At 43.1% G+C, this 72089-nt stretch overlaps 2 protein-coding genes across 2 annotated transcripts; both read left to right on the forward strand.

Annotated features, from left to right (window-relative positions):
- Positions 1–6907: 6907 nt before the first annotated feature.
- On the forward strand, positions 6908–28239 carry LOC117963023 (C-type lectin domain family 4 member F-like). The gene is made up of 6 exons (XM_058993551.1): positions 6908–7013; positions 10618–10734; positions 11201–11488; positions 21729–21880; positions 25327–25439; positions 26166–28239. The coding sequence occupies exons 1-6, from the start codon at positions 6917–6919 to the stop codon at positions 26356–26358; spliced, it is 960 nt and encodes a 319-aa protein (XP_058849534.1). The 5' UTR covers positions 6908–6916; the 3' UTR covers positions 26359–28239.
- A 3925-nt stretch (positions 28240–32164) lies between these two features.
- Positions 32165–46389, forward strand: LOC131698885 (asialoglycoprotein receptor 1-like). The gene is made up of 7 exons (XM_058993549.1): positions 32165–32334; positions 35072–35164; positions 35968–36057; positions 36329–36868; positions 43087–43238; positions 43429–43541; positions 43666–46389. Exons 1-7 carry the CDS (start codon positions 32208–32210, stop codon positions 43844–43846), a joined length of 1296 nt encoding a protein of 431 aa, XP_058849532.1. The 5' UTR covers positions 32165–32207; the 3' UTR covers positions 43847–46389.
- Positions 46390–72089: the final 25700 nt, after the last annotated feature.

The following is a 72089-nucleotide window of genomic DNA, read 5'->3' on the forward strand; positions in this document are numbered from 1 at the left end:
CTTTCAGGGAACCGGGGTTGCATCCGCAACCTATCGTTCTCTTTCAAGTCAAAAATAACCATCAAGGTATGGGAACAGAGTACCCAAGCCGTCGCGAGGGAGGATTCTCGGCAGTAGGACAGACTTACGTCATAACACAACTGCGTAGGCAGTACATCTACGCACATGCGGAGCTGCGCCTCAGCGTCTATTCTCGCAATGACACCTGTCCTAAGGTGGAATAGTCACACCATATTGTCAACCACTCTACACGTCCGCAACCTGAGGCGTCATAGAGTGTAACACAGATGCTCGAAATGACGGAGCGGAGGATTCCAGTACATTCAACCGGTAGAACCTCGTAAAAGTATGCGGTGTAACCCAACTGGCTGCAGCGCAAATGTCAGACATCGGCACCCCTCTAAAGAGGGCCCAGGATGTTGCCATACCCCTAGTGGAATGTGCCTTCAACTGCCCTGGTGGCGGAAGGCCCATAGAATCATATGCTAACTGAATAGCATCCACTATCCAATGAGAAAGGCGTTGCTTAGACAACGGCTGACCCAAAGTCTTAGAACCATGGCATATGAACAGCTGTTCTGTTTGCCTCACAGTCCTTGTGCGGTCAATATAACACCTCAATGCCCGCACAGGGCAGAGCATGTGTAACCGCTCTTCCTCTGGGGAAGAAAAAGGAGGAGGATGGAACGCCATCAACTTGACTGGTTGGTTCATATGAAACGGGGATATTACCTTGGGTAAAAAGGCCGGATTTGGACGCATGGAGACCATAGAACCGTCTCCTGCGAAACGAGTACATGATGAATGCACCGAAAGTGCATGTAACTCGCCCACGCGTTTTGCTGATACCACTGATAGCAAAAACGCAGTCTTTATAGAAACGAACTTCATATCCACACTGTGGAGAGGCTCGAACGGTGCCTTGGTAAGGGCTTCTAGCGCCACATCAAGGCTCCATGATGGTAAACTGGTCGTCCTTGGAGGCCGCAAGCGTCTTGCGCCTTTTAGGAACTGAGATGCCAGAAAATGGCAACCAGGTGATAACCTGTCAATGCGTACATGGCAAGATGAAATGGCGGTTAAATACACTTTAAGTGTAGAGGGAGATTTCCCTTCATCTAGCAGCTTCTGACACCAACTCTGAAACAATTGCCACTTATACGCATACTGCGACCTAGTAGAGGGCGCTCTTGCACTTTGAATGGTCGATATAACCGCCGTCGAAAGCCCTAAGGCTGACAGGCGCTCCCGCTCAGGGCCCAAGCCCATAACTGCATGAGTTTGGGGTTTGGATGCCATAGCCCTCCTTGGGCTTGGGACAACAGGTCCGCTTGCAGAGGGAGCTCCCTCGGGCGACCGTGCAATAACTGCACCAGACTCGGGAACCATATTCTCCGAGGCCACCGAGGAGCGATCAGAATCACTGTCGCTTGCTCTACCCTGACCTTCTCCAAGAAGGCGGGGAGCATCGGAATCGGTGGAAATGCATACAGGAGCCCTGGCGGCCATTCGTGAGCCAATGCATCGACTCCTAGGGGGCTGTCGAGGTCCTTCACCGAGAACCATAGGGGACAGTGCGTGGTCTCTCGCGAAGCGAAGAGATCTACTTGCGCTGTGCCGAACCATTCCCAAATGCGCTCTACCACCCGAGGGTGAAGACGCCATTCGCCTGCAAGAGGACCTCCTCTGGACAGGAGATCTGCTGCGTAATTGACTCTGCCCGGTAGGTGAACCGCCCGCAGAGAGGCTAAACGCGGTTGTGCCCAAAGCAACAGCCGTCTTACCATCTGGTAAAGACCGGGGGACCGCAAGCCGCCCTGGCGGTTGATATAAGCCACTACCGTGGTGTTGTCTGACCGCACTAACACGTGCTTGCCTAGAAGCACTGGTAAGAAGTGCCGAAGGGTGAGGTCCACCGCTCTGAGTTCCAGAGCATTGATGTGGGCCGACCTCCAGGGTCCTGACCACACTCCGCGAGTCCCCGACCCGTTCCAGACTGCTCCCCAACCCTGGTTGGAAGCGTCGGTCGTAATAACCTCCCTTCGGAAGACGGGACACAAGCGTACGCCCTGGCGGATGTTCGACGGAACTTTCCACCAGCGCAGCGCTTCCCAGCAGGTTCGGGATACCCTCAACCTGCGGTGTTTGTCTCTCCGCGGATGCAACGCGAAGGCATTGAACCAGGCCTGCAGAGGTCTCTGGTGTAGTAAGCCCAAAGGAAGGGCTTGCGAGGCGGCAGCCATCAACCCCAGCATGCGCTGACACAGCTCCATGCTGACTGTTTCTCTCAACCTGAATAGGGAGAGACACCGCTCCAGCGAGGCAACTCTTTGTGTCGACAGGGTCGCTTCCATGGACACAGAGTCCAGATGCAGACCCAAGAATTCGGTCTGTTGGCTCAGCACGAGGCGGCTCTTTTCTGAATTGACCTTCAGACCTAGCCGCTGAAGATGGTCTGTAACCATCACTGTGTGCTGTGCCAACTGCTCCTTTGACTGCGTGCAGACGAGCCAGTCATCCAGATAGTTCAGCAGTCGGACGCCTTGAGCCCGCAAGGGAGCTAAAATGGCATCCATACACTTCGAAAAGGTTCGAGGAGCTAGAGACAGGCCAAATGGCAGGACACAAAATTCGTAGACCCTGCTCTGAAATACGAATCGTAGATACTTCCTGTGACCGGGACAGATGGGAACGTGAAAGTACGTATCTGTCAGGTCTACGGTGGTAAACCAGTCGCCCTGCCGGACAGACTGGACAATGTGCCTGTGCGTAAGCATCTTGAACGACAACACCCGTAGGTATTTGTTCAGTACTCGCAGATCTAAAATAGGGCGGAGCCCGCCGCCCTTTTTTGGCACTAGGAAGTACTTGGAGTACAACCCCTGGTCGGTCAGAGCAGGGTCTACTAGTTGAATGGCACGCTTCTTGAGCAATGCCTGTTTTTCCACATTCAGAGCTGAGGACTGAACAGAGTCCTTCACTGCAGTTACCACCACTCCCCTGAAGGGGGGGGGGGGGGGGGGTTTAACCGGAACTGAAGGGTGTACCCGGTGAATACAGATTTGCGCACCCAGATGTCGTCGGTGCATTGTTGCCAGAACAGAAGCTGTGGAACAGTGTAGGGGTGGGTTAACGGCTGCCTGAGTTTCTCAGGGCTGCTTAGGCTGCGCTCGCTCACGAGGGGCCTGGCCAGAGCCACGAGGACGCGGTCTGCCACCTCCTCTAGGGCGCCATCCTCTGCGCTGCAGTCTTTCAAACGCGGGTTGGCTGCGTGCTGATACACCCAAAGGGGCGGTTTTACTGCCCTGTGGTTGCGCCTGCTGCTGCGGCAGTGCCCTGCGCCACTGGCGCTCCTGTGGCCGCCTTGGCTGGAAAGGTTTGCTTGGCCACATTTTTGCCAATTGCTGTGACGCCTCACGCGCCTTGACAGAGCGTTGCAGCATCTCCTCAACCGCTGGGCCAAACATGTGCCCCGGTGATATCGGAGCATCTAGCAATGGGGACTTATCAGGCTCCTGTACCCTCGCCTGCGAGAGCCAGAGCTGCCTTCTTGCCACCACAAGAGAAGCAATGCTCCTGCCCTGTGCTCGTGCATTCAGTTGAGCCAGCTTAACTAATAGCTGCGCAACTGCACCCAGCTCGGTCCTAAGGGCAACAGATGGGCACTCAGGCAGATCACGGATGAGCGCCGCCTGGTAGACCGTCAGGAGACTGGCCACGTTAGACAGCCTAACTACCTCTGTAGCCGCGGCGTACCCCTTTTTTAGGTGGGCCTCCGTAATCCTACACTGCCTGTTAGGGCAGGAGGGGTCCTTAGCCAGCCCCGATAATGTTGGCGCCTTTACCAGCGCGGCGAACGCAGCGCCCACTGGTGGAAAGGACGCTAACCCAGCTTCGCTCGCCCCGTGCATGGTGAAGGCCGAAGCCTTGCGAGGAGTTGCAGGGGCGGAGGCCGGGGCCCCCCAGGTGGACTGCACCTCCTTAATAAAATCAGGGAATGCCGGTAGCATCCTGGACTGAAGGGGCGTAGCTGACGGTGACTCAAATAGAGAGCGTCGAGTTGGCTCTAACGCAGGGCAGTCCACGCCTAAGTGACGGGCTGCCCTCTCCACCACTGACCACATAGGGTCATTAGTATCCAGCACTTCAGGGTCATCCTGTCCAGAGTGCTGGGATGCCACCTCAGGCTCCGTGCCCTCTTCAAATACTGGATCTGCGTTGGACACGTCCCTTGAGACACCATCGACGTCCCACTCTACTTCCTGGGGTTAGCCGTGAGGCACTGGTGGAGGAACCACCGGCTGACTAGCGATGGGCCCGGTTGTTAGCTCTGGAGCCCGAGGCGCCACATTCGCTAGGGTCATGAGCAGGGATTGCTGTCCCATCATGACCTCCATGAACTGTGACATTTTGGAGGTGAACTCAGCCACTCCAAATGTGTCCTGATATCGCCTGCCCCTGCGAGGGGAGCGAGAGTGCCTTCTACGGCGAGGCGATCGAGATCTCGATCTAGACTCCCGACGGGGACGTGCCCCGCGAGAGGAGGGACTGCGGGAACGTTCCCGAGCACGCCTGGCTGGGGACCTCTGACCAGCTGTAAGCTGGGAGGATGGGCTCCGGGGGAGCTGTGACGGTGCCGGTGGCGTCAAAACAGATGACGGTGGGGCCGAGACGGTATGGGACGACCCCGAGGATGGGGAACGACCCCCAACCGCCTTCCTAGCTCTCTGGCGTAGGGTGCGTGTCTGGAACCCCGCACATAAATGGCAGTATGCCCTATCTGCCAGGGCAGATGCGGCATGGTCCGGCCCCAAACATGCGACGCAGTCCTCGTGTGGGTCGCTGGCAGGCAACTTGGCCTGGCAGGTCACGCATCGGTGGAAGCCAGACATCGTGTCTAGCACTCGCAAGCACTGACGAGCAGTAGCGAAGCGAGGAGCACTGATGTGCGTGCGTCGAACGCCGAAGCGTCGGGCACCGAAGTGCGTGCGTCAAATGCCGAAGCGTCGAACACCGCCGCGTCAAGCGCCGAGGTGCGTGCATCGAGCGCCGAACACCGAAGTGCGTGCGTCAAACACCGAGCACTGAAGTGCGTGCGTCGAGCGTCGAGCACCGAAGTGCGTGTGTCGAGCGTCGATGCGTCAAGCACCGACGCGTCGAGCGTCGAGCGCCGAGGGTGTGTGCGTCGAGCACCGAGCGTCGAGCGCCGAGGCGTCGAGCACCGAGCGTCGAGCACCGAGCGTCGATGGAACGTGCACCGAGCGTCGAGCACTGAGCGCTGAAGCGTCGAGCACCGAGCCCCAAGTGCAGAAGCACTAAGCGCCAAGCGCAGAAGCGCTGCACAAAGCGCTGAAGCGCTGCACCAAGCGCAGAAGCGCTTACACCAAAAGCGCCGGAGCGCGAGCGCCGAAGCGCAGGTACCGAGCGTGGAATGCTAGCACAGACGCCTACGCGTCAGCTGACCCGCCAAGCGGAGACGCTAAGTGCTGGTACGGTGTCTGATGCTGTGCAATACTTACCTGATGGTGCTGGGGATTTTGGACGTTGGTGGTTATCTTCCTCTGTATACTGAAAGGGAATTTTTTTTTTTTTTTTTTTTTTTGTTGGACACTGCAGCAATATACAGAATAAATATATAAGCAAGAGGGTGTAGTAAACAATTACCACGTGGCGGGTAGAACGCGCCACGGTGGGGAAGGAAGACTGCAGAGCAGACTACACGCACACACACGGTCTAGCCTAAGCGAGACCGAGGATGCAGATATGCGCGTGGCCTAAGGCCAACGCAACACGCGTCCTAAACAAAAAATATACAATATATATAAACAATATATATTACACACAATATTTTACAAAAACCCAAAACACAATAATAATAATAATAAACAGAGGAAAGACGGGGAGACCACGAAGAAACACAATGCCGAAGCAAAGCGTGAAGGAAATATATAATGTAAAAACAATATATAATCCTAAAATAATAATAATAATAATAATTACTCCGAAGAGTATAACTGAAATAAACTCGGAGAAGGGGATAAACCAGCTTCTCAAGCCTAAGCTTATTGAGTACAATCAGTTAACAACTCTAAGTCCTACCGCTACTGAGGCTGAAGGCAAAAGAGGAAGTGGCTCTCCGGGCGTTGCGTATAGTAAGCTCCCAGGGGGGCGGGCTTACACGGCAGCTTGTGAGGAGGCCTATCGGCAGCTTTGACATAAAGCTCAGCCAATCCCTACTGCCTGACGGCAATGTCCCATACCTTGATGGTTATTTTCGACTTGAAATGGAAACTCAATTGTGACATCAAACCAAAACTGAGCACAACTGATCGCAGAATCTGTGCATACTCAGATGAGATGAGTCAGGACGGCTTGAGTCAGGTTGTGTGCGGCGGGCTTAAAGGATAGTTCATACACTAGTACAGGGGGGTCCGTCAACTGCGTCAGTACCAAACAATAATAATGAGAAAGCGTGTTCGAATTGAATTAGATCACTTCTCTGAGCACTTTATATCGACTTTTTCTTTGCTGGTCATAACTTTTTTTTTTTTTTTTTTTACTTGGGTCAAGGTATGCTATTATAATAAGGACGATTAAATAGTATTCCTTTCTGAATGTACATTTTCATCTACAATCGGCAACACGATGGGGGAAAACAGCTAGTTTATTTGGATTTGGATCCCCTATTGAAAGTGAATGGCACAGATTCCATTTGTAATACCTTTTAAACCCCTATCTGAGTCCTCTGTAGCTCACTCCTCATGCAGCACAATAGCTACAGAGATGGGCAGCGGTAACAGATTTAAATGTGAATCCCCACTTCCTCTAGCCTCTGTCCAGCCCTGCAGAGTCTGCACTGTTAATATAAGTCAGAACTTCCTCTTTACCTCACTTCTCTACAGCACTAGCAAAGGAGATGGATGGCATTTACACTGTGCTGCAGAAACCCTCGGAGGATGTTTACTCCACAATAAACCAACCCCAGGGCAAGAGAGCAGGTGCACAACAAGGGGGTAAGTACCTAGGGGTCACATTTAAACGTGTCCCACTTCACTTTACTACTGCTAAAAGTTTAACCATTCACTGAACGGTTTTTGTTGTTTTGTTTTTTTGTACAAGTAACAGAAGCTAAAGAAATACATATTGCTTCACATGTGCTTTTATTTATTCCAGTACTTTTTTCAGCAACTTAATCTTGAGGGAAAATATAGTTTTGTTAAAGTAGGAGGGATAATTAATATCATCTACATTTTTAGAATGTTTTATTTCTTATCTGATCAAAACATGACAAACCAGATTAAGTCATGGTGAATGCATAGTATTACCATGGGAAAACTGCACAATGACCCTGCAAATGCACCATGGTAAACTTTTATAAGGGAATATCCTATTATGTGTGTTCTCCATCATTCTCCATTGTTTCTGTTTAGATCATTTAGAACAAGGGTCTCCACCCAGTCGATCTCTGAGACTTTGAAAGTCGATCTCACAGGTTTACTGATTGTTTTGTATTCACCGCAGTTTAAAGAATAATGTTTATATTTTTATTTTGAGATGCATGAAATACTTTGTGCATCTGGCTTCGTTTTCAATTGCACTAAATAACTCTGCAGTTCTATCACTGCGTCCTCTTGTCTTTATTGGTCATGTGGGAGAGGGACACCAGTGTTTAGTTTTTAGTTTCTGCAGTAAGATTCCAGGCTTGAAGAGTTTTGTTTGATTTCTGTTGGAAAGTGTTATGGAAGTAGCTTTCATTTTAACTGATCTTTATTCATAGATTTCTATTCATTAAATCTGAGCGATGCAGCTGCTCCATCTAAAAAGAAACAAAAGACACATTATTTGCATGCGGAATGGGAAAGTGAATTTGTGTTCCCTACAGTGAAGGATAAGTGCCTATGTCTTATATGCCATACAAATATATCAACAAGTAATACGGGTAATTTGGAAAGACTTCACACTACAATGCACAGGACATTTAAAAAGGATTTTCCATTAAATAGCTCTCTTTAAACAAAGAAAGTAGGTGAACTAAAACTCATAATACATGCTCCCCTATTCAAAATCTACAAAATTACAGAGGGGTAAAGCTGAAAAAATGGAATCCCAGACTCTGAAAATAAATAAATTAATTAATAAATAAACATTTAATTATTCTTGGGGGGGGGGGGGGGGGGGGGGGGGGAGTGCTGAATTTGCAATTTTGCTTGTTTTTTGTAGCTTCCTCTTTCCAGAAATAACCTGAAAAAAAGGTGTATTGTTGATTTTGAGTTGTTCAGTATACAGGAAGACTACATAGCCACTGAGTTTCAAATAGCCGCTCTAGATCTCGTAGGTTCTTCCTGTGTTAGCTTCATGCTGGCCTCCCTTCATTCTGCTACAATCTTATGACAGTCTAACAAGATGTCCAGTCAATGATATTGTAATGGCGGTGAAAGAAAGGTGAGGAAACAGCATTTAAATGAGCCAGAGCTCTTTTTATTAAATTAACCACACAGGACTGGAATGAAGCAGACTGACTATCTAATACAGCCATAAACATTGTGAAACATTTATTCACATGAAGGTATTTAAAGGAAGCGACAGGAACACAGACAGAAACCAACCAATAAGCATAAACAACAACACACACACACGCACACACACACACACACACACACACACACAGAGTCCAGGAGCCACGCCCCCTGCTCTTTGCTGCAGCACTGTCTCTGCTCAGCTCTGTCCCGCAGCCACTCCGTTACAATATTCTATGTCAGCAATAAGACCCTCCACAGCGGGCATTACCAGGGATTATGGACTGTTTGGGTAATGGAGCCGAGACGAAGTTGTTACAGCACAATTAATTATTAAATTTATTTTAACTATTTATTTTGTTTTTGGTTTTTTGTATGAATCCTTCCACGTAAGCACTCTAAAATGAATGCGCTACAGACTATAGTCCTCCATTATAAGAAAGTTGCCTTTGAGCTTCTCTATGAAATGAGGGTACAAAACAGCGCGTTTAAACTAACTTTTGCCATTATGTGACCGATTTCATTTTTTCCTAATGACATGCCAGTATAATACATATGTATCGCTCACATTATGGAGCGTCCAATGTAAAAGCACAAATATTTTACCAGGTGTTTCTTTTTTTCAGATTTCACTTAATGCAAACATGTTAACAAAACATGCTTCAGTCTTTAAACCTTTTTTTTTTATTTGGCGAGTCAACATTTAGCCAACAGATAAATCCGAAATACATCTTTTGTCATCTGCAATTAAACCTGGAAAAATAAATCTGTTTTTCAAAATAAATCTTTATATTCCGAGCTCAATGTGAAGCTAACATGCAGATGAGTCCCCGGCCATTGAAACGTTTGACACAGGAATTCTACACATAGAGGAGGCGTGGAATATCAATCAATCTTTATTTTATATAGCGCCTTTCATAGTGGACCACCATCACAAAGCGCTTTACAAGATGGAGTAACAACAAGAAAATCCATAATACTTTAAAATACAGAGAAATGCATAATACATGATTGTGGCAATGTGCCCAGCCCCTGTGTGCATGTGTGGGTTATATGTTGTATGTTGCGTGTGGTGTGTTAAATGTTGGTGTATAGTCATTGGTACACGGGATATAAACGGGTCTGTGTAACACGAATATTTAAAATGTATAATTGTATTTAGGCATGGGATTGCACATCACTGCATGTGCATTTAAAGTAATTAATATGCAAGCACAAGGTTGCACATAATTAATTCACGTGCTGGGATTCAAGTGAATAATTAATTAGTAATTGAATCCCATCACAACAGTATATATAGATGCACGTTTGACTCACTTGGGGTTGGGTGTTCGAGAGTGGAGAACAGGAGAGAGAGAAGGAGAAAGAAAAGCAAAATAAAACGTAAAGTGTTTGTTCTCACCGTGTTTGTTTGTCTCCGTTCGTTTAATAAACGCTGAGTGCCACCATTGCACTCAGCATTACTCATCACCACCGTCTGTCTGTGTGTGGAAAGTGCATAATACATGATAGTACCATAATACATGAAATTAAATAACTGATTGCAGGATTATAGCTCTCAATATGTATGCAGGACACCTCAGAACTCACACACACGCCCCCTAGTTAGAGGACAATAGAAAGCTATCGCCGTTCACTTTACACTAAATTTGCATCAACCTCACAATTCAACACGTCCCCAGACACAGTTTGGATAACTTAATTACTTTAAAAAAATTAAAAAAATGATATAAGTGCAGGCTGCTTACCTAAGCAAGCAACGATTCAAACACATGAACTACAATCCACTTACCTATTTCAACACCGATTCAAACAGCAACGTGAATTCCAGCCAGGGGAAGAAGCAGATACCACACGTGTTTGCAGATTATGCTCTCAAAACTAGAAACTGTCCTCAGTGAAAAAGAGAATGGATTTTCAGTCCTTGGTTAGCTCTCCTTTAAAGGCTGGGCAGTAATAATTTAAAGCCAGTAAGAGGTAAGGGAATGGATTTCATAAAGCCTTGTTTAGCGTTGCTTTAAGTTTAACTTGAAGTTATAACTTCAGAAAGTTTCTTTAGTATACTGTGTACTGTATCCTGAGCTGTGTTCTCTCTCCTCAGACCCCACCCCGCCTGTGAGTGCTGCTGGCAAAGCCTCTTCATACAGACGGCCTGCACTGGTCCTCCTCATCCTGTGCTGTCTCTTACTGGCTGCCATCATCGCCCTCGCTGTCTATCGTGAGTATTCACACACTGCTGCTTGTTAGCAGGGTTTCAAATTGCTTGTGTGGTATTCTCTAACTTAATCATCACCTCACAATGGGACCATTTCACAAACAACTGATTAAAAGTTTTGTTTTTTAAAAGTCCAAGTTGATGAATTAAATAAAGCTTGACATTCAGTTTTATTCTCCTTTGGTTGATTCAGTACATTTTAAAGTCCATGAAACTGTTCTAAACTGATGTTGGCTTCTTCAATGAAACTCAAGGAAAGTGTCATGAATATCAAACTTGTATTCACATAAATGGACTTGTGAAAAGAGCATTCAGATACCAGTTTCCCATGACCAGTATGTGAAGCATGAGTCAGATTTACTGAACTGATTAATCAGCTTTAAACATGTACAGAACAAGCTGGTTGAGTGCACTCAACTGAACAAAACTGTAATTCACGCTTGTCTATTTGCTTGTTTGTTTTTCTCAGACTTCAAAACTAAAGAAGACCCTGAGAAATACACCAGCCTGTCCTCAAATTATTCATCATTACTGAATCAGCTCCAGGACTTGAGCAGAGACTACAGCAACCTCAACAAGAATCATTCTGAGCTGCAGAGTAACTATAGCAAGCTCTCTGGATCTCATTCTGAGCTGCAGAGTAACTATAGCAGACTCCAAAAAGAAAATTCAGAATTAAGAAAGAACAATACTGAGCTTTCTGTGAAATCATCGATCTTGGATAAATACTGTCCTCTCAAAGAAGGCTCTTCAAAGGGTGAGTTGTGAATTCTATACAATCCCATCATCATCAACAGACTGGATGAGAGAGAGAGAGAGAGAGAGAGAGAGAGAGAGAGAGAAAAACTTTCTTTTTAAATAAAAGAAAAAGATTTAATTTTTAAAATCCCTTTATTGAAAACATCAAAAAGAAAATTGTTTACAAGAAACAGAAAAAAAAATTCAACACCAATACCTCAGCTGGTGTAGCAGCGGTTCAATGGCTAGCGAGTAGAGCATCCCCGACAGACAGCAGCCCTGTCTGATCCATCTCTCTACTGGGAAAGGCTGACTTAGACTGCTATTAATCTTAAAGCTAAAAATATCAGAGTATACAATTTTGATGTAACAGATAAAAACAGGACCGAAACCAAACACCTCCAGGGTGCAGAATAAAAAGCCATGGTCCACCCTGTTGAAAGCCTTCTCCTGGTCAAGTGACACCAGCCTAGATTAAAAAAAAAATATGATTATAAACAAATGATCAAATATAGAGCACCCCGACACACAGTACACCTGGTCTCTGTGCACCATGGGGCTCAAGCATTCTCCAAGACTACTGGCCAGAGCTTTGGAGAGGATTTTATAATCACAGTACAACGGCGACACTGGGAGCCAGGTCTTCAGCTCAGATAGGCCTCCTTTTTTGGGTAACAAAAGTCAGTACTGCCCTGCGGCAGCTCAGGGGTAGCTCTCCCTCCACCACACACTCCTTCAGCACCTGTGCAGATCACTTCCCAGACATTTCCAAAAGTGTTTATAAAACTCAGCCGGAAGTCCGTCCAGCCCAGGTTCTGTGTTGTTGGAGAACTGTGTGACGGCGGTCGTGAGCCCACCAAATGAGACAGGCGTGTCCAGGCTGCAGCGCTCCCCCTCCCTCAGGCTAGGGAGACCCTCCAATAGCCACTCCGTCTACTCCTGGTTGCACTTCTCAACCTCTGCAGCCCTACGAAGCTCCGCAGGGCTGGAGACCTCTCTCCCCTGGGCAGCCTCAGTAACAGCATCTGCTTGTGTTCAGATACCTTCTTCTCCAAGCCAAAGAAGGCTGTGGAGGCATCCATGTCTCTTAGTTCAATGAATCTTGCTCTCACCAGCGACCCCTTGATCAGGAGCGGTTTCCTCTTTTTCAGGCTGCGATATGTCCCCTCCATTCTGTGGCCAACCAGCGGTCTCTCAATCTCTAAAATCTCAATATCTAACTGGCTGTCCGCTGCATTCATTTGTCTAGTGACGTTCTGGGTTTATTGCTGGTAGAAAATCTTAATTTGAGTTTTCCCCACGTCCCACCACTGCCTCAAACTGGAGAAACGGCTCTTCTCTCTTCTCCAATTGTCCTGGAACATTGTGAACTGAGGCCTGGATTTATAAAAGGATTGCGCATGTTTCAGACCGTAAAACGGGTGCTGATGGTTTTGAATTCTTGGATGGGATTTCTAAAACACACACAATGGCATAAACACGCAATTAAGATGTGATTTGCGGGAGCAATGTTTCTGTGCACTTGATGCATGTGTAATTCTGTATATGTATATGTAATTCTGGGGCGTTACGAAACCGCTAAAATTGGGAGGGGATTTTGCAAATGAGGTCTATTAAATATTCTGTCTGCTGGTAATTGCGGGCCTCGTATTTGCTTGATTATTTTAAGAACTCTGTAAAGCAGGCGTTAATTTGCCGCAGTCAGACAGTAGGCTGTATAAAAGTCAAGGTGATGTGGGAGACTTGTCTGCAGCAAGAAGGAGACATTGTTTTCAAGGACAAAGAAACATTTAATAACATTTTGCAAAAAGCTAATTTTTTAACCCTTCTGATCAAGTCAGTTTGTAAATTGCGGTTTATAATACCGTATTGTTTTGCTTACATGACAAAAAAGAAAGTCTGCAAATAGAGAATATAAAATCCATGTAAAAAAAGGTTCTTAGAAGCACCTAAAAAGGTCTCCCCACAGAGGCAAAGCAAGGTTCTAATGAGAGCCTTTACTTCTAGAGTGTAGGCATTATTATATAAGAACAGTGGAGATTAAGAAAAAAAGGAACGATATTCCAAGGCGCACAAAAGAAAAAGTCTCATATACATGTGTGACAGGGTAGCGTTGCGGGCCCAGATGGTATCGGCTGGGAAGGAGACTCAGAGACAAGGAAGCTGTAGTTTAAGCGCTGCTGCCCTGCCCTGCCACATTTCCCCCACCCCCACCCCCCCCTTGTGCGCAGCACACATATGCTTACCTCCTATTACAAGGGAGAGTAGCGTAAATGAAAGAATAGAACTGTCTTCAAAGAGAAGATCAAACAGTTCAGTTTAATTGCTGAAGTCTGCAGAAGTTGGACCACTTCACCCTGCTACTATGAGAAGGTATGAATTGTGGTACCTCATTGTGAGAGATCTAGGCTTTTATAAGATTCTCTCTCCATTGGAATACATGGGAAGACTTCTATCAAATCCAATCATTAATTAGCTTTAGACAGTTCTTATCTATTTTGGCAAATAACTAACTTTTCACAATTAATTGGAGTCATATGCCAATAACACGTGTCTAAAACACTTGACCATGATCTCATCCACTCACATCTCGACCCCCTCCTTTATCTGAAAAGTTAGGTGAAGCAGAGTTAACAAGGTCCTTGCTACCTTACTACTTTTTATGTGTGTATTACAATAATTTTGTTTGAATATATGAGTGTTGTTTGAACACCAACAGTTCTGATTATACTGATTATACGTACCTGGCTCCTAAAAATATATTCCCTCATATCATCTCATCTTTTCAAATTAGTTTCCTTCTCTCCCTACAGGTGTGTGTTTAGCAGGTATTATAGGGAACTTCCATCCTATGTCTTTTTAGTATAGAGCTTCTCCCTGTGAAAAATCGAATTGTTTCTATTTAAGTTGTAAGGCTGTAACATTTCTTTCCTATAAGCTCTTGACCGCCTGAACTTAGCTGAACTTAAGATGACTTCTTATTTTTTAGCTGTTCACAAACTGGCTAAAACCAGTTTGCTTGAGACACCTCTCTCTTTGCCAATTTCAGTAGTGATTAATGTTTTTAGTAATGTTCCCTACCTCTACACCTTTTGCTCTGCCCGGCAACTAACTATTTTAATATATATTGGAATTAGTCCATTTATATTCTAACCCCCCTTCTTCTAAGACGAGAAATAATTCTGGCCTTGATGCCGTAAGTTTATTGATAAGAGGATCCCTGCATTTCATGCCAAGTATACCTCCTTGTACCAAGCAATGATCTTTCCAAAGGTAGGCTTGTAGAAAGTTCGAGAAGACAGGTCACCTAGAGTTTACCTTTCTTAAAAACCTATCTTAAGATTAAATTACAAGCTTTTATTTTCTAACCAGTCAAATAATGTACTGGTCCTTTGTAAATCTTTTAGTCCTTTTTACCACAACAGTTTGTATTACTTAAAACAAACATATTAACACACACTTATTTAGTACAGCAACTTTCTATATTCAAGCTGAAATGTGTTAACAGAGATTTGGCACTCAATTCTGGGAGCCGTGCCTATCTTGATAAGAGACTGCTTGAGGCTGTACCTGTTGCTACTACATGGTTTTTACATAGAAAATATACATAGCATTTTACTATATTTGTTACAGACTATTAAACACTTTACACTAAACACAGATTATTAAACACTACAAATGGTTAGAACACATGCATTGTAGTACAAATGGTTACAACACATACATTTCATTAATATATTGAAATCATCCAGTCCATGTCCAATGTTTCAGCTCATTCCCAGCAGGACTCCACTTCTGTTCTTGGTTTATCTCTAGTTGGTTTGGCAAATACCACCACAGGTCCCCTTATCCAACGTTTTGCGTCACAGGTGTGGGTCGCCATGGCCTTAACTTTATACCTACAAGACACTTGTACACGCTTAATAGGGACATCTTCCTCACATTCTAATTTGCCCAGATGTGCCCATTTCACTAGGTGACCTTTCCCTTCACAATCCATGCATTCAATTATTTTTACATCCCTTGGATTTACATTCAAATGAGAGAAAGAAAGTCCCTCAGAATCATCACATTCAATCAAGATCTGACAGTGTCTTACTAAATGACTGCAGGCTGGACATGGCTTGTCACATTCACACATATCAAGAGGATTATTTCTCATTTCATGAGTCAGGATTAACTCTGTACCTCTCACAATCATTCTGGACCTGTACATGTTTCTTTCATGCATTTCCTGCTGTTCACATAGACACACCTTACGAGGTATGCCATCCATCCAGAACACAGTAGGAGGCCAAAACTCACTGTTTTTCATATCAGCAGGCACCCAGCATCTGTTTTGCTCTACATCATCAGTGGGCAGACTTAATATGACTGAATCTGAATCAATTGATGAACCGTGAACCCTAGCCACCGAAATGCTCCATGCAAAGGGATCCAATGTCTTACTACACATAATAGCTGGTTCGGGGTCACTCATGACAAAGAGATAATCCATAGTCCGGCGCCTTCCTGGCGAGACCGAGGCCTGCGTAGTGGATGGGGCGTCAGGAGCACAGACAGGCGAGCAGTGGGCTGCAGCCCCAGGCAGAGGTGGGAGCGGAGCTGCCGCGAACTGGGAGTCAGGCCCAGCGACCAGAGGTCCAGTCATGCAGCCTGGGTGTCTGGGAGCCCAGGTTGAGGGAACCAACACCCAGGCGCCGGGCTATGGCACAGGGGTGGTGGAGGTGGTCTCCTCACCTCCCCCCCTTCTTCGTAGCTGGCAGCTCCCCTTTGTGGGGCTCTGGCCAAAGTATTCCCTGTTGCCATGAAGGGCTCGCAGCGACCCCAGGCAAAGCAAAGCTGGCAGTGACACCAGGCGACGACGGCAGCAGACCCTCGGGAGGCGACGGCGGCAGCGGATGCTCGGGAGGTGATGGCGGCAGCGGACCCTCTGGAAGCTACGGGTGACCCTCAGCGACCCCAGGCAAAGCAGGACCCTCAGCGACCCCAGGTGAAGCAGGACCCTCAGCGACCCCAGGCGAAGCAGGACCCTCAGCAACCCCGGGTGAAGCAGGACCCTCAGTGACCCCAGGCGAAGCAGGACTGGCCGCAACCCTAGGAGATGCAAAGGAGATACAGGCAACCCCAGGGTATGCGGAGCAGCAGGCAGGCCCAGGCGATGCGGAGCAGCCGGCAACCACAGGCGAGGTGGAGCAGCACGCAACTCCAGGTGATGCAGAGCAACAGGCAGCCCCAGGTAATCCAATCCTTTGTCGGTGCGAGGCAGGCATCCTCGGGCGGTGCGAGGCAGGCATCCTTGGGCGGTGCGAGGCAGGCATCCTTGGGTGGTGCGAGGCTGGCATCCCTGGGCGATGGCGAACTAGCATCCCCGGGCGATGGCGAACTAGCATCCCCGGGCGATGGCGAACTGGCATCCCCAGGGGATGACAAACTGGCATCCCCAGGCGATGGCGAACTAGCATCCCCAGGCAATGGCGGTGGCGGGAGGGGAGTCCCTGGCCATGAAGGTGGCAGCAGGAGCTCCACATCTCCCATTTGTGGTGGTGGAGGTAGAGGTAGCTCCTGCTCCTCTCCTCTTGATGGCAAAGGCAGCAGGAGCTCCTCCCCTTCTAGCTGCGAAGGCGGCAGGGGCTCCTCCCCTTCTGCCCTTCTGGCTGCAGCGGGGGAACCAGCAGGCATGCCCCCTCTGCTGGCGGAGATGGAACCAGCAGGCATCCTCCCTCTGCTGGTGGGAATGGGTGCAGCAGGGGGCAGTTGAGTGGGGAATGCCCCCGCTCTCCGCAGATGGGGCACCAGCAGGGAGCCTCTACAGTGCGGAAGAGGGCCTCCCAGCTGATCTCCTCGGGTGATGGTGGTATGATCAGCAGGCACTCTTCCTCTGCTGGTGCAGGCTTGGGCGGTGGACGTTCAGGCTCCTCAGTCCTGGGCGTTGAGGACACCTGGGTGTGGTCGACTGCCCAGAACTATTCGGCAGCGTCTCCAACCAGGCCCTGGTTCCAGGCCTCCTCGTACTGGGGATCACCGTAGGGGCAGTCCTCCCTGTCATGCCTGAACTCGCCACAGGCGTCGCACATGGGGGCCTGTGGCAATGTGCCCCACCCCTGTGTGCATTTGTGTGTTATGTGTTGTATGTCGCGTGTGTAAATGTTGGTGTATAGTCATTGGTACAAGGGATATAAACAGGTCTGTGTTTCACGTGTATTTAAAAATGTATAATTGTATTTAGGCACGGGATTGCACATCACTTCACGTGCATTTAAAGTATATAATATGTGAGCACAAGGTTGCACATAATTAATTCACGTGCTGGGATTCAAGTGAATAATTAATTAGTAATTGAATCCCAGCACAACAGTATATATAGGTGCACGTATCACTCACACGGGGTTGGGTGTTTGAGTGGAGAACGGGTGAGAAAGAGAAGGAGAAACGTTAAAGTAAAGTGAAATAATCTATAAGTGTTTGTACTCACCGTGTTTGTTTGTCTCTCCGTGCACCGTTTGTTAAGTATTTTAGTCCATTTTTGTTTGTCTATTTATTTTGGCCTCAAGTGCCGTGTCCTGTTTTTGTGTTCTGTTTAAACCTTTTATTTTGTTAATAAACGCTGAGTGCTACCATTTGCACTCAGCTTCTCATCACCACCGTCTGTCTGTGTATTTCTTTCTGGTCTGATGCCACCCATTCCGGCCGTCTTTGTGACAGGGCCCCTTCAGCCCTCCATTGTTCCTGCTCAGCCGCCCAGTTCAGGTGTCCAAACTGAGTTGGCACCCGGGACCACCATCTCTTTCTCTGCTGTGGTTGCGGTTGCTGCCGCTTCTGCTGCTTCTTGCAGCTCTTCCTCCCCATTTTTTTTTAAACTACAGTCCCACTCCGAGTCTCTAGGGGGCGCTATCCTACCTAACACCATATGTGACAGGGTAGCGTTGCGGGCCCAGATGGTATCGGCTGGGAAGGAGACTCAGAGACAGCTGTAGTTTAAGCGCTGCTGCACATCTTTAATAAGCACAAAATAAAAAGGTTGTACAAACAAAAACACTGCTCACAAAGCTAAATAAAAAGGGTTAACAAAACAAGTAACAAACACAATAAACAGGAACAAAATAACCGGCTCAAGGGCCAAAACAAAAGGTTTAAACAAACTACAAAAACAACGTAGGCTGGGCATTCACCTTCACTACTAACAAAATATGACTACAAAGTTTCCAAAATAATAACAGCAGCACAGCACAAACACTCACCAAAAACTCTTCCACCAAACAAAGGATTCTTCCCCTTTTTTATACCCTGTGGCTGGAGCCTAATTATCATCAGTGATTCAATTAGCTCTAGCCACATTCTCACATGCAATTTGGCAGGGATAGGAAATTAACCCCATCCCTGCCAACCACCACCAAATCACCACAAAACAATATTATTTACAGGCAGGGCCCTGTCCTGCCACAACATGTAATACAATGAGGGCTCATCCTCCACCGTTATTTTAGTAATGCCTACAGAATTGATGTTTTGTAATACGGCATCTGGTACTTAACAATACTGGTTCAGGCAGTATTGTTAAATTCAAGTTTGAAAGAAAATGGACAGAGAGACAGATGACGCAGTTAGTTTGTAGCTAGAGCAAATACAGTAGGGCTGGTTGTAGGCAAATATGAATAATGTAGCTGTATTATAGACCATACAGATATGCTTTAAAATCATACATAGAGTCAGAAATACAGACATACATAAGAAATAGGAGAGTTGTAACTACATAAGAATTTAAGAAGATATAAGACTGTTCATATGGAGTTGTATGGAGTTATTGTTGCTGAACATATTGCTGTACAATGGAAGGATTATCCACCCGTTTGACTGCCATGGATGTAAGTAAATAAAACGTGTTGTTTCTGAAGTTTGAAAAGTCTATACGCCTGGAATTATTCTATACGAAATAAGAAGTTGAACTAATATGCGAAGCACAGTAACTGGATGATACGGTTGTGTGGAGTAGTGGTTAGGGCTCTGGACTCTTGACCGGAGGGTCATGGGTTCAATCCCTGGTGGGGGGACACTGCTGCTGTATCCTTGAGCAAGGTACTTTACCTAGATTGCTCCAGTAAAAAACCCAACTGTATAAATGGGGAATTGAATGTAAAAATAATGTGTAAAAAAGAATGTAATTGTATGTAAAAATAATGTGATATCTTGTAACAATTGTAAGTCGCCCTGGATAAGGGCGTCTGCTAAGAAATAAATAATAATAATAATAATAATAATGTATAAGCAACCTAGACTACAAACTCTGAAGTGGTGCATTTGTTTATTAAGAAGCCACCACACATTCCTTATTTTATTCCTTTGTCCTGGTGATGTATTTCGAGCTTGTAACACATCTTCATGTGTTTTGCGGTCGTTTTTTCCCCTTTATAAATTTGGGCCTGAATGTCTTATAATAATTTAATATTAAAGTGCCAGTAAGATTTAGTGCACTGTGCAGTGGGTAAGCAGAAAACTGTGGTGATGAAGTGATGATCAGACAGGGACGTGGGGTGAATACTGCTGTTAATGATTCTATTGAGACAGTGCTTTTGAGTGTATACACAGTCCAGCCGTGCTCCAGATATGTCACCATTACTTATTTTAATCCAAGCATAGTGTTTAGAGGTGTTGTGCAAGTTCCTCCAGACGTCAGATAGATTGAATTTTGTCAGCACACCAGTCAGCTCTCTGACGGATTGGGAATTGGGTTCATCATGATTTCTGTCTAAATTAAAATCTAAAGTACAATTCAAATCCCCACCCACCAGTATAAAATGTTCTGGATCACACTTTCCTAAAATCGGATTTTTAAAAAAAATAAAATCTGTTCTCTGCCCAAATTAGGAGCATAAATATTACAAAGATCAATAAAATCATGTGACAGAAATATATCTTGGTGGTAAATCTTCCTCCTGACCTGTGAGGGCGCTAAGCAGCGAGGACAGAGTTCCTCTGATGGGCTGGCCTGACAGTTTATTCCCGGGTCGGGAAGTCGGCCAGTCTGGAAGAAGGCGAGACTCCATTGCAAGAACCCGGTAGAGAAACAATGTAGCAGCCACTGATTGTAAAGGCAGCTGCATTCGTTTACCAAGGGGTCATGCGTGACAGCATATAAGGGGGACGGAGAATCGTAATCAGTTCCTTCGTTTTTGGTTATTAAGAAGTGAGCTGGAAGGACCTGTGTTTTGGTGAAAATTGTGAGTGTTTGTCTTGTTCTGACTATTTGTTTGTTTGTATTCACGAGACAGCTAACACGTTCCAGAACTATCGCCAGAAGCCAGCACAAACCCGGAACAGCACTGCACTCGTATCACTATAAACTGTATTTGCACCACTAGCACTAATTCACGCACTAACAGACTTGTGTATGTGTTTTGTGTGGGTTACAATAAAAACAGGACTATCATTTGCAGGGCAAACCCGGGGATTATGAATTAAGTAATACACGCCGCTGTATTACTTACCTTCATTATTGTTTACTGTTTGTTTCGCTGTCAGGCACTGGACAAAAACAAATAAAACAAACCTTTGCATCGGGATTACAACTGTCTGTCTGTTCTTTAACCTGCAACTGTTAACCACTTTGCCACAGACTGGTACAGACCAAGCTTATCCAGATTAAAAATACCAGGGAGTTTGTCCACACTGTCCCTTGAGACCTTTCCTCTCTCCAGTGCAGTGCTACTCAACTCTGACCCTCGACGTCCATTCTAGTCCAGGTCTTTATTCCAAGCAGGCCCTCAGTTAGTGAACTGCCTCTTCGCAAGTTCAATCTCAGCAGATTCAACTGTTTTAGAACATGCTTGGAGTAAAAACCAGGACTGGATTGGATCTCAAGAGCCAGAATTGAGTGCCACTGCTCTAGTGTAGCACAGGAATGTGTGAAACAGGCATTTGCATTTAGAGCACCGTGTGATTGGAGAGGTCTGCCAGAAAGCATAACTAATGAGCTCAGCAAAACAGACTTGAGATCATTAGAAACATGTGCTGGTAATGTGTGTTGTAATTGTACATGATGATTCTGCAATAAGAAGGATTTGACACTTTAAAATGCAATTAGAAGTGCATTTGCAATGTGTAGCATGAAGCTGTAACTGGATTATGTGTGGGGCTGCCAGCCCCCCTGAACCCCTACCCCCTGGGACCACCTTGTGAATAAGATGCATCTCACAGGTTACATCCTGGAGAGCTAAAGGGATGAATACATTAATGCATACATGTTCTTTCTCATTCTACAGACAGCAACTGTAATCTGTGTCCAGAGAAGTGGATGAGGTTCAATGGAAAGTGCTACTACTTCTCAACTGATAATATGAACTGGAACTCCAGCCGTGATAACTGTGCATCAATGGGGGGGCACCTGGTGATTATAGAGAGCAAGGCAGAGCAGGTACAGAATCGCAATCAACTTCACAAAGATCCTAATGGAGCTGCACAGTCTGACATCACAGTGTGTAGGAACAATTCAGTAATTGATAATTCAGAGTTTATCTGGGTTGATTAGTTCTCTTATTAAAAAAATTCAATTGACGTGTTACAAAGATCGAGGATTTACTATGAACACACATTCACGCGCTAGACACAAGGAATGTTTAATAAATAGTAGTATTTTGTTAAGTACACAAATATTAAACAGAAATCAGAAAAGTCAGACAGTAAATCTCTTAGTCTCTAAGAACAAAACACAAGTCAAAAGCTTTCACTGCATTCATGCGGCTAGCAGGGCAATTGAAATATGACACCGCCTATCTCCTCACACACAGGGCAGCAACCTCATCAGCCCAAGCAAGCTGTGACGTAGCTAGTAACTTGCTCACACACATACACGCCCACACACACACATAATGGTATATAGATTAAAGATATGGCAAGTTTACTTTTAAATAAATTCTTCATACAACAATATGAGGTAGATTACTTATAGTTACTTCATAAAGTTTCACTAAAAGTTATTTCACATGCAAAGTGTGTAAATTAAATTAATCACAGCTCAATTCTATGTGAATGTGTTACCATTAATTTAGTTCCATGAAAGGAAAATGCAACTGGAATTATACTCAACGGTTCCTTGAAGCTTAGACTTTTGGTCCGCTGGTTTGGTAACTCAAATCTGTTGAAGTGTCCAGTACAAAAACTCTCCTCTCAGCAACAAAGTCTTCAATTCCACATTGGATCAAACTCGGCAACAAAGCTTTGAATTCTTGATAGAATCAACAAACAGCTGCAGCAAAGTCTTCAGTCCTCGGTATAGGATCCACAACAGCGGTCGTCCGCTCTGTCCTCTTCACTGAATCTTTTAGCTGCGCAGGTAGCAGGGCACAGTTTCTTTTGGATACTGTGGTTGTAAGTGTACAGCAGACCCAGACTGGTTTGTCTGATAACAGATTTGTCTTTTGTCTGCTTCCTTTTGTCCAATGGCTTGTTGTTGCAGTTGGGACTTGTTGACTTCTATATTTTATGTCTTCCTTGCACCAAACCGCTTGTGTTTGCAGTTTTGCGGTCTCTTCACTGTCCTTTCAGCCTCCCCCAGTCCAGGTGCCCCCCTCCTAGCCCTGGTCATCTTCAGTTCAGTATTCCTGCCAGGAACCAAGGGGCCCTTTTCTTAAGACACAGCAGTTTGCTCTTTTTCTTAAGACACAGCAGTTTGCTCTTTTTCTTAAGACACAGCAGTTTCATTAATTAGTCCAGTTATATCATTAATACACATTCATGTATTAATATCATATTCAGGGAATCTGTCCCACAAGTGTCACAGGCATTGTTGCCAACTGGTTCAGCACAAATTACTGAAATTAATCTACCGTATTCATTTTTATATATGTGTAGTGCCACCTTATGGATATACCCGACCACGCCACCCCCTTTTAATATATAGGAGAGGGGGACTCCCAAAAGTACAGTTTAATACAAATAATCCCCGCACACAAGAACCCTTCAAATAAACACAGATAAAAAAAACAAAACAATCTCTTATAATAGGTAATAAATCAACAAATCAATAATACTTAGTCATAAAAGTACAAACAAATAATATGCAATTATAAAGCTTCCAGCAGATAGTATGTAATTGTGGAGATCGGTGAAGGCAGCCCACCACCAAAAGACAGGAGGGCGATAGAGCCACCAAGTGAACAATCACAACAGATAAAAACAAAATCAGTGAAACAAACGCAAATGAAAAACAAAAAATAAACTGAAAACTACAAAATCATCAAAAGTGCAAAATTAAATCAAGAATAACACACAGTGCTCAACCAAATACCAAACAAATCACAAATAAAACACCCTGCAGTGACTATCACTATCCTGAATCAAGAATAACACAACACACACACAGTGCTCAACCAAACAAATCAAAACTAAAACACCCTGCAGTGACTCTATCACTATCCTGAATCAAGAATAACACAACACACACACAGTGCTCAACCAAACAAATCAAAACTAAAACACCCTGCAGTGACTATCACTATCCTGAATCAAGAATAACACAACACACACACAGTGCTCAACCAAACAAATCAAAACTAAAACACCCTGCAGTGACTCTATCACTATCCTGAATCAAGAATAACACAACACACACAGTGCTCAACCAAACAAATCAAAACTAAAACACCCTGCAGTGACTATCACTATCCTGAATCAAGAATAACACAACACACACACAGTGCTCAACCAAACAAATCAAAACTAAAACACCCTGCAGTGACTCTATCGCTATCCCAACAACAGGAAGTGCACCGCCTCCACAAAAATCCACAGACTATAAAGTATGCTATACGCAAATGGTGAATCAGCTGTGTGCAATATTATCTCAAATAACTATCAATTGGTTTGCAAGCGTTGCTAAAATTATATTTAAAAAAAATAACCCGTATTAACACTATCTAAGAAAAACAGTGGGGAGCGTTCTTTATCCTATGAAAAAAAGAACAAAAGTTAGCATCTCCCCAAAGGCACGCTACTACCATTGTACAATAGAAATGCTTATAAAATCACAATACCTCAGGCGGGCAGTAACCTACACAGTACATAAACCCACCCTACACAAACCTTTAAACAATCAATCACATTACCTCAGGTAAGTCTGGATTCAAACATCTTTATCAAATACCGGAACTAAAATTAAAGACGTGATTAAAAATATTTCAAAATAACAACGAATCGCACAGGGTGACAGAGAGAGACACAGACACAGAGACAGAGACAGAGAGATAGAGAGACAGAGAGAAAGACACAGACACACAGACACAGACACAGACACAGACACAGACACACAGAGACACACAGAGACAGACACACACAGAGAGAGAGAGAGAGAGAGAGAGAGAGAGAGAGAGAGAGAGAGAGAGAGAGAGAGAGAGAGAGAGAGAGAGAGAGAGAGAGAGAGAGAGAGAGAGAGAGAGAGAGAGAGAGAGACAGAGACAGGAAAGTGTGTGCTACTCTGAAATGACAAACGCTATGGCACTTTTAAAGGTAAGCTAATCATTTCTTAATCGCCCAATCAACAGCACCTGTTGATGGTGTTGATCAGCTACGCTAATTAAGCATCTAAATCAGGGTATTTTAGCAAATCAAGCCCTAATGTTCACTGAATATAATAAAATCAGCAGCACCCGCTACATATGGATAGGTGGAAGATCAACAAATTCCGTTGCTACTGTATGTATGTATATATAGAGGGAAAGAGATTTCAAAAACAGCAAACAGTTCTCTATCCAAGGAGAATCAGGATCTAACAGGGTACTCATCAATCACTAGAAATACTCCATGAAGAATATATACAGACAGGGTTAACACTGCTGAAGAGTCAAAGGTGTGTTTTGTGTTTAGGATTTCTTATCGAGCCAGACCGGCTGTAAGGAATACTGGATTGGACTGAATGATCAGGCTATAGAAAGACAGTGGCGATGGGTGGACAACACAACTCTAAATACTAATGAAACGTGAGTCATTCTCTTTCTGAAATCATTCAGGAAGGTCTACTGTAAAACAGTAAATGACCTACCTTGCAGATAGTATAGCCTAAAGTTTACATAAACTGTAAATAAACTAATTGCAGTCAGTATGCTATCTCTGAGGCTTAAAGTAGTGAAAATGTCTTGCTCACAAACATGTCATGTTTTACAGTATTTTAATGATGTACTCTGTATTAATCCTGCTGGGGCTTTCCCCTCAAAGCGATTTATAGGCTTGTTTATTAATACAGTGAAATGAGGTCCATATATGTTTTAGGTCCGCCACTGTTTAGCTCATTAAAATAGCCCCCTTCGGTTATTACACCCAAGGATGTGCTTCATATCATCTCATTATCTCATGCCACACTCAGCCTTTTAATGCACAAACTGCAATGCAAAGACCATACGCGACTTCAACTTTAAAAAGTGAAATGGTCAGTCCTCCTAAAGCGTGCCTGTCTCGTGAGGATTGTTCAGTGTAAACTGCTGGGGTTACATTCTGAACTCATTTGTTGTCCCTTATTGGGCTTGTAAAGCACTTAATCCTAGGAAAAGTGATGAAGAAAACGATACCTGGAACTGGAGTCCAATTCATGTGTGTTTCATGCAAAAGGATTTTAAACTTTACATTTTCATGCAATTAGTAACCGATATAACGATATTGCATTTTTAAAGCAAGCTTTAATCACACTTTGTGTTCATTTAATATTTCAGATACTGGGGCAAAAGGGAGGATGGTGTAGAACCCGACAATTATACTGGAGAAGATCCACTGGGGGAAGACTGTGTTCATTTTGCTAAGTATAAAAATTTCACACCCGGCTGGTACGATGCTTCCTGTACTCTGGGTTCATATCAAAGGATTTGTGAAACAGTGGCAGCGATTATAAAACCACGATATCTGTAATCCCTCCCTCCCTCAAAACAACTGTAACATCTAATGCTTTTAATCATTTTAATATTCTTATAATAATAATTGACTTGAACTGTTTCTTGCTGAGAACTGAACTTTTTGATGGATGTAATGTCTGAGCGCTTTCAAGAGAGGTAGCACCTGTTCTTGTAAAATAAAGGAGTTACTGACTGCTTGCCCAGTCCAGTTAATCCTGAACATATTCAAGGTAATGTTGATCTAATAGGCATCTTGGTTATCCTTTAGTTATTTTTTTTTATTTTCACGCAGTGTTTTTATATGTATTAAATTAGAATTGACTTTATGATTTTTATTTCTATAAACATCTGCTTGATTTATTATTGGTTTAAGTTTGATCTGATTTGATTGCACTCGCTGACGCTTGTGTTTCCTTTTTTTCGGTTGTTTCGGTTCTGCGTTTCCCCCTCCCCGAGTGCATTGATTGGCCAGCAAGAATGACTTCTGTCTCCAGCCCTAGTTGTCATAGCGAACCAAAGCCAAGTGATGTCATTGGCTGGTTTACAACCTGCTCCTCCAGTGGTCTGTCCTTTCTAATTTCACCACGGCGTTTAAATAATAATAATAATAATAATAATAATAATAATAATAATAATAATAATAATAAACTTTATTTTGTATAACGCCCTTAAAATCAATCATCTCAGAGCGCTTCACAATTAATAGTACAGCAATAAATAAACAGATTATACATAAAAAAGCACAAGGAAATAAAACAATCATAACAATCATAAAAACGCCTTTCTAAAAAAGGAAGTCTTTAAATTAGCTTTAAAACACTCAAAGAAGCCGAGTCCCTGAACTCTAGTGGAATAGAGTTCCATGATTTGGGGCATAGCAACAGAAGGCGCAGGCGAGCAGAAGGGATACACAACAGTGTGATCAGCAGAGCGGAGGTTGCGAGTGGGAGGGTAAAAAGATAAAAGATCTGACAGATAAGTCAGAGCTAGCCCATGAAGAGACTCATATGCCAGCATTAAAATTTTAAAATAAATTCTAAACCTGATAGGCAGCCAGTGCAAGGCCTCCAAGACAGGAGTGATGTGAGCTCTTGTCCTGTGATTGCTGTAAAGTGGAGTGGAAAGGGGCCCCCTTGACCCGAGGTAAACTACCAGACCGGACCAGACCAGACCAGAGCAGAGGTTTTAATAGCGTGACACTTTGGTGTTCTTAAGGAGAAGCACAGTTACTACCGACCGGAATAAGAGACCTGTTGGAAGGTGTTCAGAGGGTGTTTGGTGCGGTGAGTTTTTCGAGTGACACGTTTTGGACGTTATGTAAATTATATTTCATATTTGCTATTCGCTTTTAGCTATGTAAAGAAAATCTCTGCTTGTACTGGGTCGAGAGTTTACCTCTGTTACAGTTTTAGTGCATTGTAATTTGTGATTGGTGTGTATGCTGCTGCTTATTGTTTTACTATATTGTATGTATTTGTATTAAGATATTTGGGTTTGTCTCTGATTTTTTTAAAGGGGAAACTGGGTTGCATAACTTGCTGTATTGTATTAAATTATTATTATTATTTTTTTATCCTCCCCGGATGTGCAGATACTGTAGTTGTGGGTAATTAGTATTGATTTTGCTTGTCTGTAGTGGTTATAGATTTGTTTATTTGCACAGAAGGTATTTGGAGTTTTCACTGCTGTTTGAAATTGTTTGTATATTTGTTATTTCTATTTAATAATATGTTTCTTTTGCTTTATGACTGCGCTTTTGGGATTTGATATGACTGTAAATTGACTGCAATTTAAGATTTAAGGCAAAATCTAGCAATAGCCTGGTGAGAACCATTTGTGTTAATGTGCTCTCGTATGTATTTTATCCTTGTGTGTGTAATAAACTTGCTGAACGTGATACCTGCCTTGTTTCTCTTCATCTCTCATTACCTTCCACTGCCTCTCTCCTGAATCAAAGAACCTTGTTTTAATTGAAATTCGTTTTTATTGGTGGTGTTGTGCGCCCCTCCTTGATTAGCGAGCAGGGGGTTACAGCTAAGCCCTCTTACCACTCTTTTTGGCTGGTGAATCTCAAACTATTTCTGGGGGTGCAATTCCCTCAGTGGTGTAATCAGCTATAACAATATCTATGCTCTTTCTGTAGTACTAGCCTTATGATTTGAGGGGTGTTACATTCATATTAGAGAAATGTGAATCCAGAGAGATAATTGAAAGGAGCGCAACCTGCTGCTGCTGCTTCTCAGACAATTCATCACTTTCGTGAGATAGTGCCTGAGAAGGATGCAAATAAGAGAGAAAGTAAGGGAGATAAAAAGGTGGGTTAGCGAGCAAGACTGAGACTTGGAGGATAAAACACAGAGCCAGCTGATCTTCCCCGAAGCGACCTACTGTTGCAGGACAGACTCCTGTCGCCTGTGCTCCCTCTAGAATCTGGGTAATATCCATGTTCAGTGTTATAGTGGCTGCTTATATAATTGAATGCATTTCTATAGAGACTCATAATAAAGTGTTGTGATTCAGACGCACCTTCGTTGTTGTGCTTTCCTCCTTCTCCTACATCTTCAGCACCTATTCTGACATCATTAAAAGGTACAGGCACCCTTGCCGCCCCACAATCTTGCACAACTGAATGCAAAAGGCTGATTTTTCAAAACTAGTCTAACATTAAACAGTTTCTAAAGCAAGTCCAAGTCCTGTTTAAGTTAGACTTGGCAACCTTCAAGCCCTGGTCATTATAAGGTATGAGTCCTCATTATTAACTAAAGATAATTACTTTCAAAACCACAATGTAATTAATGGTATTGCTGATCAAACAAACCAGCAGCAGTGTCCAGTGACATCCTGACTTAATGAACAGTGTGGCTCTGAGTGAAAGGACGAAGGCCGATTCTCTCACACTTAGATCCGGAGTAATGTCTTGGCTTCGCCCTTGCACTCATGTCTGTATATTAAATCATTCATATATTTAATGATACATTTGTAGATTCACAATCTCAAAAAGACAAATCTGCTGCTATATGTAATGAATTAGGACCCCCTTTCTATTTCGTAACAAGGGCTGTGTATTGCAAAAAGACATCCCATCTAGTTCAACACTGCTTGCTGTTGCCTACATGTTGTTAATGTTACAGTATGTGTGTTTACTGCAATTGTAGTATAAATCTATAAAGTTTATGCATGTTTTATATGTGTGGTAAAAAAAACAGTAAATGCTACACAACTGTAGACAATCACAAAAAAATAATAAGTGTGTGATACTGTGTTTATTTAAAAAAAAAAAAAATCTGAAAACCTGCTGACCACTAACCTTGCAAAATATAATTGAACAAACTTTGATGACTCCCCAGCTTTGAGAAATCAGCCTGTTTGCAGAGAGGGAGGCGTGTGGGCGCCAGTCTGTGAAACTGCAACACAGTGGATAACGTGAGGACTTAAGTTTTCAAAACATTTTTATCTTCCCTTTTTGCTATTTTATGTATTGTGTCAAGCATGTGGACTATGGGCTTGGTTTTTAGTAAATGTTCACTCTATTTCAAGAGTATAAATCTGCTTTGTAAATGTCTCTCTTTCCCCCGTGAATGTGTTTTTGCAGAGCTTTATTTACAGATAGTTCATCAAGAATGAGTTTCCAAGCTTTAAAATCAGTCCCAATGTTTGTATATATTTGAGTGTTAAGGACATTTAAATACTTCTTAAATATGAAAAAGATATCCTGCAAAGTAAACCATTGCATCAATGAGATCTGAAATAAATCACCCCTCCATGCCACTGTACAGAAGAGTGTTTCTCTCCTGTGTTTAGAAGGGAGTTTGTCTCAAATGACCCTGGCCAGTCTCCTGGTGCCTCTTAACCCTGTATCTGCTGCTGTCCCCCTGGGACACCTTTGGAAATGAGCTCCTGAAACTTAAGCAGCCTCAGGGTTTGGGTTCCCGGTTCGTTGTTGTTGTTTCCTGGTGAGACCGCTACTAGGCCAGGGGCTGGGAGATTATTATAGGCTGGACTTAATATTTTGCACTGTCAATATTTTAATTGTGTATTTAATAAAGTATATACCTTTTTACCAAGTACTGCATTGTGTGTGGTTGTGTATGGTGGGTCGGTGCTGGGTTACACTGGGATCCTTGGAGCAGTGGTCGGGTGGACATCCCGACGTTGTGGCCATGGGGCCACTGTTCTGAAGGTAGAAGAATCCGGGGCAGCTTACAGATACGATTTTGTCACGGAGGTCATGAATTTGAAATGGATATAAAACGCATTTGGTTTGGCATTTCCTTTAAAAAATGCAGTACGTCATGTAGTGGAAATACAAATATGCGAGTATGTGTTTGGTTGTGTATGCACACAGCATTTACGTGTAGCTATGTAGGTCAGCTAATGAGATTTGTATTTTGTAGCTGAGCGAGCATGTAAATAAACACAGATCGTATGTTACTGTAAATCCCGGTTGTGATCTTCACATACATACACTGCTTGTCTGCTTGACTCAGTCTCTTCTAGTTTCAATAACACTGATGAAGGCACTAGCCTTGCAACACTACATACTGTGATTGTGGAAAAATAAAATCAAAGCATCCCGGGTAGATTACTCTCAGGGGTTATTTTTTTTGTGCGACACCCACAATCAAACCTGACCTAGAGAATCACAGAACACAGCTGTGTAGCGAGTATGAAGGCAGAATCTCAAAGCGTTTTTAGCCATCTTAAGTCACAAGTCAAAGTGGCTGCACAGTTTCCACAACACTGGAAATATGAAGTTGCAGCTGCAATGGATTATGAGATATTAGCTGTAGTAGGTGCAGAGATGATGGGTTCACTAACTCATACTATAATTAGGGCTTCTGATTTTCGGTTTTAACCGATAGAAAAAAAAAAGAAACCGGTGGATAGCCAATAAACACCGGAAAAACTGTGCAAATGGTTAATCAATTCACGTTAACTTTACCCTTTTCCCATTAAAAAATAAAACCTATTACAAAAATAATAATAAATGCATTTCTCAGTGCTGCTGGGCAATGTCCCGCCTTCCTGACTTGTATCTATCATTGATTCGTTCTGAATACTTTAAACCCATCCCAACTACTGAGTGACAGCACATTCCTACATTTCTATTGGAGACTCAGCGTAAGAGATTTAAAACGAGATTACAATCAGGAGGGAGGCTTGTTAGCAGGATTTAAAGCTGTATTATAGTTAAGATACGGAGGATTTAAAACAGAATTGTGGCGAAATGTACAAAAATGCGTACACACAAAAACCCCTGAAGAATGTGCTCGTGACCAGAGGGATTTTGTTGTGGAAGACAGAAAAGGAAAGAAGGTACAACTTAAGTGTGCAAGTACTGTCGAGTCAATACTATACATATTTTGACAGAAAAAACAAAAAAACAAAATGCTCAAGCACTTTGGAAAGTAACCAAAAACACTAATTTCATACAATATAACAAAAAACAAAAGCCCCCCTCCAAAATAAAGATTTACATAAAAATTGAAAATAGCTAAAAATAAGCATAAAAAAATATGATTAATGAAACCCGAAGCCCTAGCTATAATACAGGCTCCCCTTACAGGGATGCTTCAAAAGATACTAAATCACAGAGGTGTACAGCTGATAGAAATGAAACTCAGCCCCAGGAAAAAAAACAACGTTGCAGTTGTTTTTAAAAAAAAAAAAGAAGTATCAGTGCTGAATTTGACAATTTTGCTGTTTTTTTGTAGCTTCCTCTTTACAGAAATAACTTCTGACACAGGTTGTTGATTTTGGGGAACTGTGTTCATTACCGTATAATTAAGAATACAGGAAGACTACATCGCCACTGAGATTCAAATAGCTGCTCTAGATCTTGTAGGTTCTTCCTGGGTTCACTTCATGCTGGTCTCCCTCCATTCTGCTACAATCTTACAACAATCTAACAAGATGTCCGGTGAAGTTCTCTACTCCAGTGTCAAGTTCACTCGGAAACCAGATGACCAAGCAGGTGCTAAACTGTGTGCAGGTGAGCATTGTCTCTGTAAACTTGGTGCTTTATTACATGAAGAATGGGCTCCCTTTAAAATTGTTGCGTACATTTTTCTGTGCTTTGCTGACACACTTGACTGGGTCTCAGACTCCGCTGTGTAAATCTCTTTGCCAGTTTGCAGTGGTAAAGAGCTGCTTTGCTGTAACCAGACTCGGGTTTCTAGTGTTAAATTTAGAAATACCAATAGAGCCGATACCTTTTATTGGACTAACTAAACAATAATTAATCACAAGCTTTCAAGACCTCAGCGTTGTCTTCTTCAGGTGTAAGTAGGATAGAGAGATTGATGTTTTTCCTAGTATCACATCTCCTTCTCTTTGTCCATCATCTCTAGACTAATAAGGCTAACATTTCATCTATCAATGAAATACCTAATGAAACTTCATTTTTTCAATGTTTTTCTGCTCAACAAAGTTAAACAGTTTGCTGGAATGAAGATACAAGTTTTCTGTTTCTGGTTTATGTATTGAACTGCACTGGGAGACATGGTCTCAGTTTAATTGATTTAATAAAAGATACGAGAAAATAATATGTATACTATAAAGAGTATGTGTGTGTGAATGTGTGCGTGTGTGAATGTGTGTGTGTGCGTGTTTCTGTGTGTGTTTCTGTGTGTGTGTGTGTATGTGTTTGTGTGCGTGTGCGTGTGTGTGTGAACTGCTGCTGTTAATGAGATGGCATCCTCTTAAGCCCCATTCACACTGGCATGCTCTACCCAGGTCAGAACCTACCCGGGTCAGGACCCGGTGTCATGCGGGTCGGCTACGCGATTTCACACGGCTTTTGATAAAGCAGGATCCACCTGGGTGACAGAAGCAAACACACAACGCATGTATCAATGCCCCGGGAGCAGCTTGTTACAGACATTTCCATCCAAGCTTCTCTGGATTGAACTGTGAGTGTTGATTAGAGCAAATGTTTCTACATCCCTGTTGCAATCTGGCTCATGGTGTGTCTCAATCAATAGAAATATGGCTCATCAGAATAAACAGAAATGTTCCTTGCAGTAGAAACCTTCATGCAGGCGTGGCTGTTTGTTATTTCGTTGGCTTACGAATGACCGTCATGCATTTTTATCTCGCTCGGGTCAAAGCGTGTCATCCCACATCCTGAGGTGGGTCGCTGGGACCCGGGTACAACCTAGGTACGTGGTTTCACAGGATTGTGACCCGGGTAGCCAGAATCCGAGTAGGAGTGCCAGTGTGAAAGGGGCTTAAAAAAGAAACACCACACAGAACAATCCACTGTGAGCAGAGTGTTGCAGGATGATTACACTCTGGTGTACCATCTGGACTCTGTGATTCTGAGAGCTCTACTGAGGCCAGAGGGGTGCTTTATGTTACGACTGAAACATAAACTGGATCTAAACAACAAGACCCTTTAGAGGGTCCCTTTAAAGCAAGTGCAGAGGCAATGGCAATTTTCCAGAGATGAATGCAGTTTCTGTAACTGTACAAAATGAGTCAGAAACTGAACTTCTCCTTCCACAGATTTCACAAGCAACCTCAAGTTGTTAGTTTCTCCTTGTGAACATTGTAATGATTACAGGCTGGATGAAAGGCATTTAGATGATGTGCATTATTGTAAGATGCCCCTCTTTTCTTTCTTTCTGCTTCGGTTTCTGTTTTGAAACTGCCTGCACACTCTAAAGCAGGACCAGCTATTGAGTAACAGCTTGGATTTTTGGGTTTCATTTTTAAATATGTATCTTTAAGGAACAGGTTTTTTGTGATTTTGTTTTTGCACACCAAGAATTTTGGTGAAAGAATTGTCTTAGTTTCTATCAGCATTTCACACACACAAGGGCAATGGGACATCCAGGGGAACGGGACAATGAGGCTCTATGAGATCAAATCACAAATAGCCCTCTTATTACAATCCACTCATTAGACATGTATCCTCTCTCTGTGGTGTTGTGTCAAGAGTACACACTGTCAAAAGATCTGCTCTTCCACTGATAAATAACTCAACCTACACTTGGGAGTGGCACTTTCATTCTATTACAGGAAAATTAACATTATTATTAATGTATTTGTTTAACATGACACTTCTGTGCTGTGAGATACTGTACACTACGCCACTGTACTCTCTCACACTCCCTCAAGCTGGTACAGTGTGGTCTGCACTCAGAGAGAAGTGTGACAGTTTACTGTAAACGATGCACAAGGGCATTAGGGTGAAGAAAACCACACGCTGCACAGTAAAGGATGCAACAGCCTAAGTCCACAGTGCTGCAGAGAGGGAGAGAGAGAGAGAGAGAGAGAGAAAGAGAGAGAGAGAGAGCGAGAGCTCTGCAGGAAGTGCACTGGACTGTGCAGAGCTGTCATACACAGCATACGAATCACACAACTATTCTGGCTCTTCAGTTTTATTCATTACAAATTATAGGCTTGAAATATTTTCTTCCCCTTCATGTAAACTTTCTTCTCATTCTTCTGTAGATCAGCTAGTTTTACAGGCTTCTTTATTTTCACTTTCTCTAAGAGAATGGATTTTCAGTCCTTGGTTAGCTCTCCTTTAAAGGCTGGGCAGTAATAATTTAAAGCCAGTAAGCGGTAAGGGAATGGATTTGATAAAGCCTTGTTTAGCGCTGCTTTAAGGTGAACTTGATTTTAAAGCATTGTTAATAAGAGCCTACTATCTGATGCTATGCTAGTGAAATGGTCAGATCAGATGTTCACTTCTCCTGTGTTTTGTTTGTCTTCACTCCCAGGAAGGGAAGACGATATCACCTATGCTACAGTGAAGTTTGCAGAAGCTCCAAGCTCCCAGCAGCAGCAGCAGACAGACCCCAGCCGCACAGCGGGTGAGCCCATGAATAGCACTGCTGTCAGTGTCATCATGTTACATTACATTCTCCCTTACCTTTTCATGATGTCTGGAATCATTCAGAGTGCGTCTTATTGTCAGTACTCAGCCATGGTTTATTCCCTTTAGTCTGGGTGTTAAGGTGCTTTGACCTGAATTCAGGGCCAGCTCTTCAGTTCTAGCTGCCAGGTTCCCTTTACCCGCACAGACTGGATTAGCAGAGTGTCTGTATTGTCGAGAGTGCAATCTAGTGAACACATACTGTGAATCAAGTTTTCTTTTAAGCCAACAGCAGAACAGCCTTGCTGTATTTATCCACACACCCTGTTGAAACACCTGTTAACTAGCTCCTGAGTTGCAGCTTTGTGAACAGGGCTCGCAGTGCTGGACTGTTTTAAAGAGCTCCTCAAGTTTGACATTGAGCTTGACATTGACAGCAGCTCCTAGCCTCTAATTATTATTATTATAATTATTATTTATTCCTTAGCAGACACTCTTATCCAGGACGACTTACAATTGTTACAAGATATCACATTATTTTTTTACATACAATTACCCATTTATACAGTTGGGTTTCTACTGGAGCAATCTAGGTAAAGTACCTTGCTTAAGGATGCAGGAGCAGTGTCCCCCACCTGGGATTGAACCCACAACCGGTCAAGAGTCCAGAGCCCTAACCGCTACTCCACATTGCTGCCCTATACTGAAGTGTATCCTTGACTGATTGTTTGAAGTTATAAATCTAGAAAGTTTCTTTAGTATACTGTGTACTGTATCCAGAGCTGTGTTCTCTCTCCTCAGACCCCACCCCTCCTGTGAGTGCTGCTGGCAAAGTCCTCCTCATCCTGTGCTGTCTCTTACTGGCTTCCATCATCTCCCTCACTGTCTATCGTGAGTATTCACACGCTGCTGTTTGTTAGCAGGGTTTCAAATCGCTATCAAACTTGTATTCACATAAATGGACTTGTGCAAAGAGAATTCAGATAACAGTTTCCCATGACCAGTATATGAAGCATGGACAGCGAATATCACTGCATTTCAGAGTCAGATTTACTGAACTGATTAATCAGCTTTAAACATGTACAGAACAAGCTGGTTGAGTGCATTCCACTGAACAAAACTGTAATTCACGTTTGTCTGTTTGCTTGTTTGTTTTTCTTAGATTTCAGAACTAAAGAAGACCCTGAGAAATACACCAGCCTGTCCTCAAATTATTCATCATTACAGAATCAGCTCCAGGACTTGAGCAGTGACTACAGCAACCTCAACAAGAATTATTCTGAGCTGCAGAGTAACTATAGCAAGCTCTCTGGATCTCACTCTAATCTGCAGAGTAACTATAGCAGGCTCAATGAAACTCATTATGAGCTGCAGAGTAACTATAGCAAGCTCTCTGGATCTCACTCTAATCTGCAGAGTAACTATAGCAGGCTCAATGAAACTCATTATGAGCTGCAGAGTAACTATAGCAAGCTCTCTGGATCTCACTCTAATCTGCAGAGTAACTATAGCAGGCTCAATGAAACTCATTCTGAGCTGCAGAGTAACTATAGCAGGCTCTTACAAAATCAGAGCCAGCTAGTAGATGAGAAAAACACACTCCAAAAAGAAAATTCAGAATTGAAAAAGAACAATACTGAGCTTTCTGTCAAATCATCAATCTTGGATAAATACTGTCCTCTCAAAGAAGGCTCTTCAAAGGGTGAGTTGTGAATTCTATACAATCCCATCATGAGAAAGAGAGAGAGAGAGAGAATGCTTTGCAGGAAGTGCATTGGACTGTGCAGAGTTGTCATACACAGTATACGAATCACACAACACAGAGATTGAATTTTGAAAATCAACACATTCTACACCATAAAACAGCAGCAATGATAAAACACAGACGGCAGCAACAGTGATAGAATTACATGATCTTTTTAAAAATTTAAAATTAAATTGCCATCTTCACCCACCCCACACACTCCCTCCTCAATGCACCCACATCTTGAACCATACTGTAATAAAATAAATCAGCTTTTATTCTGGTTGCAACCAGGACTCTAAAAACACACAAAGCATCATCTATACCAGTGCAGGACATTCTGTTCTTGTGGGATTTCAAAATGGTTAGCTTCGCTTGACCTTGAAGAAAGTTGACCAGGGCACACCGATAGCGGCATATGTAAGAATACGTAATACTAAAAATGAACAGCGCTTTAGTAAAAAGCACCCCGAGGTTCGTCAGCAGGCCGGAGTCGAGGGCAGTCTGTGAAACACTGTTTCCACGGCGGGGCAGAAGGGGCACCGCTCCCTCAACCCGGCTCAGCTAGCGGTTCGTGGCCATGATGCCATGCAGGACGTGCCACTGCAGGTCCCCGGAGTGCTTAGGCAAGGGCAGCTTGTACAGCACCCTCCAGGACAGCAGTGGCAAAGAAAGATGAGAAAGATGCAAAGGCTGCCCTTCAAATCGGTGATATCATGGGGCAAGTTCAGCATGGAAGAGTGGGCCTTGGTCTCAGTTCAGCTCCTCCTACATGGCACAATGCAGCCCCAGCTCAACGGAGGAATCTGGTAGTCAACAAGGTGCAAAAGCAGGAGGAGAGGATGAGGTGCGTAAAGGCCATTTCCCAGGCCAAGCAGGGAGAATGGATGAGATGGGAGAGTGTGGAACAATGCAAGATCGGCTGGCAAGACTTATGGACAATGGAACAGAGCAGGATCAGTTTCCTCATCAGATCAACATATGATGTTCTCCCATCACCACAGAACCTAAACCTCTGCGTGGGTGAGGATCCCTCATGTCATTTGTGTTCATCACCTGCAACATTAAGGCACATTTTGGCAGGATGTAAGGTGGGTCTTAGCCAAGGACGGTTTACTTGGCGCCATGACCAGGTGCTGCGATGTTTGCCCTTACAATTGGAAGACAAGCGTAACATGACCAATAAGTTGCAACCAGTTCCATCAAAGCATTACACAATATTGTGACAATATTCCTCCTTCCAGGAGAGCAACAGCCAAGAAAAGGTGTAAAAGCCAAGCCTCGCCCAGGACAACTGGAAGCTGCTAAATGCTGGCAGATGTTGGTAAATGGCTTATTTTTCCACCCGAGATTGCCACCACTAACCTTCAACCAGACATTGTCTTGTGGTCTGGATCAGCACGCCTTGTTCATCTGGTAGAGTTAACAGTGCCATGGGAGGATGCTGTGGATGAGGCGTATGAGAGGAAGAAACTGCGGTATGCTCAACTAGCCACTGAAGCAGAACAGCAAGGATGGAGAGTTTGGGTTTACCCAGCAGAGGTGGGTTGTCGAGGATTTGTGGCGCACTGTACAACCTGATTTCTCAGAGATGTCAGGTTCGGTGGCCAAGAGTTGTGTCGCACAGTGAAGAACTTATTTGAAGCAGCAGAAAGGAGCAGCAACTGACTGTGGTTGAGACGGAAAGATTCTAGCTGGGGATCTCAAGCGCAATAGAAAGAAAGCAACACTGATGTACGGCTAAGTAAGCTGGGCTGAGTTGAGTGGGGGACGGAGGGTGGTGATGCTGGGATGCCAGAATCACTGTCAAGCCCTCTTGAGGTGTCGTGGGCTAGTCGACGAAACACCGAGGACGGAAGGTGCCCACTTGAAGATCCCAGAGATGTACCCTACTTAGCTCAATCCAGACGGTTGTCATGCTGATGCGCTGGGGAGACCGCACTGTGGTTGCTGGGGAGGCAAAATAAGCTGATCCCTGGAGCCAGCATTACACATAAGCCATCAACACCAGGCAGAAAGATATCTGCATCATCATATGGAAAGAAACACAAATGGATGGAGATGCAGATGGATCACATTAGTTTACTGTAAAGCTACATCTTAGTTGGCGCTTATCTTTGCGAGAGCCGAGTTCAAATCAGCATGAAGTTTTAACATCTACTCTCATGTAATGTTAATCAGGCAGGGGCAGTTTGTACAGCACCTTCCAGGACGGCAACGCAGACTCACTCAATGGTAGGTGTCAGTCAGGTCTCTTAACTTGGGGTAATGGCATGCTTTGACAACTGTGCTGTACAGCTGCCTCTTCACTGCAGAATGGAATTGCAGGTCTGACTCTCTGTCCAGTGATAACAGCATCCCGGACTGCTCACCCCCCTCCTCCTCCTCCTCCTCCAGCACCGCAGGGGAGAGCAGCACCGAGGGTGAAACTGGTTCATGCTCCAGGGCCTGTCTCTCTGAGTGGCACTGCACCACGAACTTCGACACAGCAGGGCTTAAGGGAGGCTTTGCTCTCTCCCAGAACCCTCTCCATGAATCGTACTGAGAGCAGGCCCAGTGCTGCAGTCAGCTCAGCCCCGCTCTTCCATCGCCACTCAGTCCAGTCTATCAGGTGACGCAGGGTAGTGACTCTGGCCTCTAAAAACACTGAAAAAAGCTGTTTGTAATTAAAATAAACGCCACATTTAAAAATGTCATTAAAAAAGAGGCTCTTTGAAAACACAATTAGTGCATTCTGTCCTTAAAACCTTTACTAACCTCCAGGCATTCAATATCTTCTTATAAAATCTTTCCAACCCTGTCTAAACTGAGCTCTCCAGCCCACCTCAGGAGAGACAGAGCTAGGCCTTTCCAGTTCAGTTTGGGGGAGTACAGCAGACTCTGCAGTCTGAAAGCAGCTAACTGGGAGGAGATGTCTATCAGCCCATGCCCCCCTTCATCTCAGGGCAGGTACAGCACCACTGGCTTCAACCAATGGTTTCTATTCCAAAAGAAATTGACCAGTTTCTTCTGGACCTGCTCCAGCAGCCCTGGGGGAGGGTTCAGACACACCAGTCTGTGCCACAGGATGGATGCCACCAAGTTATTAATCACAAGGACCCTCCTCCTGAAGGGCAGGCGGTTCAGCAGCCATTACCAGCTCTGTAATCTCCCTACCACCTTCACCAACACCCTCTCCCAGTTCTGCTGCATGTAAGCCTCTGTACGCAAGTATGCCTTCAGCACTTTCAGTCCAGCTCTGTTCCAATCCAGAACCCGAGGCAGAAAGGGAGGGGCTCTTCCCAGCCAGCTCCCTGCCAGGAGGCCAAGCTAGCAGGACACTCCCTCAGCCGGTGTAGCAGCGGTTCAATAGATCTCGAATAGAGCATCCCCGACAGAGAGCAGCCCTGTCTGTTCCCTCTCTCCACTGGGAAAGGCTGGCTTAAACTGCTATTAATCTTAAAAGCTAAAAATATCTGGGCTCCCGAGTGGCGCATCCAGTAAAAGGGGCAGCAGTGTGGAGTAGTGGTTAGGGCTCTGGACTCTTGACCGGAGGGTTGTGGGTTCATCCCCAGTGGGGGACACTGCTGTTGTACCCTTGAGCAAGGTACTTTACCTAGATTGCTCCAGTAAAAAAAAAAAAACAACTGTATAAATGGGTAATTGTATGTAAAAATAATGTATAATGTGATATCTTGTAACAATTGTAAGTCGCCCTGGATAAGGGATAAGAAATGAATAATAATAATAATAATAATAATAATAATAATAAAAGCACTCGCTAGAGTGCAGGATGCGCTCTATAGCCTGGACGTCGCCGGTTCAAGTCCAGGCTGTTCCACAGCCGACCGTGGACGGGAGCTCCCAGGGGGCGGCGCTCAATTGGCCGAGCGTCGCCCGGGGGGAGGGAGGGTTAGGTCGGCCAGGGTGTCCTCAGCTCACTGCGCAGCAGCGACCCCTGTAGTCTGGCCGGGCGCCTGCGGGCTTGCCTGTAAGCTGCCCAGAGCTGCGTTGTCCTCCGACGCGGTAGCTCTGAGGCGGCTGCACGGTGAGTTCGCAGTGTGTAAAGAAGCGGGCGGCTGACGGCACACGCTTCGGAAGACAGCGTGTGTTCATCTTCGCCCATCCCGAGTCAGCGCAGGGGTGGTAGTGGTGAGCTGAGCCTAAAAAATAATTGGGCATTTCAAATTGGGGAGAAAATAATAAAAACTAATTGGCAACGTTTAAATTAAAAAAAATATATATATATATCAGAGTATACAATTTTGATGCAAGAGATAAAAACAGGACCAAAAGCAAACACCTCCAGTGTGTGGAATAAATGGCCATGGTCCACCCTGTCGAAAGCTTTCTCCTGATCAAGTGACACCAGCCTAAAATCTAGATTAAAAAAAATTAGAAACATTAAAAAGGTCTCTGATTTAAAACAAATGATCAAATATAGAGTGCCCCGGCACACGGTACATCTGGTCTCTGTGCACCATGGCGCTCAAGCATTCTCTAAGATGGCTGGCCAGGGTTTTGGAGAGGATTTTGTAATCACAGCACAACAGCGACACAGGGCACCAGTTCTTCAGCTCAGATAGACCTCCTTTTTTGGGTAACAAAAGTCAGTACTGCCCTGCGCAGCTCAGAGGTAGCTCTCCTTCTGCCACACACTCCTTCAGCACCTGTGCAGATCACTTCTAAGACATTTCCAAAAATGCTTATTAAACTCAGCCGGAAGTCCGTCCAGCCCAGGTGCTGTGCTGTTGGAGAGCTGTGTGACGGCGGTCGTGAGCCCCCCAAATAACAGGCGTGTCCAGGCCGCAGCGCTCCCCCACACTCAGGCTAGGGAGACCCTCCAATAGCCACTCCGTCTACTCCTGGTCGCACTTCTCAGCCTGATACAGCTCGGAGTAAAAGTCCACTGCGGCCCTACGAAGCTCCGCAGGGCTGGAGACCTCTCTCCCCCGGGCAGCCTCAGTAACAGCATCTGCTTGTGTTCAGATACCTTCTCCAAGCCAAAGAAGGCTGTGGGGGCGTCCATGTCTCTTAGTTCAATGAATCTTGCTCTCACCAGCGACCCCTTGATCAGGAGAGGTTTCTTCTCTTTAAGGCTGCAATATATTCCCTCCGTGCTTTGGCCACTCAGCGCTCTATCAATCTCTAAAATCTCAATCTCTAACTGGCTGACTGCTGCATTCATTTGTCCAGTGACGTTCTGGGAGTATTGCTGGAAGAAAATCTTAATTTGAGTTTTCCCCACGGATTGGGGATTGGGTTCATCATGATTTCTGTCTAAATAAAAATCTAAAGTACAATTAAAATGTTCTGGATCACACTTTCCTAAAATCTGATTAATACTTTTAAAAAATACAATCTGTTCTCTGCCCAAATTAGGAGCATAAATACTACAAAGATCAATAAAACCCCCATTTAATTTCATTTCAACATTTAAAGCCTCCCTTGCACGACCTCCTCCACAGACACAATCTCTGCTCCCAGCCCCGGTGAAAATAAAACTACCACCCCAGCACTAACGTTGGAGCCGTGATTTAAAATCACCTTCCCCTTCCACTCTGACAGCCAGTGTGCTTCATTACTGCTGTCAGAGTGAGTCTCTTGCAGTAAAATACAATTTGCCTTTTTTGACTTAATAAAATCAAATAACTGGGCTCTCTTACTAACATCACAGAAGCCACTTTCATTAAAAGAGCTTAAAGTAAACTTCTCCATGGAGGATGACGCATAAAACATGGGGGACGCTGCATGAGTGTCTTTTGTTTGTAGTTTTTATTACTGTGTTTTATTTTCCCTTTTTCTTTCACCTTTTGTTTTCATTTTTATTTCTTAGCATCTGCGCGTGCTGCCTGATACAAGTGCAACCTCTTTACCATCGTTGGTATTGGGGATAGAAGAACCAGTGCCACCTGGTGGTTAATAATGGAAAGAAAAAAATAATAAAATTAAATTAAAAACTTCTGTCTCTCATGTCAGTGAATTCCCACACCCTAACACAGGGACAAATAAAGCCCCCCCCCCACCATTTACTCATCTGTTCCAATACTATTTGGAGTGGAGGGGAGATGTAGTATCCTTGTGATAAAATCATGCTAATGCTAATTCTGAGAATCTAGCCCTGTGTTGTAGGTGCAGCCCCCTTCTTCAGATCTCCAGGCGTTTAACATGCACTGCTTCTTTCTCTCATTGTGCAGAGCGGGTTTGTAAAGCCTGTCCAGAGAAGTGGGTGGAGTCCAATGGAAAGTGCTACTACTTCTCAACTGATACAATGAACTGGAACTCCAGCCAGGCTAGCTGTGTGTCAGTGGAAGCAGACCTGGTGATTATAGAGAGCGAGGAGGAGCAGGTACAGTATTGCAAACATTCAAGTTTAAAAATAAAACAAACTGGCAGGAAAAATTGCTTGTCATGTATTTGTTAATTTCCTTTCCTTTACGTACAGTAAGTGTCTCTCTTTCTTTAAAAATACACCCATCTTTGCCTCATGATGTTACAGCTCCATTGTAACTAATAGTAAACTGTTGTTTTCTGCTCAGAAATTCTTATTAAAGAAGGCTAAAACGGATTCTTACTGGATTGGCCTGACGGACGCTGTTAATGAAGGAGTCTGGCTCTGGGTGGACGGCACTCCTCTCAATGACAAGGCAAAGTAAGAGCTTCAATCTCATTCTGAAATCACTGCTGAGGATTAAAAGGATACAGCAGCAAACAACCTAGTCATTTTCTACTGACATCGTGTGACACTGACTGGCATTGCTCCTCATCTCTTTCAGATTCTGGGCCACAAGGACACATGATAAAGGTAAAGAGCCTGATGACTATAAGGGAGACGACCCCGCTGGTGAAGATTGTGCACAACTACAACCAAAGAGGAATTCCAGAGAGACCTGGTTTGATTCTTCATGCAAAAAGCAATATAAAAGGATTTGTGAAACTAAGGCATTGATAGTTTAGAAAGAGGATATGACAGGTTGACCGAGTGACGACGTCCCCAGAGCAGAAAGCTGACACAGACACACACAGGCAGGTACTCGGGTGAAAGCGCTGGTGCGCGCGTATTTATTTAAAAATAAAATTAAACAAAAAAAAACACAGCAAAATAAATATTTAAAACAAAACGAATCACGAACACATAAAAACAAAACGATACCTAGGTCAGGCTGGGCAGTCGCCTTCACTGATCCTGTAGTACTCGAGTTTTATTTTTACTTTCGTTTTTCTCCCGTCTCACTCTCGTTCCTCCTCTCAAACACCCACCCTGAACACAGAAACAGACAGGTTCATATACTCGAGGCCATCTCCGAATCAACACCCAATTAATTAATTTGGAGACGGACACATTCTGCACGAGAGTTTTAGTTTGCATGGCCGACAGTCAATTTGTCAATAATCACTGACTGCTGACCACGCATTCTCATGAGCTGTCTGTCAGAGATGAGCTGCTAACACCGCCTGTGCCAGACCACATTCAAACCAATAATAAACAAGACACTCGTCTTTTAAATAAACACAAAATCCCTTTTGCCAGCACATTCACCCGTGCTACATAAACACAACCCAATACATGATTTCCAGGCAGGGCTTTGCCCCGCCCCCTCTAACAATGTTCAGGGCTTCTCCTCTGCCCTGCCACACAGGACAATCAGGAAAAAAGAAACTAACGTCACTGAAGCACAAAGAGAGACGAGAAAGAATAGAAGAAACTCAGTTCAGATAGACAAGCATGCAGGTCATCCCCCAACATTACCAGATTAACCGTTTGATTCCACATTATGAGAAAGCAGAGATAACAATGAGCTGATGGTGGTTTGTACTGAATGAAGTCTGGCCGTGAGAACAGAATTGCATTGTTTGTTCAGAAATAAAGCTGAAACATTAAGAATCTCACAATATGAAAAAGCAGCTGAGATATAAATCTGATCTCAGGTAGTTTAGCAACGTGAACAGAAAGGTCAGTGTTTATTTAAAACCACTGCACACATGCACCCAGGAGACTCCCGAACCCTGATCTCCTGTGAAAAAAAAACAAACAAGAAGTTATCATGTTCACCATGCAGAGTGGGACAGACAGAAAGACCCAATCAGTGCAGAAAGCTCCACATCTTGAATGAGGACCCCAACAACAAGATTGGGAATCAAAGGCTTAATCGTAATGACGGGGAGATTCAACCTGATTCCTCACAGGGAGGGGCCAGCCCTACCTAACTGATAGAAGCACACCCCCACAAACAGTCTGAATCAGCACACTGATGAAGGCACCAGACTGTGCAGAGTTTATGGTTGTGTGAAGTAAATGAAGTCAGAGAAGAAAACTAAAAGATGATAACTTATGAAATTAAGATATTTCACCAAGTGGAGTCTTTCTCAAAGTCATTAAGTTTTGCTTAATTGTATAACCGAGTCTTTGGAGTTTTGCTCCCTCTAGTGGTTCACAAGAGGGATGACTAGTTAGTCACACAGGATCCAGACATTTCGAAACTGTATCCGAGGGCTCTGTTCTGAGCTACAGTAGAGCAACCCACTGAAACAACTACTTCAGCAGATCAGTATTATCATTTTATATCCCTGTAATGCACTGATACTCATTATAAAAGTTCACCCTGGTAAATGTACAGGCATTTTGCAGTTTCCTGTGCTTTAGCAGGCTTGTGCTGGTTAGCCATTGTTTTTACAACACTTTACAATGCATATCTGTGCTTCACCTGCTCGCCTTTGCTTTACCATGATTGTGCTGTGCTTTTACCCTGGTATACCACACACTTTTACAAGGGAGACAATGATCATTTTTATAGATCTTGAATATTGTGGCTCAGTCCATTCTGTCTACAGCTCCCATCATCCCTCACTGGTACTGCTGGGGCAGAACATGATGGGAGCTGTAGGCACTGTACTGAATATGCAGCCTTCTGTCTTTCCCCATATTTAAGGTTGTTACCTCACAAGCCTGTATTATAAAATGTGCATTATAGGGTTTTTATCAATGTAAACAAATGAGGAGAGCTCCTGTTCCTCTTCCCTTTGTTTCCATTTGTGTTTTTCTTCCCTGAGCTGAAGCAGAGCTCCCTGTATATACAGCGTTCCTATCATACCCCCCTGCTGCTGCAGGGAGCAGCAGGTGAATGGCTGGCTGTCTGTTTAGTTCACAAGCCAGAAAGCTTGCATTGTTACTGATAAAGCAGAGTGCACACACAAAAGGCCAAACTCTGGAAGAATGTGATAAATATTCAGCCAGATTGTAGAGTCAAATTGAACAATATTATGAGATGCAGGTTTCAGTGTAATGTCTTACTAGTACAATATTCTTCAGCAGGTTGATTAACAATTGCTTTGTATATTATATGAGTTTATTATTATTACCGATAGTTTTTTTTTTATTCTATTTGTATTTGTATTGAACTCTGTAGACCCCTCTGCACTGTATTTGTTAGAGATTCTGGGGGGACTATTCAAGTTTGTATATTATTTGAGTTAATTAATAAACATTTTTTATTGTGAAATATTTTTTTATTCTAACTATTAACATTGCTGATCTAGAGTTATAAAGCCAAGAGAACCTCACTCAACACTGGAGAGCTGCATAGAGGTCTATAGGAAAGAGAACTCCACTCAACACTGTAGAGGGCTCTAATAGTACAGGAGAGATCATTCCACTTAGTCTATTTTTTAACACACACCTGTATTTGCAGATTATAGATGATGTAATCATGTGTTTAACAAAATCCCCTGCAGTTAGCTGTGCTGTGTGATCTCCAATGGGTGCTGTTCCTGCAGTCAGCCTGGCTGTGCTGTGTGCTCTCCAATGGGTGCTGTTCCTGCAGTCAGCCTGGCTGTGCTGTGTGCTCTCCAATGGGTGCTGTTCCTGCAGTCAGCCTGGCTGTGCTGTGTGCTCTCCAATGGGTGCTGTTCCTGCAGTCAGCCTGGCTGTGCTGTGTGCTCTCCAATGGGAGCTGTCCCTGCTGAAAATCCCAGCCACTGCTGGCGAGCAGCTCAGAGTTGGGAATCGAAATAAATATTACTGGGCACCCAGCTGGTACATACAATCCCAGAGAGGGTTTACAGCAGATAGAGTGAGTGGAGTACAGTGCTACAGACAACAAACAGTTCAAACCAGAACTCCACAGTATTACATTTAAATGAACCAGTTTAACCAGCTCCTTAACCAGCACCTAGTCTCCTGAACCAGCATGACCAGCTGCAAACCAGTAAGACGCACCAGCTCTGACCACACCTGCTGTGGCTGCGAGTGGGTCGCTTACAGCTCTCCTCATGAGTGAATAACCACAGCATTCTAACGCTCATGGAGCATTCTGTTTATTTAGTCTGGGGTGACGTGGACCAAAGACCTGGATGTTTCCACCCCAGTAGTGTTACAGCACTAAAGAACTGAACATTAAACATACAGGCAAAGACTAATCACACACACACACACACACACACTCACACAGAGTCAGAACACCATATAACATTAAATAAGACTACATGCACAAACAGATACACTAGGGTACCCACAATACATTAAACACGAAGACAGACAGTATAAACAATGCAGTAGACACACACACACACACACACACACACACACACACACACAGACTGTCACACACTCACCTTGTGATTCAGTGCTTCCTGGGTCACCTGTTTCAGCTTCTATTTCACTTCCTGTGAGCCAGACAATCCCACCAGCCTCTGCAACTGATTTGCCGGAAGCCCCATCTTCTCTCCAGACTGGGATGTCAACCAATCAGCAAACAGGTAAACCTTAAAACTCATAACAGACAAATGTTTGGGCTCGTGCTTTCTTCAGTGCTACTGAGGCAAACTATACGAAACAAAGTCAACCAGACAATTCAGACACGCTTGAGGGTTAGTCTCACTTGAGTGTGGTTGCTCACATTGAGAACGCACCCTTAGAGGTTCTGTGAAACACTGATTAAACCAATGATGGTACCAGCTGAAATATAAATCAGCTGACTTAGTTTTACCAAAGAATACTACAATCCACCATTACATGGCATGAGAACTCCATTGACAATACAGTGCAATATCAAAGACCAACACTAGATGGCACTAGAATGCCATTCACAATTCAGTACAACCCAGCCAAAAATACTCAACCACAGATACTTGGGCAAAACCGAGACATTTATCTACATGCTAAAAATACTAAATGAAACTTAATAAGTTAAATGTAAAAAGCTTACTGACTAGATGCCTATTAAGATGTCTTTAATTGAACACACTGGAAATACTGTAGTTGAAACATCGGTCACTGAATTTATTATGTCTATTTTATTTATTTCTGAATTTGATTGAAATATTACAATCCAGCAGTATCCAGTTTAAGCCATTCTGTATAATTATTCATATAGCCACCCCTCACCTGTTGCAGGGACTCTGGGGTGGTGATGGCCTGGCCTTTGCTCCAGATTTTTCTCCTCCACCAGACAGGCTTCCTGCCGGCACAGGAAGTGAGGTCAGCGCTGCTGAGCGACACTTCCTCCACTTAACATGGTCAGCTCCAGGACTGCGCGAGGCATGGAACACTCGCTTTAACAAATCTGTTACTTTAAAAAGCTTTCCATCTCCTAACTTCAACATAGTGAATTACTTCCCTGTTTAATATCCTAGAATGTGTGTCCTCAATGGTTCTGTATTGCTGTTTCCACTTTGATCATTATTTACAAGGGTTACTAAACTAAAGCCCTTTTCTTTTTTAACCACTGCTTCTGAAAAGACTTCTAATACAAGCTGAATTCATTTCACAACGAGGGAGTGCGTGGTTTTAGAAGTGACCACCAGAGGGTGTGCACCTGCAAGTTCTGCCCCCTTGCAATCGTGACAACTGTGAATTAGTAAACACAAAATCTACAAACACAAAACATAGTATAGCCTATTGTGTAAACTCAATCTGTGGAGAATGGTAGAGATATCTGTGTGTGAATGTGACAGCGTGAGAGTCAGTTGACGCAGGCAGTAGGTAAAAGGACAAACACTTGCGGGTTTGGGACAGGTTGCAGGTCTTATTAAAGCGGGTCGGGTCGCGGATAAGAAGACGGTGTTGCAGTGGGTTGCGGGTCGGGTCCTGTAGTAGCGATTCCGGGTCGTAAGAATCGGACCCGGACCGGACTCTATATCGGGGTCCCCAGCAAAGCTCAGCCTCTTTGCACAAGGCATTCATTGTTTAAACATGAAGCCAGTGGTTCATGCCCAGCTCTTTGACTCTCCATTCCACTATATATTTTGCTCCTCCACTTTTTTTGCTCAGTGTACAGCTATGGCCAAAGGTTTTGCATCACTCTTCAGAATGAACAAACTTTACTTCAAAAAATCAAATGAAACCTGCTGAATAATGTTACGTTAACATATTGAATTATATACCACTTGGTAGTTTTCCATATACTTAAACTGACAAATTGAAAAATGCAACATTTTGAAATCTAACATGACACACTGTGCAACTATTATGGATTCCGGTACAGTTTTACAATATCATTTTGCATTTAATTACATGATGTTAAATAAAATATCTAAATTATGTTCATATAGTTTTGTTTTTTAATTCTCTCTCAATTAAAACATTCTAGGTGATGCTAACTTTTTTTTCCAGAGCTGTATACACACTCTTCTATGTTTTGTTATGATTTTGCCTTTAACAGTTTAAAATGAAATAACAAATTGAAAAGGCATTCAGAGGATGCCAGAAGGGCCACATTGATAGAAAACTAAATAAACGCACCCGACACAAACATTTTCTAGCCGTAACCTTCAATAACAATCTTTAACTGCAATACAGACAGTGGCACCACAACAGTAGCAACTATGGGGCAGCTATAATGGGATGAGGCTGCTATTGGTAGAATGGGATCACAGTTTGCTAACTATACCCATATGATCTTCAGTAGCAATAAAGACACACAGACAAACAGTGGCACTACAGCTGCAATGCAATCATTCTGTAATATAGTAGGGGACAATGGTAGCACAATTACAGGGAAGCTGCAATGATAATGCTGAATGTGCTAATAGGAGCTAAGAAAATGTATTGTAAATAGTTGGCTAGCTGCTTTAAAGAGTAAAGAAGCAAGCAGGTCTCAGCAGTGAGGTTAAATTGGTGTCAGGTGTTCTTCTGCCTCATGCAGCACAAACCAGCAGTGTGGTTACACCCTTTTGCACCCCTGTGTGATGCTGATCTGTGCTTTGCTTTTTGCAAAGGCTGGCTATGTTAAGTTGTGCAGAATAGGACGTTTTTATTTAGCCCCCTGAGCTTTTGCACGTCCTCAATCCACAGAGTATCATAATTTCAGAGAAACAGCGTTTTGGTCAGAGCTGTGTTAGTTTACGATTTTCACACCCATTTTAATATAGCTGAGCATTGCTGAATGGGGAAGTGAAACCCTTTACTTCCCAGCTGTTTCAAACACTGTGCCTATCCGCTATCTAGTACAGATACATGTGCCATTCTATACATTTAATCCATTCTCATACCACTCTTTATTAATGTGTCGTGACCAAGGCTTTACATGAACTCACCCTCCTGAGCACAACACTGTCCCAGGCCTCTTCTTGTTTTTGTTGTTTTGCTTTCCAGACTTCCTTAGTTTCAAGTTTCAAGTTTCAATGTGACTTGGACACCTTATTGGGTCTACCCTGGAATCCAATTTAGATTTGAATTAAACACTAAAACTATGTCAGGGATGAGTCTACTGACTGTGGTTGTGGTTTGTTTAGGAGTTCATACACAGCCAGGTGAGACGAATCAGAGATTTATTTTGGATTGGATTCTCTGATGAGGTCACAGAGGGAGAGTTCTCTGGGTAGACAACACAGACCACAACGTGAGAACATGACACTCTATACTGTAATGCACTGCATTCAAACCTGGTGACACGCATTGTTTTGTGGCACAGTGCAGAGCAATAAAATCCTGATGCACAATCTACACTGTATGTATACATTGTTTTTATTTATTCATTTAAATGTTAAACACACAGTGATAATCTGCAGCTCACCCTGGTTCACCACACAGTCATGAGGATTCTTCACCGTCACCTCCAGGCTTGTAGAAGAAAGCACCAAACAAAAGAAGAACCAAGGGCAGGCTCTCCAGCCCCTTTTTAAAGGCAGGACACCAGGGTTAATTGATGATCAATTCTTCAATTGACACCTGGCCACCTGCTGCACATTCCTTTCCATTAGGTAGGAAGGGGAGTTTACCCTCCCGACACTGCCATATCCAAAGCTAAACATTTATGTGCAAGTTAAACAAACCCATATTCTTTACAGGGGCAGGCCTGCCACATTCATTTAAATGTTTCAATGTGAATTCCTGTGCCACCTCGTTCTGAACTGAAGGCTCCAGTCCCAGTGTTCAGAAAGTGAAAAGACTGGAACCCAGGCCTCCTCCAGAGGAAGGTGAAAGGCATGAATGAGAGGCTGCTGAACTAGCCCGCTGTCTGTCCATTTGAAAGAGTCAGAGGCACTGGTCCCAGTTCACTTGCTGTATGGTATATCAGGTACTAAAAAGACAATGAGCCAGACAACGCAATGTGTTCTCTTAATGGTAAATGGCATTCTAAAGCAGACTGTGCTGTCATCGATTACAGAGCAGCTTCCCTGTAGAGCTGGGGTGATACACTGTGCTCTGTGCCAGTAAGAAGGGTTTGTGAAACTATCTCAGCGTTCCCCGCTGGTTAAATATTCTCTACACCTGGTTACCCTCGTGCTGCAGACAGGCTGCCACTGAAATACAAACAGACTCACACATTCACAGCCCTGCTTGGAGCAGCTCAGCATTGCTAGACCCCAAACAGGACTGAAAACACCCTGATTCTGAATATCAAACCTACAGTGCAGCCCCCGCCGCGGCTATCAATACACAACCAGAGCTACAGATCACCACGCCGTTCATCCACCGAATACACAGGGACTAATGGAACTGAGGCATATGAAGAGAAACAGCAACTCCACACACCCCCAGATTGTGATCATCTCAATAAATTGTGCTAAAGAATGTCCTGACCAAGTTTCATTACTGTTAGAGAGGTGTTCCCACCCCCACCCCAATACAGTTATTTCCACTCTCAGCTGCTGTTCACATGAACAATCACAGACCCGACGCTGCGCTTTACGGGAACAGTTCTGTGATCGTCCTTTTGCGTGCTGGGATGATTTGAACTTTCACATTTCATATTTTACTACACCAAAAAGCTGAAAAAAGGCAGAGCAATTTTATGTATTTTTTAAGACTTTTAAAAACTTTAAAAGAGCCCTAAAGTTGCACAATATATACCACAGTATGAATTACTCTATTATTACGATCTATAATTTGCTCAAAACAACGTGGTGCAGCAGTTTCTTAGAAAAATTGTATCGTGTAAAATAAATAAAGTACTTTCTTCAGCTGGTGGTAAACACAATTAGATTATATTGCTTAAAATACAAATATATTTACTAATACAGGCTATTAGTTAAGAGCAGAGATGAGTGGTTTATTTTTGGCACGGGATAAATAAAATAGTGTATAGCAACACCATTAAAATGTACTTTCTGCTAAAAACGTATGCTATTTGATTTAAAGTAAGCTTCCAATTAATGACTATTACACGTGGAGTTTGTACAAAACATATATTTGTTCACTTTCACTTACCTTCACTGCTGTGTATTTATGTTTTGTGTGCTGTATTCGCTCTTGTCTCCCCTGTCTGGGTGCTGTTATTACCGCTGTATTGTGTTCCTCCCCTCGTCTGTATTACCTGTAGTTGCGGGTTCGCTCTGTCCCTGTGACTGTGCGAGCTACCCTGCACGGATGGGCGCCCTGGTCCCTGTCATTGGCTGTTAGTTGTGTGTGCCCATTGGTCCTGGTGTGCGGATGAGGACCAATGAGATAGCTTTCGCTTTGGCACTCGATTAGCATAAAGGGGCAGAGCTATGTTATAAAAGGGGGCGTTGCACGCTTATTGTGGTTTTCCACGGCAAGCAACTACAGCGTTAGATTCTGTAGGCTGCTGAGAGATAGCATCATAAATAAAGCTTTGAACCTGGAAGTAGGGTGTTGTGTCCTTCTCTTCTGTCTACTGCATTAAATGCTATATTAACTTAAACATAACTACTTTGAGAAAGAGTAAACTATCCTCCTGCAGATTTTAATTGAGATATTGAAACTGCTACACGCTATTGACAGCTTCCTTCAAACCCATTACCAAAATACAGTATCGGTGGGGGGGTGCGTTAGCGGGACATACCAGTCCTTCCACGGGGCCAATTACGGCCCTGTACACCTGCAAGTTCTGCCTCTGCAATCGTGACAACTGTGAATTTGTAAACAGAACATCTAGAAACACAAAACCTACTTTCAGAGGGGACAGCAATAACAGCTGCACACCCCCTTGTGGTCATTTATCCTTACAAGGTACACAGCCAGACACACACATGTCCTATTCTAAACTCCAGAGGGGAATGGATCAGCACAATCATGAACACTGGGGATGAAGCTCATACTTCTGCATTCGAGGTGTTCTTTAAACTATGTGAAACAAACTCCTCCTAGTGGCTGATGAGTTAATAACAGTGACATCGTCATAAGATCATAAAACATGTACTTACCTCGACTGCAGAGATTGCTCTTTAGTTGAATGGTAAGACGCTGTGACGGAGTACACCCCGCCCCTGTATTATTATTTGTATATATGTATGTTTTGTGTTGTTATTATTATTATTGTATTTGTATGCGGGCGGACGAAGCCGTCCCTCTTTTATTATTTACTGTTTGAGACCCGGCGAGAGACCCGGTCTTGTAATATGTAGTTGTGGGGATGGGGTTAAAACCCCTTCCCTAGAACTTGCGTGGGAATGTGGCTGGAGCCTTAATAAGGTAATTTATTAATAGGTAATTAAGGCTCCAGCCACGAATATAAAAGACCCACTCTCAGCTCAGAGGGGGTTGGATGTTCAGAGGAGGAGCGAGAGCGAAAATTAAAAAAACAAAACATATACAGGATCAGTGAAGGCATTTGCCCAGCCTGACCTGTATTGGCTGTTCATTTTGTGTTCGTGATTTGTTTTATTTAAAATATTTATGTTGCTCTGTGAGCACAGTGTCTTTATTTGTAACGCCACTCAGGCGCACTGATTTATTTGGTACAGTAGATGGCGCTGTTGTCCGTGGACTGGATACTGACAACAGTAACCAGAACCACGGTGTTTACCAATACAGGTACAGGCACAACAAGTGCTCGTAAATAATAATGAAAACCAAAGGCGAAAGAAAAAGGGAAAATAAAACACAGTAATAAAACTACAAACAAAAAGTGCTGCTTACACAGTGCCCCCACTGCCACTAAGCCGGTCAGAACGAGCCTCCGTCCTACGCTCAATTACCCTCTATACGCTGGGATGGCCGGAGTTCCCCGTACAACTAAGCACGTCCTCTCGGGTACGTGGGGATTTCTGTTATTTCTTTCCTCTTTTTTATTTTAAGGCCGGCTGTTTTTCCCCAGCCAGTTTTGCCTCGTTTTGTTTTAAAAACTGACCTCTTTCGTCAGTGTCACTGGGTATTCCCCAAACACGGCCACCCGAGCGCACAACCAAGCCAGATCTTATGGGCCGAGCAGTCTCCCAAGGCCCGCCCCTCAGCCACTCAGAGAGAGGGAAAACACACACACCCTCTTACCCACCTCTCCGTGTCATCGCCATGACTGACAGGTGGATCCCACGAGACTGCTGCCCTCTACCTGCAGTAATACGGATGTGCCAAATAGTCAGTCCAGATCTCCCCTGTTACAGGGCCCCTTGGTTCCTGGCAGACATACCGAACTATGTGACCTACTGATTAGAGGACTGGCGCCTGAACTGGATTAGGCTGAGCGGACAGTTGAATTATGTACAGATAATTCACACGTGCAACAACAATCATTTTGATGCAAGGAACACATAAACTAGCGATGTCCCAGTGGAAAAGGACATTAAAAAAATCAAAGGATTGTGAGTTTTAAAAAAAAGGCAAGATACACAAATGATCTCATGAAAGTAGCTAAACAAGGTGCTGTCATTCTGCTAAGCAAAGTTGCCACTCTGGGACGTTGAAAACGGACCTAAGAAGAGGAAGCAAGCTGCAAGCGAGTCACTACCACAAGCAACGAGACTGAGGCCCGGCTGGAGGACTGCCATAAAACTTAGAGAGTGTTATCAGACAAGAAGTCTGGGTCTGCTGTACACCTAAAACCACAGCATCGAAAAGAAACTGTGCCCTGCTAACTGCATAGCCAAAAGATTCAGCGAAGAGGACAGAGCGGACGGGCACTGTTGTGGATCCTATACCGAGGACTGAAGACTTTGTTGTAGCTGTTTGTTGATTCTATCGAGAATTGAAAGCTTTGTTGCCGAGTTTGATCCAATGTGGGATTGAAGACATCGTTGCTGAGAGGAGAGTTTTTGTACTGGACACTTCAACAGATTGAGTTTCAAACCAGCAGACCTGTCTAAGCTTCAAGGAACTGTTGAGTATAATTCTATTTTTCATTTTCCTTTCATGGAACTAATTAATTAACTAATTGTTAATTGTAACACGTTCACATAGAATTGAACTGTTAATTGTATAGTTTACACACTTTGTGTGTGAAATAACATTTAGTGAAACTTGATGAAGTAACTATAAGTAATCTACCTCATATTGTTGTATGAAGAATTTCTTTAAAAGTAAACTTACCATATACTTAATCTATATACCATTAACAAGTTAATGTGATATATTCTAAGATTGTCTGCATCATCTCAGTTCCAGACTTGATTGTATGTGGGCGTGTGTGAGACAGCAAGCTACCAGTCACAGCTTGCTGGAGAGCTGCAGTTTGTGTGTGAGGAGACAGGCGGTGTCATATTTCAGTTGCCTGCTAGCCAGCATGAGTGCAGAGAGTTTTTTTTAATTGTGTTTGTGCTTAGAGACTAAGAGATTTACTTTATGACTTTTCTGATTTCTGTTTATTATTTGTGTACTTAATAAAATAATACTATTGATTAAACATTCCTTGTGTCTGCGCGTGAATGTGTGTTCATAGTAAATCCTCGATCTTTGTAACATGCCAATTAGTTAGCAGTGTGGAGTAGTGGTTAGGGCTCTGGACTCTTGACTGGAGGGCCGTGGGTTCCGTCCCAGGTGGGGAAACTGCTGCTGTATCCTTGAGCAAGGTACTTTACCTAGATTACTCCAGTAAAAACCCAACTGTATAAATGGGTAATTGTATGTAAAAATAATGTAACAATTTTAAGTCGCCCTGGATAAGGGCATCTGCTAAGAAATAAATAATAATAATAAAAAAAACTAATCAACCCAGATAAACATTAAATGATCAATTATTGAATTGTTCCTACACCCTCTACTCCCATCTCATCCTCCACATCCTCTATTCTCTCCTTCCCTCTCTGACTCCTCCTCTCTCCTCTTTTCTCCACTCATCCTCCTCCTTCTCCCCCTCCCCGATGCTCTCTCTATACCCTCTCCCCCACTCTCTCTCTCTCACCAGATTTGTGCATCACTCCCCCTAAGAAGGCGTGTCTGAGATGTGTGTTCCAGGTGTTTCTGTAGCGACACAACACCTAGAAAGAAGAAACAAAAACAAAAACGAAGCCTAATGCAAGAGGAATGGCATCTATACACTAAGGTTTAAACACTTGAAGCAATCTGACATGGCTTGACAACGATTCCTTTGTGCTGGACAAGTTTGGATATTTCAGTATCAAAGAAAAAGAAAAAAGAGGAAAGTAAAGCAGACATCCATAACTCATGTTAGCTTCAAGGACGGAGGAAGCTTGTGTGCCTGCCTGCAGCTAAAACTACCTGAGGGAATGCAAACAAACTGGAGAGCCAGCACTGTCAGCACTGTTTCTGATGAAGCAATTAGAGGGGCTAACCCATAGGGCAGAGAGGGCACATGACTTCCCCCCCGTATTCAAGGGAGGGGGGGTGGGGGGGACTATATATTTTGCCCTCCACTTTTTCTGCTCAGTGTACAGCTATGGCCAAAGGTTTTGCATCACTCTTTAGAATTAACACATCAAATGAAACTTGCTGAATAATGTTACGTTAACATATTGAATTACATACCACTTGGTAGTTTTCTATATACTTAAAAAACTGACAAATTGAAAAATGCGACATTTCGAAATCTAACATGACACTGTACAACTATTATGGATTCCGATACAGTTTTACAATATCATTTTGCAGTTTCTTAATTACATGATGTTCCGTATTTGAATTGAATGTATTCATTTCCATATGTACCCTCACATGCCTCACAGTATCAGCTTTCTAGGAGCTTCTTGTAAAATGATGTCAGTGTACAAAAACACAACAATGTAAACAAAGGGGAATGTTTAGTTCACATGAGAGTGACAGAAAGAGTGACAGAAAACTTCAAGACGGGAGGAAGCTTGTGTGCCTGCCTGCATAAAACTACCTGGAACCTTTAAATGAGTTATCAGGGCAGGCAGTCTTTCAGTCGATACAATTAGAGGGCCTAACCCATAGGGCAGAGAGGGCACATGAACCTCGCCCTCACCCCCTTTCTTTGAATACGGTTGGGGGGGGGGGGGCAAACTATATATTTTGCCCCTCCACTTTTTTTGCTCAGTGTACAGCTATGGCCAAAAGTTTTGCATCACTCTCTAGAATGAACACACTTTACTTCAAAAAATCAAATGAAACCTGTTGAATAATGTTACGTTAACATATTGAATTACATACCACTTGGTAGTTTTCCATATACTTAAAAAACTGACAAATTGAAAAATGCAACATTTCGAAATCTAACATGACACACTGTGCAACTATTATGGATTCCGGTACAGTTTTACAATATCTTTTTGAAGTTTCTTTAATTACATTATTTTAAATAAAATATCTAAATTATGTTCATATAGTTTTGTTTTTTAATTCTGTCTCAATTAAAACATTCTCGGTGATGCTAAACTGGCCAGAGCTGTATACACACCAGAGCTGTATTCACACTATTCTATGTTTTGTTATGATTTTGCCTTTAACGGTTTAAAATGAAATAACAAATTGAAAAGGCATTCAGAGGATGCCAGAAGGGCCACATTGATAGAAAACTAAATAAATGCACCCGACACAAACATTTTCTAGCCGCAACTGTTAATAACAATCTTTAACTGCAATACAGACAGTGGCACCACAACAGTGGCTCTGTATTATACTGAAGAGCAATGCTAACAAGTACAGAGCAGCTACAATGGGATGAGGCTGCTATTGGTAGAATGCAGCACAAACCAGCAGTGTAGTTGCCCCCTTTTTTGCACCCATGTGTGATGCTGAACTGTGCTTTGCTTTTTGCAAAGTCTGGCTATGTTAAGTTGTGCACGGCAAGGAGTTTTTATTTAGCCCCCCTGAGCTTTTGCACGTCCTCAATCCACAGAGTAACATCATTTCAGAGAAACAGCGTCTTGGTCAGAAATGTGTTAGTTTAGGGTTTTCACACCCATTTTAATATAGCTGAGCAATGCTGAATGGGGAAGTGAAAACCTTTACTTCCCAGCAGTTTCAAACCCTGTGCCTATCCACTATCTAGTATGTATTTTCAGGGGGGGAAATGCAACATTACCTTGAAGTCATGAGTAATCTCGATAAATACTGTACAATCTTTAATGGTAATGGGGTAGGCATTAAAAAAGAGCCTTCCATTTTAAACTGCAATGTTACTTTGAACTCCTGTACAACCATGCGTGTGTTCTACAAGATTCTTCATCAGCTCAGCGAGAATTCGGCAGAAACATATTGAACAGAAGACGAGTGCAAAGCAGGTACCTGCAGCTGAAGGTAGCGACCCCGGTGCCAGTCCCAAAAGACAACAATGCCAGGGTGCCAAATGCAATGGGAACAAGACTCTTGATAGCTGTGCCCAAGGCAGTGTGTGGAAAGTGCACTGCATATGTGGAGAAGCGCAACATCTGTGTGGATTGTGCAAACACTTAGGCCTCTTTGAGAACATGTTGGGCTGTTGCGATTGTATATGAAACCCATCTCTTTTCAAATGTTTTTTTTTCATCCAACCTTCATCCACCAAATAAACAGGGACTAATGGAACTGAGGCATATGATGAGAAACAGTAACTCCACACACCCCCAGATTGTGATCATCTCAATAACTTGTGCTAAAGAATGTCCTGACCAAGTTTCATTACTGTTAGATTGGTTGTTCACATATTCATTCTGATTACCATAGTGTGGCACAATAAAATCAGTGTGTGCCTTAATATGCCCACTATTTCATGCGATAATGAATACAATTGCACAGAAAATATGGAAATCATGAAATCATGAACTAATTGCAATGATAATGTTTAATGCCCTTTCGAAAATGAGGCCCTATGTATAGAGATGGGCAGCATTTACACTGTGCCACACAGACTGAAGTGTGAAACACCAGTTCTTTCAGCTCCTGACCAGCCCTGCAGAGAACTTCCTCCATATCTCACTAGTTTAAAATAAGCTGACAAAAAATGAAGCTTTGTAACATCTAGTACTTTTAACAATTTTAGTATTTTTATATACTACTAATAACCATGTTAATTGCCTAACTTTCTTCTGAGAACTGAACTTTGTATACTGAACTTTCAAGAGAGGTAGCATATGTTCTTTGTATAATAAAGTAGTTACTGACTGCCTGCCAAGTCAAGATAGACCAAAGCTAGGGCTGTGACTCGATTAAAATTTTTGATTGGTTAATATATGGGCATTAATTGATTAATCCGACCACATTTGCGTTTCCCGTTACAATTTACAGCTACCTACTTGGCTTCCTGTACTTCTCCTAGCAAAACCTGAGACACCAAAGAGATGAAGTCCTTCTGAATCTTGCTCTAGGTACCTGAGAATACTGCGGCTATTGACAAGTGATTGCTTAACATGCTGTCGTAGAAAGTATCAGAAAGTAATTCCACATAATACCTCTATTTGAGGAATTGGTGCCTTCATCGTGCCCTCTGAATGCTAGTTCTTGCTTGCCAAGGTAAACAACAGAATCCATCAAGCGTTGAAGAACTTCACGGTTTGTTCTTACTTGCTCATTGTGATGTATTGTATCCCTGTGCTTCTGCTCATCCAGAGGAACATCAATCCAGTTTTGAAATATTACTTTGACGTTCTCAATATACTGTAATTCTCAATACCGCTCTATAATAAGCTATTCTTCGCTTACCCTAGCATATTTATGTCCCGCCTATGCTCACTAATGAGTGGACAGCTGCAAAGCCAGGGCAGATCTTTGACATTCCCATTGGTTAAACTTACATCAAGACCTTCAGCCGATTATGATTGGACTGCCGTGGAGAAAATACAGTTCTTCTATTGGTTGATTTTATTCTATTTTATATTTTTAAAAAAAAAATGCTGCACAATTGTAAAAAGAATTAATCTGCGATCAACTGTTTAATTGATTAATCGGTCTGATTAATCTGTTAATTGGAGCAGCCCTAGCCAAAACATATTGAAGGTCTCTTTTGGGGATGGGCGGGATAAGAGATAATGAAGGTACATTGAATATTATTGGGAATGTGAATCAGGAGAAATAATTGAAAGGTCAGCGCAAGTCGCTGCCACCTGCTGCTTCACCCGAGTAGCTGCTTGGGGATGATGCGACTAAGACAGAAAGGAGATAAAAAGGTGGGTTAGCGAGACACAGACTTGGTGGATAAAACACAGAGCCAGCTGATCTTCCCCGAAGCTACCTACTGTTGAAGGACAGACGCCTGTCGCCTGTGCTCCCTCTAGAATCTGGGTAATATCCATGTTCAGTGTTATACTTGCTGCTTATATAATTGAATGCATTTCTATAGAGGCTCATAATAAAGTGTTGTGATTCAGACACACTTTCGTTGTTGTGCTTTCCTCCTTCTCCTACACCTTCGGCACCTATTCTGACATCATTAAAAGGCACGCCACTCCTGGCACCATAATCTTACACCTGGAATCATTCGGAGTGCTTCTTATTGTCAATACTCAGCCATGGTTTATTCCCTTTAGTCTGGGTGTTAAGGTGCTTTGACCTGAATACAGGGCCAGCTCTTCAGTTCTAGGATGGTTCCCTTTACCCACACAGACTGGATCAGCAGAGTGTCTTTATTGTAGAGAGTGCAATCTAGTGAACACATACTGTGAATCAAGTTTCCTTTTTTTATTGCTGTCAATACACAGTAGCTGTGCACTAGGCAGTGCTGCTCCTACTACTATAAAGACACTGGCACCCTGTTCCACTGTCACATCCCGGCCCTCACAGTGCGGGTGATTTTTCCACTGGCTGTTTGTCGAGTCGAATGAGAACCAAACCGTGAAGCACTCAGTATTCAGTAAAGGGGTCGTCCCAAATGATCATCAATTACAGCAAGCGTACACAGCGTGCCCAATGTGGCAGCCATTAGGTCACAGGTCAAAGTGAAGGGTATGTTTAGATTTTGCTGCAGAGTTTCCACAACACTAGAAATATGAAGTTGGAGCTGCAATGGTTTATGAGATATTAGCTGTAGTAGGTGCAGTGACGACGGGTTCACTAACTCATACTATAATACAGACTCCACTTACAGGGATGCTTCAAAAGATATTAAATCACAGATGGGTACAGCTCATAAAATTGAATCCTTCTTGAGTAAAACAAGTGCTGTTTTTTGTAGCTTCCTCTTTACAGAATGAAAAAAGATGTGTTGTTGATTTTGAGTTGGTCAGTATACAGGAAGACTACATAGCCACTGAGTTTTAAATAGCAGCTCTAGATCTTGTAGGTTCTTCCTGTGTTAGATTCATGCTGGTCTCCCTCCATTCTGCTACAATCTCACAACAATATAACAAGATGTCTGGTGCAGATGTCTACGCTAATGTCAAGTTCACTCAGAAACCAGGTGACCAAGCAGCTGCTAAACTGTGTGCAGGTGAGCATTGTCTCTGTAATCTTGGTGCTTTATTACATGAAGAACGGGCTCCCTTTAAAATTGTTGCGTACATTTTTCTGTGCTTTGCTGACACACTTGACTGGGTCTCAGACTCTGCTGTGTAACTCTCTTTGCCAGTTTGCAGTGGTAAAGAGCTGTTTTGCTGTAACCAGACTCGGGTTTCTAATGTTGGGGAGGTGGGAAGGAGATTTCTGCTCATCCATAACTATTAAACACTCAACAGTGCTACATTTAGAAATAAGGAAACTTCATAAATTCAGTGACACACGTTTTGACTAGATTATTTTCTCAATTTCTTTAATGTTTTTCTGCTCAACAAAGTTAAACAGTTTGCTGGAATGAAGATAAAAGTTTTCTGTTTCTGGTTTATGTATTGAACTGCACTGGGAGAAATGGTCTCAGTTTAATTGATTTTAATAAATATGCACATCAATAATATTTATTTAGGGGGTGAAAATGATGGATAGGGCTGACTACAGCAAACAAACATAAATCAGAACTCATCCTCCAATAGTTTACATTTTGAATTACTTTTAAAATACTTGTGTGTGTGCGCGCGCATGTGTATGTGTGTGTGTGTCTTTGTGCTTGTGCATTTGTGTTTATGGGTGTCTGTGTGGGTGTCCTTGTGTGTGAACTGCTGCTCTGTTAATGAGATGGCATCCTCTCAGAAAGAAACACCACACAGAACAATCCATTGTGAGCAGAGTGTTGCAGGGGGGTTACACTCTCTGGACTCTGTGATTAGACATGATTCTGAGAGCTCTACTGGAGACAGAGGGGTGCTTTAATGTTATGACTAAGGTTATGATTTTGTTATGTTCACAAAGGTCAGGGAAATTGTGAAAATCGAATAAAGTCTGTGAAATCTTGGAAATGACGTAAAAACAGACTTGATTAGGTGCTTCCTTTATAAAATGCAATATGTCATGCAATGAAAATACAAATGTGCGAGTGTGTGTTGCATATGGACGCAGCGATTATGTGTAGTTGTGTAGGTCAGCGAATGAGATAGCTGAGCGAGCAAGCATGTAAATGGGAGACAGCTAAAATACCAAACAAAAAATGCATCGGAGAACAGAATTTGACCAACATACAGACTTAGGCCCTGTCCACACTATGGCTTTAAACCGTATTAGTTGCATTTAAGCCGGCTTTTAAAAGTGCTAAATACGGTTTGCGTCCACACTACGTAGCATTTAATACCGGACTCGAGAACCGGACTCGAGACCACGTCAGGAGGTAGTCTCGAGTCCGGTTCTAATTACATCACATCAGGTAGTGCGGTTTAGTGGATGCTGTAATACCGAACTACATTTTTTTTGTGTATCCTCCAATATCCCAAAATGCTTTGTGGTATGTTTGGCGAAATACTCAGTGCAGGCGCCGGAAGGATTTGCTATCAGTGTACACTCCGCACTAGGTATTCATTTTTATTTTTCAAAAAATCTGTCAGGACATCTCTGTTAAACTAGTGGGGAAAATAACAAAAACACAACATTAAATTAGGCGACTGCAAAAATGAAATGCGAGTTAAAAGTAGGAACGGGATGAACAAATTACGTAATTTGTCAGCTCTGTTTGAAATAAAATGAAGAGGACCAGAATTAGGCTCAGGCAAGATATGAAGGTAAAAACAAATATTGTTTTGTAATTAACAGCTTTTTCTGAGTTTAATTATAAAACAGAATCAGCTCAGTTTGTTTAAAGGGACTTCACCTGATTAAAAATAAAACCTGAAAACTTCAAGCCCTACTTGTGTGTGTGTGTTCAGATTTACTTTTTCCACAATACTTGTTATTTCATTTATGCAATATGAACCTCTGTTAATATGGGGCATAACACATTATTTTAAAATAAAATACAGTGCATGGTGGGATACTATCATCTTAATTTCCACGGTTCGTTGCGCTGCTGGGAATTGTAACTGAACTATTCTAATGGTGTGTGGACGCATTAAGCCCGACTAAACATGAAACGGTACTTCAGTGTGGACGCTTTGAACTGGATTAATTAAAGAGGTTTTGAGTACGGTTCTCGAGATCGGTTATGAAGTGTGGACAATTTACAACATGCTGTTTCAGAATCGTGGAAAACGAGACCCGACTCCGACCAGAAATTGAACTATGCACTATTGTACTCGAACGTAACATTTAAACTTGTCAGTCAAGCCTGTATATTATTGCTGTAGTTCTACTATTTAAAAGCTCTTGTGTATGTTGATGTAGCTAAAACTACATTATTTGGTGACTTTTCCGTGATTTATTTCAGTTTATTTTTGTTTTTTTGCTGCACCTCGCCCGTGAAATGCACTAAAGATTACCTTGGCAAGTTAGGACTAGGCATTGGATTTTTATTTTTTGTTTAGTTCTGTTTTTTTGCGATTTTTATTATTATTTGGCAAAATCGTTTATTTTTCGGTTATTCAGAATAAACACCACTCAAAACCACCTGGAAGTTGGTTACTTATTCCCGGTTCCTTATTTGCGATGTAGTTGACAAAGCAGCGTGTCCTTGTTCTGTGTGTTTGAACTCACTTGCACATCTTCCTCAATTAATATATTGCGACTATTTTAAAAATAATCGCTCCTTCTTTAAAAAAAAAAAAAACACGAAAATATTAATAACAAATCTGTATCAGCAGCATAGCGGTACCCTATATTACCTGCTTGTTTTGCCCGATTTACCCCTTTAGACGCCTTGCTCACTAAATATCGAGGTATCCCTAGATAGGTTATCGTCTCCTCTTTGTAAAAGCACTAAAGATTTTAGTGAGCAAGCCGTACCCCACGAGCAGCAGCAGCCCAAAATGTAGCCCATTATAACCATACAGAACGCATGGGGGCACGTCTTTGGATGTGCGGTGTACCCCCTTAGAGGGCTTGCTCACTAAATATTCAGCTATCCACAGATAGGTTATAACCCCCTTAATTGAGCAAGATGTGTAAGTGAGTTCAAACACACAGAAAAAGAACACGCTGCTTTGTCAACTACATCGCAAATAAGGAACCGGGAATAAGTAACCAACTTCCAGGTGGTCCACTCAGACACATCCATTTTCAGTTTCTATATGAATTGAATGTAAGTTTCACTAATACATATACAAATGTTAACTTACTGTGTTGCAGTGAGGATGTCCACATTTAGAATTAAGGCAATGTTTAACTCTGGATGCATTTTGAATCTGAGAATTGTGAGAAGCAACAGACTTCATTGCACGCCCCATTACTACCCGCGTATCTCACACTGTAATGTCGGGGTTCGGATGTGGTGAAGAAATATCTCTTGTATCAATAATTGAGCTGGATGCAGACAGATTCCACTTTTACATTACTGCAGCTCACACGCTGTACACATTTCCTTCCAACTTCAACTCAACTCAACTCCTTGTTTATCAATGAAGTTTATTGAATACAAACCCCTTCAATAACATTATACAGACAATTAGAAAGCAAACACTAATACACCACTGCAAAGCAAGCTTAATGCTAACAGGAGACTTTAACCAATTGACTTATTAGCCTTTTAACAGAACGCATTTTTTCATTATTATAACTTATTTTATTAAATGTAATACTGATGCTGTGTTATTAATTTTGAATATACTACATGAATGAGTCATTTTGTAAATATAAATGTTAAATGGTCCTGAATTTCTTGGTCCTAAACGGTAACAAAAATAATCTTTTTTTTATTATTATTCAGCCCATCCCAGTCACAAGTCACTAACGAGTGTATTCCATTACATAGATCCACAGCAATGTCTGATTGGTCAGTAGCAATGTCTTTGCACACTGCCTGCCTTCTGAAAGCCGAGTAGTGAATGATTTACATCCAGTGGAACGGGACAATGAGGCTCTATGAGATCAAATCACAAATAGCCCTCTTATTCCAATCCACTCATTAGACATGTATCCTCTCTCTGTGGTGTTGTGTCAAGAGTACACACTGTCAAAAGATCTGCTCTTCCACTGATAAATAACTCAACCTACACTTGGGAGTGGCACTTTCATTAGATTACTGCAACTCCCTAATTAGACTACTAATTTAATTAGACTAATTTAATTAGACTACTGCAACTCCCTCCTGGCTGGCCTCCCTGTGTCCGCCACCCGTCCGCTCCAGCTCATCCAGAACTCTGCTGCCCGCCTGGTGTTCTCTCTGCCTCGCTTCGCCCACTACTCCACTACTCCGCTCGCTCCACTGGCTCCCGATCACCGCTCGCATCCAGTTCAAGACTCTTGTACTAGCCTACAGATGCCTTGACCAGACTGCACCCAGCTACCTCCAGACCCTCATCTCTCCCTACACCCCCACTCGACCTCTCCGCTCCGCCTGCACTAGAAGACTGGCTCTACCTCCGCTACGCTCCCCTGCCTCCAGAGCCTGCTCCTTCTCCACCCTTGCTCCGCAGTGGTGGAATGACCTTCCTACAGATGTCAGGACTGCCCAGTCCCTGACCATATTCCGGCGCCTCCTTAAGACTCACCTCTTCAAACAGCACCTGTAGAACTCCTGTGTTTGTATCCTGGGACACTATCACCCTTCATGTAAATGTGCTTTATTTTGCTCTTATCTGCCCCCTATTTTACTGCATTTAATCCTGTACTTCAGAATACTGTAATCTGCCAAGTGTTTAACCTGTAGTACTTTGTATTTAATCACATCCTGATGTAACTATCACTATTTAATCATATCCTGATGTAACTATCACTATTATCTGCTGTATTATTGAATTGTGGTTTGTCACAATTGTACTTTGCTTGAACAAAATTTATTGTATTTCTTGCTCTTATTGTATTACTTGTATTGTAACACTTGAAATGTATTTGCTTACGATTGTAAGTCGCCCTGGATAAGGGCGTCTGCTAAGAAATAAATAAATAAATAAATAAATAAATAAATAATAATAATAATAATAATAATACTGCAAAATTAACATTATTATTAATGTATTTGTTTAACATGACACTTCTGTGCTGTGAGATACTGTACACTACGCCACTGTACTCTCTCAGACTCTCTCAAGCTGGTACAGTGTGGTCTGCACTCAGAGAGAAGTGTGACAGAGCAGTGTAAGCCTGAGTCCACAGTGCTGCACACAGAGAGAGAGAGAGAGAGAGAGAGAGAGCTCTCTGCAGGAAGTGCACTGGACTGTGCAGAGCTGTCATACACAGCATACGAATCACACAACTATTGTCTGATGACACAAAACACACAGTAAATAATAACGATGATAAGCAATACAGCGGTGTGATAAAAACAAACTGAATTGCTTAGACAAGACAGAACAAAACAAACAAACACTCATAGTTATTTTACTTTCATCCTTTAGCGTATCTCTTAACCATAAACAAAGGAACAGATCACCAAACCACATCCCCTATTTGTACCTTCAGTCACACATCCTTGGTTTGCGAGTGCAGCCGTTTCTCCTGCAATCCGCGGTTGCCACATCGCTATCCGTCTGGGGTGATGACTTGGTGTACCGCAGCTGAGACCCCTTTCTAGATGGCTGACTTCCACCTAACCCTGGGAATGAAATGTCAGGCCATGCAGTCCAGGGCACTCTGTTCCCTTTACACTGCGTCCTCACAGGTCGGGAGGGAGATGTATCACAAAGAATCATTTTGTCTCTGTCACACCCCCCCATGTAACTCTCTTCTCATTCTTCTGTAGATCAGCTAGTTTTATAAACTTCTTTATTTGCACTTTCTTAAGAGAATGTATTGCAAAGCCCTGGTTAGCACTCCTTTAATGGGGAGCAGTTTTAATGTTGCTCGGGCTAATAAGCGGTAAGAAAATGGATTTTCAGTCCTTGGTTAGCTCTCCTTTAAAGGCTGGGCAGTAATAATTTAAAGCCAGTAAGAGGAAAGGGAATGGATTTGATAAAGCCTTGTTTAGCGCTGCTTTAAATTTAACTTGGTTTTAAAGCATTGTTAATAAGAGCCTACTATCTGATGCTCCGCTAGTAAAATGGTCAGATCATATGTTCACTTCTCCTGTGTTTTGTTTGTCATCACTCCCAGGAAGGGAAGACGATGTCACCTATGCTACAGTGAAGTTTGCAGAAGCTCCAAGCTCCCAGCAGCAGCAGCAGACAGACCCCAGCCACACAGCGGGTGAGCCCATGAATAGCACTGCTGTCAGTGTCATCATGTTACATTACATTCTCCCTTACCTTTTCATGATGTCTGGAATCATTCAGAGTGCTTCTTATTGTCAATACTCAGCCATGGTTTATTCCCTTTAGTCTGGGTGTTGAGGTGCTTTGACCTGAATTCAGGGCCAGCTCTTCAGTTCTAACTGCCAGGTTTCCTTTACCCACACAGATTGGATCAGCAGAGTGTCTGTATTGTAGAGAGTGCAATCTAGTGAACACATACTGTGAATCAAGTTTCCTTGTAAGCCAACATCAGAACAGCCTTGCTGTATTTATCCACACACCCTGTTGAAACACCTGTTAACTAGCTCCTGAGCTGCAGCTTTGTGAACAGGGCTTGCAGTGCTGGACTGTTTTAAAGAGCTCCTCAAGTTTGACATTGCTTTTGCAGAAGCTCTGAGCTCCCAGCAGTAGCTCCCAACCTCTAACAGTACAGTGGGTGGGTGTGACAGGGGACAACGTGCCCCTTTTTTTGTGTTTGTTTAAATATTTTGTTTGATTACTATTTCATAAAATACTGAGCCCTGTAGTGCCTCAGTTTCTTCCGCTGTTTCCTGACTCTGTGTTTCTGGTGTGACGTCACCCCTGCAGCCATCCTGTTCACAGTTGGTGTCAGAACCGGGACGACAGCGCCGCTAAGTGTCAGGCCAGGAATACTGCAGTGTTTTTTTGTAAAACCACCACACACCTGTGTGTGTCTCTGTGCTTGTGCATGTGTGTGGAGGGGTGTCTGTGTGTGTGTCCTTGTGTGTGAACTGCTGCTCTGTTAATGAGATTGCTTCCTCTCAGAAAGAAACACCACACAGAACAATCCACTGTGAGTGTTGCTGGGGGGTTATACTCTGGTGTACCATCTGGACTCTGAGATTAGACATGATTCTGAGAGCTCTACTGAGGACAGAGAGGTGCTTTAATGTTATGACTAAGGCTATGATTTTGTCATGTTCAGGGAAATTGTGAAAATCGTGAAATTGAATAAAGTATGTGAAATCTTTGAAATTATGTAAAAACACACTTGATTAGGTGCTTCCTCTATAAAATGCGGTATGTCATGCAAAGAAAATACAAATGTGCGAGTGTGTGTTGCATATGGACGCAGCTTACATGTAGTTGTGTAGGTCAGCGAATGAGATAGCTGAGCGAGCAAGCATGTAAATGGATGTGTAACAGGACGAGGAGCTCTGTACATTGATTTGTTCATTTATTTTTAGAACGATGTTTCCCCCTCCGCCCCTGTGCAGTTTATTGTTTTGTATTATGATTTATTTATTTGTATTTATATGACGGTGAAGCGCTGTGGGTATTGTTTTTGTATTTATTTATTGTTTTGTAAATATGACGAATGGAGCCGTGTTTTGTTATTGTTTTGATGGCGTAGCCGTGTGTTTTTGTTTTGTATTTTTTAGTAGCGTGGATGAGTAGCCCCATCCACAGTAATTAAAAAAAAAACTCGTGCAGATTGTGGCCGAGGGGTAATAGAATAATTGCCAGCTAGTTAAACCCCTCAACCACGGTATAAAAAGCCTGCAGCTCTCCATGTTCCGGGTGGGTGTGTTAGTAGCGAGAGCGGAGAGAGCGAGAGGAGCGAGAGAGAAACGAAACGAAACAAAACGAAACAAAACTTAAAAGAAAAAAGTATAGGATCAGTGAAGATCAGTCTGTAAGTCGCCTTGGATAAAGATGTCTGCTAAATAAACAAAGTAATAATAATAATAATACTGCCCAGCCTGACCTGTATTATTTATTATTTTGTGCTCATGATTATTTTTATTTAACCTTTTTATTTTGCTCTGGGAGCAAGTGTTTTTGTTTAATATTTATTTTATTTTTCTGTACCGCACGGGTGGTGTACCGCAGCTGAGCCCCCTTTCTAGATGGCCGACTTTCGCCTAACCCTGGGAATTAATTGTCAGGCCATGCAGTCCAGGGCACTCTGTTCCCTTTACACTGCGTCCTCACAGGTCAGGAGGCAGATGTATCACCAAGAATCATTTTGTCTCTGTCACACACCCCCATGAAAATTTCTTCTCATTCTTCTGTAGATCAGCTAGTTTTACAGACTTCTTTATTTTCACTTTCTCTAAGAGAATGGTTTTGCAGTCATTGGCTAGCTCTCCTTTAAAGGCTGGGCAGTAATAATTTAAAGCCAGTAAGAGGTAAGGGAATGGATTTGATGAAGCCTTGTTTAGCGTTGCTTTAAGATGAACTTGATTTTAAAGCATTGTTAATAAGAGCCTACTATCTGATGCTCCGCTTATAAAATGGTCAGATCAGATGTTCACTTCTCCTGTGTTTTGTTTGTCTTCACTCCCAGGAAGGGAAGACGATGTCACCTATGCTACAGTGAAGTTTGCAGAAGCTCCAAGCTCCCAGCAGCAGCAGCAGCAGACAGACCCCAGCCGCACAGCGGGTGAGCACATGAATAGCACTGCTGTCAGTGTCATCATGTTACATTACATTCTCCCTTACCTTTTCATGATGTCTGGAATCATTCAGAGTGCTTCTTATTGTCAATACTCAGCCATGGTTTATTCCCTTTAGTCTTTGACCTGAATTCAGGGCCAGCTCTTCAGTTCTAGCTGCCAGGTTCCCTTTACCCACACAGACTGGATCAGCAGAGTGTCTGTATTGTAGAGAGTGCAATCTAGTGAACACATACTGTGAATCAAGTTTCCTTTGAAGCCAACAGCAGAACAGCTTTGCTGTATTTATCCACACACCCTGTTGAAACACCTGTTAACTAGCTCCTGAGCTGCAGCTTTGTGAATAGGGCTCGCAGTGCTGGACTGTTTTAAAGAGCTCCTCAAGTTTGACATTGCTTTTGCAGAAGCTCTGAGCTCCCAGCAGCAGCTCCCAGCATCTAACAGCACAGTGTGTGGGTGTGACGGGGTACACACGACCCGTGTGTTTATTTGTATTATTATTGTTATTATTTAAGTGTAGTTTGTATAATGAGTGTAGGTGTGTGACTGCAGGGCAGCTGGAAGCTGTGCCAGAGCATTGGTGTAGGTGTGTGGCTGAAGGGCAGCTGGAAGATCTGCCAGAGCATTGGTGTAGGTGTGTGGCTGAAGGGCAGCTGGAAGATCTGCCAGAGCATTGGTGTAGGTGTGTGGCTGCAGGGCAGGGTGGAAACTCTGCCAGAGCATTGCTGCGTGTTGTGTGGGGAATATTGGGCAGCAGGGAGGGGGTTAAAGTCCTCCCTGCAAACACACGTGGGAATGTGGCCGGAGCCCTCAATGGAATAAATGTTTGAATGATTAATTAAGGCTTCAGCCATGGTTGTATAGGTGTTCACGGGTGGTAATAGAAAAATAGTGAGAATTCATGTTGGTGAAGGCGAGGGTTGTGTGTGGTGAATTGCGGGGGAGTGTACCGCCCCTATATATATGTGCGCTGTTTCTTATAATTTGTATTAATATTATTTGTATTATTATTGTTTTCGGTGTGGACGAAACGGCGCCACCATTATGTGTTTTGTATTTTTGATTTTAAATATTATTATTATTATTATTATTATTATTATTATTATTTATTTCTTAGCAGACGCCCTTATCCAGGGCGACTTACAATCGTAAGCAAATACATTTCAAGTGTTACAATACAAGTAATACTATAAGAGCAAGAAATACAATAACTTTTGTTCAAGTGTGACAAACCACAATTCAATAATACAGCAGATAATAGTGATAGTTATATCAGGATATGATTAAATAGTGATAGTTACATCAGGATATGATTAAATACAAAATACTACAGGTTAAACACTTGGCAGATTACAGTATTCTGAAGTACAGGATTAAATGCAGTAAAATAGGGGGCAGATAAGAGCAAAATAAAGCACATTTAAATGAAGGGTGATAGTGTCCCAGGATACAAACACAGGAGTTCTACAGGTGCTGTTTGAAGAGGTGAGTCTTAAGGAGGCGCCGGAATGTGGTCAGGGACTGGGCAGTCCTGACATCTGTAAGAAGGTCATTCCACCACTGCGGAGCAAGGGTGGAGAAGGAGCGGGCTCTGGAGGCAGGGGAGTGTAGCGGAGGTAGAGCCAGTCTTCTAGTGCAGGCGGAGCGGAGAGGTCGAG

Source organism: Acipenser ruthenus, chromosome 20 (genome assembly GCF_902713425.1).
Source record: "Acipenser ruthenus chromosome 20, fAciRut3.2 maternal haplotype, whole genome shotgun sequence".
In the NCBI taxonomy this organism is placed as follows: Eukaryota; Metazoa; Chordata; class Actinopteri; order Acipenseriformes; family Acipenseridae; genus Acipenser; species Acipenser ruthenus.

What these genes read in the sequence shown, in the direction of transcription:
- LOC131698885 (XM_058993549.1), top strand. Translation starts at nt 32,208, where the DNA reads ATGCTGGTCTCCCTCCATTCTGCTACAATCTTACAACAATCTAACAAG. An exon ending in CATCTCCCTCACTGTCTATC is followed by an intron (nt 36,058 to 36,328) that starts GTGAGTATTCAC and finishes TGTTTTTCTTAG; the next exon opens with ATTTCAGAACTAAAGAAGAC. An exon ending in TAGAGAGCGAGGAGGAGCAG is followed by an intron (nt 43,239 to 43,428) that starts GTACAGTATTGC and finishes TTTTCTGCTCAG; the next exon opens with AAATTCTTATTAAAGAAGGC.
- LOC117963023 (XM_058993551.1), top strand. Translation starts at nt 6,917, where the DNA reads ATGGATGGCATTTACACTGTGCTGCAGAAACCCTCGGAGGATGTTTAC. An exon ending in AGCAGGTGCACAACAAGGGG is followed by an intron (nt 7,014 to 10,617) that starts GTAAGTACCTAG and finishes CTCTCTCCTCAG; the next exon opens with ACCCCACCCCGCCTGTGAGT. An exon ending in CATCGCCCTCGCTGTCTATC is followed by an intron (nt 10,735 to 11,200) that starts GTGAGTATTCAC and finishes TGTTTTTCTCAG; the next exon opens with ACTTCAAAACTAAAGAAGAC.